Raw genomic sequence first — 72,089 nt, forward strand, 5'->3', positions numbered from 1 at the left:
CTTGAGGGATCCGAACCGACGACCTCCGTATTTCGCGTCCTGTGCGCTATCAACTGAGCTTACGGTCACGTGAGGGCACTTAAACCTGCTTAGGTTCTTTTATTGCGAAAACATTGCCTCATTGTGAGCTCTGTTGCGAAGTTCATTAAAAATTCCTTTCTAATGACACACCTACTAATTAGCATACAGTCGTAAGGAAACGCATACACAATAGGTTCAACTTTACTCGCCAAAAAGAAACGGCACCGTGAATATGTTGTTTTTTCAAGAGGAACGTCAGCAGAATGATTGTTCATCTAAAGGAAGTGTATGCCCAAATCGAGTTCGAACCGGAATGGCACTCACTCTTAGGGCTGGATTTTTAGATGTGTCGTATTACGCATCGAGTTCACTTGCCAGTATTTTCCAAATGGTTTGTACACAGTTCATGTAGATAGAACATTGCATCAGTGTAATAAATACCATGTTGAAAAAAAAAAAACGCCTCTCTGTCCTATGGGCTGCGTGCTCGCCTCGCAACCTGAAGGTCCTTAGTTGAATTCCCCGCACCTTCGGAAGAAGTTTTTTTTTCTTTGCTGTAGACGTCACTATCTCATGTTCTACTGCTGATGGCATGCGAGGGCATGGTGACGTCACTGAGAAATTTCGTGCCGTGGACGGCGACGGACGCCGGCTTTCGTGCTAATGGGAAATACAATGCTTTCGCATGAATATATTGCGCGTTTGTATTGCATCGTTTTTATTCCAGTGCGTTACTGATCCCTAGAAATACCGAGCCCTGGAAAACAAGCTTTCAGACATTACTGCCCCTAAAATCTCTGTGATCTGACAACAGATTTCGTGGCCCACAAAGCAAATTATACGCTGAGTTGATTAAAAAAAAAAACGAGCAGGCGATGGACTGCTTTGTCGGCACATACGAGCCGATGTGGGCAGTCAGAGGAAGGCGAGTCAATCAGGTGGCTGAATCAAACATTTGTGCCATCGCCTCAGAAGCTTGATAACGTAAGTTGTTGGGCGAGTTGGTTTCGATAATCCATGACTATACAGCACAAGGAACGGACAAGAAGAAGGACACAGGGTGGGACACAACACAGCGCTGGAGCCTCAGAAGCAACAACAACAACAATCACCAGATCATACTACACGAATTCATCGTTTTGCGCCGCCCGGCATGTTCGTTATGCGCAGGGAGAGCCGAAACAGCGCCCAGTAGCAGAGCGCCAGCACGGCGGCAGCCGTTGAAACCAGAAAACCCGAAGGCCGGCGATGGCGGAAAGATCGCGTGATTAAATATGGCGGCTTCGCATGGAATAGCGTCTGTACACGCCCTCTGCTTGCCAGAAAAAAAAAAAATTGTTCACTAGTATTCGGTCATTTCTGGAATTTTATGAAGGGGACCATAGTTAGCCTCAAGTCGTTCTTTCTTTTGGCGTGTTACAGCGCTGGAAAAAAAGTTTTTGCAGCATTTTTTTTATCTCATCGCTGTTATACGCGAAGTGCCACCTCCGACAACGCAGCCGACTTTCGGTCTTGGTTCGCCGTATTGTTGCTTTAAAATTCTTTCATGCAATATTTTGGAAAGCAGTTTTCTGTAGTGCACGGAGCGTTGATCAGCATATAACGTGATTACAACCTGAAAACTTTGAAGAAATCGACATAGTAGCCCACTTCTTACAAAATGCCCAGTGGCCGAAAAACGGCACACGTACTAAATGTGGTTGTTTTGATAAAATAAGGAATTATAGATGGATGCTCTTATAGTTAACACCTGCTTGCTGGAAAGCGTCAGAATATGTTATTTAGTTGGATCCGATCAAATATTTTTCTCACCACAGTTCTTAAAGCTCGATAAAGCATAGATTTACCACGTGATTGCCTTTTAGCAAACAGCTTAACGTGCCTAACCACGGCGTAGCACAGTGCTCTAAGAAAAATCGCTAAATTGGTTTTTTGAGGAAAAGAAATGGCGCAGTATCTGTCTCACATATCTCGGCGGACACCTGAACCACGACGTAAGGGAAGAGAGAAAAGGTAGGAGTGAAAGAAGAAAGAGGGAAAGAGGTGCCGTAGTGGAGGTAGGTATCCGGAATAATTTCGACCACCTGGGGATCTTTAACGCGCACTGACATCGCACAGCACACGGGCGCCTCTTGCGTTTCGATGGAGGCGGAACGCGGCCGCCGCGGCCGGGTTCGGAGATTCTGTTTTCACTGACTTCAGAAAAACGCCTCGCATAGGTTACTCTTGTATGGACCGTTGTTTCCGTACTGCTTTCGGAGTGAAGGGGTCCCTGGACACCTTCTGTTTCTTATTGCTTGCATTGATCTAACTAGATGTCACGTTTCCAGTGTCATACTATAAGCTGTAACGAATGCGTTGCATACTATTCTGCCCTCTTTACAGGACTTGGGGGTGTAGAGTTCGACCTTGATATAATTTGCTCTTAGTGCGTCACATGCAGGATGGACCTGATCTCAGAAAAATGACTCAGAGCACCATTTACGAAAAAACTAATTGGGTCATAATTCTTAAAAAATGATTTAGTAGAATGCGTAAGCGAAGTATAATAAATGCCGTTAGATAAAAACATTTTTAAATCAGTTTATTAAGACGCATACTGCTGGCCTGACTGGCAGGTTTTAGGCACGAACGGGCGTACAGGGCGCACATAGTACTATATATAAACTATGACATATAGATTGCAACATTAGGGTGAACCGCTCACATCTATGGCAGTAAAATGCTAACGAATTTTGCTCCTTAGTTAAAAAACTATAAATATGCAGTACGTACCGAAAAAAGGTGCTTTGTATTTTACTATAGTTAGGCTGATGTTGGAATAGGCGTATGCAACTTGGGACCCGTTCATAAATCTTCTTTAGACGGTATAGCGTGTGCAGAAAAAAAATTAAGGGTTCATTAGGCAAATACATTCCTTTAACACCAGAAAATCACAACGCAAAAACAGTCTGGGACGGCAGTTTCTATCCGCACCAAGGAAAGTAGCGGGTTTGAATCCTTATACAGCACTACCAGCACTAACAGGATAATTCACTGTTAGTGTAATTCACTAACAGGGTAATTACACACGGCCGTAATCATTACAGGGGAAGAGGAAATTCTAAAATAAATGGGATGATACCAAAGGCGCATAAATCGGATTAAATATTTATTCTTTCTGCGGAATAAAATTTTTTTGCCGAATGCAGTACTGTAGGCACCCAATTTTTCCTCCACTGTAATAGAATATCATTTGTTTTTGCTCCTGCATTTGCTGTACTACTTTTCCTGCACGGAAAAATTTTGTGTGCTTGAATGCTTTGTTCTTATTGTTGAATATATGCTCTTGGTTCTCCAGATTTTCAGTCTGGATAACAGTGTTGCGTGCATTATTTGAATGGCGATTAGTGTATTGCCTTTGTGGTTTTCTTTCAGTTTATTGTATGCAGTAACTTGCACCTAAGATTTCAGGCAATTTTAAAAAAAAAAGGATTTTTTAGTTAGAAGAGCGCTTTTTTCGGCATAGCATTGTCAGCGGTGTCGTACATCAGCATACTGCTAAGACGTGCTAAGTAGTAGGATGGTTAACTAATACTGAATAGTTAACATTATAACTATTACCGTTAGGCTCCTTAGTTACCGAGGGGCGTGTAGCCCACCGTAATCAATATCTATATCAGTTTATAGAATTTCGAAAACACGGTTACCGTCGGCGGTGTGGCCCAACCGGGTTTGGCTATTTCGACGAGTTACCTGCCCTGGAGAGGCTGCTTTGCCTGTAAGCTACTCGAAAGAGAACTTATTTTGGCGTGAGTAGCCAAAATTTCTTGGGCCACAGCCGCGAAGGTAACCGCGTTTTTTAAATCCAAAAATTGATGTGGATATTACTTTCGGTGCGCGACACGCCTCTAAATAATTAAGGCGCCTAACAGTAATAGTTAGAAAGTTAAATATTCAATGTTAGTTTACGTGCCTGCTAGTTAGTTCGTTTTAGGAGCATTCTGATGTACTGCACCACTGACAATGCTCAAAAACGGTATTTTATTGAAATTTTATAAAGTCTTAGGTGAAACACCCTGTATACTAAACCATAGACAGTGATGCCTGATGGACAGTGATCGTAATGGGTAAGCCACGTACCACCAGTGCCATAAGACCCAACTGAAAGCTGCTGCAACTGGACCTTAGGATGGAAGCACAGCACGGGCAAGACTCGAGTTTCACTTATATGTGCACTCTTCTACCCTTGTCATGCTACTGCCATGTAGCTACTTTACCCAATGACGGTCAGTTCCATGTTGTGAACCACGGTCCTCGTCTAAGAGACTTCTCTGCACCATCCACGTGCTGACCGGAGGACGTCATCCCGTGCACTTCTCAACGGAGGGTGTGGGAACGACCTGCGGTCAAGCACGCGACGTGTGTGATCTCATTCGTCGCGACCTCTTTCGTGCTCCCATCTCGAGTGGCCTGCCGTTCACAAAGCGGCGGGTCGTGTGCGTGCCCAGTCGATATCGGATCGTGATTACGGGTGCGTGCTCTCTCTGTCTCTCTCTCTCCGACTGCACTGCGCACCACCGCGCTACCGGCGCCGGCTCTCGGGGTGCACCTCGGTTATTTCAGTTTTGCGCAACGCTTGTGTGAGCTCTGCGTTGTCGAAGGGATCCGCGGAGAATGCACCTCTTCGCAATACCGCAGCGTTTTTAATTTTCGTTTGATATGCCAACTCAGGCGCACAACTTGGGCAACCGATCGTGCGACACGTCGTCATTGGAAAAATGGCATGTTGTTGCGTGGCCGTGCTCCCGTGCCAGGTCGTGCAGTGGGGAACGGTGAAACAGAACGCCAGGGCTGTATTGCGAACAGATTTTGTTTTTCAGGTTTCGTCATGCAAAACTTTTAAAGAAGTATAAGAAACATAGGGCTTGGAATCGCGTGCAAATCGTACGACTATAGTCCAGAAAGTTATGGGTTGGAGCGGACAATTGTTCAACGTTGACTGCACGGTCATGCAAAGCAGGTGGACTGCAGATCTAATTCGATCTCGACGCATTTGGAAACCAATATGCCTATAGTGTTTCTTCGGGGTTTTTTTCATGATGATGAATGTTAATGGCGCTATAGGGCAACTTTGGCCATAGGGGGCCTCGGCACAAGGCGGTCAGTGGTTATGGTGCTCAGCTGCTGACCCGAAAGACGCGAGTTCCATTCTGGCCTCGGCGGTCGAACTCTCGATGGAGGCTAAGTTCTAGCGGCCCGTGTACTGTGCGATGTCAGTGCACGTTAAAGAACCCCAGGTGGTCGAAATTTCCGGAGCCCTCCACTACGGCTCGCGTTGGGACGTTACGCGCCCATAAACCAAACGAAACCTTTTTCCAGGCATTGTCTTCTCAGAGCAAATAACCGCGGCTTGTGGTCTTAGTTTAACCTCAAGCAGTCAATCGAAGGCATGCAGTGAATATAACGCAGCCATGACACAGTTCTTTTCGACCTATTCTATTCTGGCCATCCAGACACCTGTCTGACTGATTCCAGCGATAACCAGATCAGCTCAAAAAGAATCAGTTTAAGGAATTTATCGATGTTCTGTGCCTGATTGTTGCTGCTGTGCATATGCCCGTCGCCAAGGCTGCTGTGCAAACATTGAATGCATTTCACCCCATGCTAGTCCCTCTTGAATACCAGACAACACTAGCGGTTTTGCCCTCAACCCCACCGTCTGTAAACAAGAGGGCAACACGAAGAGTACAGCTCACAGCATTCCGCCATATTTACCTCAGATCTTAAATATCTATATATTTCCTTCCTCTCTCCTATAGTACAGAGTAACAGGCTAGAGACGTGTTACTCCGGCCCAGCACTCCACCCTTGCATACAATGAAGGCTTATCTCTCCCGCCATTGGCAAAAGCTTTGCATTCCGATTCTTAACAAATTTTCTTGAAGGCAAAACCTGCGGGTCAAGTTCAATTCTGACCAAATGTTTAGGGGAATCCCCCAATGTGGAGTAGATTTGTAATAAGGGAGTAATTACTCATTGACATCCACCCAAGCGCAGACATACGGCTACAAAGGAAAGCTATACAGCTTTCTCAGAAACTTCGCAGTTAAAGAAAAATTCGTCCTGGTCCGGGGTTCGAACCCGGGACCACCGCTTCACCGGAGCAGTCGCTCTACCAATTGAGCTAACCGGGACGGCAAGCTTATGGTAGGGCGAGAGCGAATTGATCAATAACTCGAAGTGGGAACAGTGTTGACCAAATGTTTAGGGGAATCCCCCAAGGTGGAGTAGATTTGTAATAAGGGAGTAATTACTCATTGACATCCACCCAAGCGCAGCCATGCGGCTACAAAGTTCGATTCCTGTGCCAAAATAATAGGCTGTGACCGCTGCGAGCACCAAACGAGTTCCCACTTGTACCGCACGTGCACGGGCCATGGAAGTAAATACCGAACTGTCGTATATCCGGTACAAGATCTGGCGAAGCGCCCTTTCGGCAGGTGTTTTTTTTCTCGATTCAATTAAATTCAGTTCGTTTCCCATGTTGACATCAAGAGAATGCTCCCGAATGCTCGGGAAACCAATTAGCGATTAATCTGTGCGTGTAGTCCTCAGCTTTAAGGTGCCTGTTGTGAGGCTTGTCACTCCGTATTCCAGGTAAAGCAACAAAGGCCTGTCAAGCTGCCTGTATACTTGTTATCGGACAACGCTGCAGTGAACTCTCGTACCGGCGCCGCGGTCACCTCCCGTGCACTGACACCGGTCGCGCTGTAGAGCCAGTTTCGTGCAGTTGCGGGACAAACCGCGGTCGTTCCTCGCAAGGCCGCGCGTGAGCCGTTGTCGGAGGCGGTCGTGACCGGAGCGGGTGCACACGAAGGGCCCGACCCACCCCCGGCAGCGTAAGCGTGAGAGCACGCACGCCGCCAGAGTTGAATGGCGGTGACGGCGGGGGATCCCGCGCGTCGTGCGCGGCTTCGAAATCGTTTGGTTCGCCGGTTACGCTGCTTTTCTCTCTCTCCCTCCCTCGGGAGCTGTACTTGACTCGTACCTGCTTTGTGTCTTTTATTTCGTCTTACTTTTTTCTCTTCCTGTCCCGGCCCCCTTTCCTGCATTTTCGCATCTGTATTTTTGTGTGTGTGTGTGTGTGTATGTGTTAACAGTGCACGCTCGTTGAACCTACGCTTCCCGCGCACGTTGGCCCGAAAGATGCTGCTGCACCGCGCAGTCATTCATGTGCGACTCGGCCGTTTCTGTCCCAATGAGATCTGCTGGCGCCTAAGCACAGCAAGTCACCCCGATTTGGCAGAGGGATATGGTGAGAGTAGTCCGTTCGACCTCCCCTCTTCGAACTTTGCGTGGCGTTTGTGCAGGCCGCCGACAGTGTGCAGCTATATGTTGCCCTTTCCGGTTGCTTCTCCCTCCCTCCTTCCCCTCCCCCCTCCCCCCCCCCCCCCCAACCCCTGCCTCTATTGTGCTCTGAACGCAGAGGGAATAATATATGGTGCTTCTGAATCGGTGGGGCGGTGGCGTTTCGATGAAGGTACAACTTGCGGGCCCTTCGGCCATTGTTCAGTCGTACGAGGGAGGACACCTGCTTTTCAGCCGCTGTCCCAGCCATGTCATCTCTGCGTCAGTCAACGCTGGCTCGTCTCGGTGCTTTTAATTTGCGTGCCAATAACCTCTTTATCCCGCCGCCAGGGGAGACTACGAGATCTCAGTTCCATGATGGAGCCACATCACATCTGTCTGCATTCAACGCACTGGTGTAACTTGAAAAGCATAGGATGCGGTCGTTCTTTGTTGCGCACTGTTTATTATATTCGTCGCTGCCGCCCTGTCCTTCCCTGCCTTAATTTCAGCCTCAAAACAGCAGACGCCCAGAGACGTTGTCGTGCAATGCTTCGGCGAACTTTGCATCTCTCGACATATACAAATGAGAAAAGCAAAATATTCCCCTCCCCCTTGTTCCCGTTCGGAACTTTATTTGTGCCTCAACTGACAAAATGGTTATTGACATTTGTTGCTTTGGGTGTATTAATAAATTAATAACTGTACATCAAAGAAGATCAATTACTTTATCAACTGGGCTGCGATTGCAGTAGAAGACGAAAGTAGGATGGAGCCCGTTTGGTTTTGCTTACTGTTGTAGATGATATATATATATATATATATATATATATATATATATATATATATATATATATATATATATATATATATATATATATATATATTGCCACGTATCATTGTAGTGTTTGTTCGTTCACGCTCAAGGCTGCAGGAAAGGGTTGTTATCACTTTGGTTCGTGACGCGAGAAGCGACCAGACTAATCTGGATTGATCGCAGCCATGAAAGGCTGCATCTAGGATTTTCCAGATTACTGTAGATGATCTTGTCCTGTTCAAGGAAACTTCCAGATAACAGGACAAGATCATCTACAGTAATCTGGAAAATCCTAGATGCAGCCTTTCATGGCTGCGATCAATCCAGATTAGTCTGGTCGCTTCTCGCGTCACGAACCAAAGTGATAACAACCCTTTCCTGCAGCCTTGAGCGTGAACGAACAAACACTACAATGATACGTGGCAATATATATATATATATATATATATATATATATATATATATATATATACACTTTCTCTGTAAACCCGGGTACAGCGCACGGTATCAAAATATTCTACCTCCACTTTCTTGCTTTTGTGTCAAACTTACGACGCTGACTTCAGGTGCTGCAAAAATCAGTTCGCACGAGAATACGAGAGGGACACATGTTGCTTCAATGCTATGCCTCTCACGGTAAATTAAGCTTTCCTTAGGAAGTGCTAATGCATTTGTCGTTGTTGCACAGTGGTCTCTTACTATACAGCTTGGGCTGAAGCGAAGAACATGCTCGCCTTCATAAGGTCACACGGTGGAGCACGCGTATGAGCAAATGTGAATATATCATTTCTTCAATTTTCATAAACGATGAGGGTGAACCGAGGCAAAAAGGAAAATCAATCGCCGTATCAAACAACCTGAGCTGCCGTGTACAGGGCGCACAGCATATGCCACATAGCTACGTGAAGTTAAAAGCCTCTTTTGGCTAGTTTTCGTAAAAGAAAAGCGCTAAACACTTGACGGTCTGAATGAATATGCCTAACCTTAAAAATAAGTGCTTTAAAAAAATTCGCAGTGAATGGCAAAACGAGTATAAAACTCTAAAGTCATCCTAAATCACGTGTGTAAAATAAAAGAACGCCGCATAGCGCAATCCAAGCACAAATATCAAACACATATAACACGGCAATCTAGACCAGTGTCACAGACGTCTCGCAGGCCGCATCTGTCCATACAAGCTTGGATTTATTTACACCTTAGACAGCCCGGCATACACTAATACCCCTGTCAAGCGGGCAAGTTAAGTGCACTCACGGGGAGTGCGCTTCGGCATCCCGAGTGACACTTTGGGCTACGCGGTGCTAAACGGGAAACCAAAGTGCACTCAGAGTAAAAAAAAATGGCGACAGAAAATGAGAGGAATTTCTGAACAGGACGATGGAAAAGAAAGAAAGGCTCATAATATTTGATTGGTTAACGTGATAGCGCAAATAAAACTACGTTCAACAGTTTTTAGCGATGAAAAAAATGAAAATAGAAGAAAAGCCAAGACCAGCCAAGACGATCCAGAATTTCGACCACAAACAAGATGGCGGCGGGCAACGATCATAGAGTTAATCACGTTTACTCACGTTTACTTGTTTTGTTGCTTCGCTTGTAGCTATAACCAAGGAACTTTTTTTCTGAAAACAGTGTTACAGCACATAAAGTTGTAAGTACTTTGTATGCACTATAAATTTTGTACCATTGAAACCGCTGGCGTCGAGGCTACGCACTCGACCAGCAAAGTGTGGTCCGTGAACGCACTCTCAGCGGAGTGCACTCTTCCGCGAGCGACACTCCACTTGCGTCGTTTAGTTGCGCCAAAGTATACTTACGGCGAAGTACACTCTCCTTAAGTGCACTTAACTTGCCCGCTTGACAGGGGTATAATACTAGTGAAACTAAATATTCAAGTGTTACACTGAGCTGTAACATAAGTTGGGAGCCTCACATTGATGCTATCTATGGCAGCGCTCACCGAAAACTGGGCATCGCGAGAAAAAGCTCATATTATCCCTTCTAAAGTGAAACTTCAAGAACATAAAGCACACGTGAGGCCTAAATTAAAATATGCGCACCTTATTTTAGAACCCGAACCAAAATAGCTTAAACTTACGGCGAAGTACACTCTCCTTAAGTGCACTTAACTTGCCCGCTTGACAGGGGTATAATACTAGTGAAACTAAATATTCAAGTGTTACACTGAGCTGTAACATAAGTTGGGAGCCTCACATTGATGCTATCTATGGCAGCGCTCACCGAAAACTGGGCATCGCGAGAAAAAGCTCACATTATCCCTTCTAAAGTGAAACTTCAAGAACATAAAGCACACGTGAGGCCTAAATTAAAATATGCGCACCTTATTTTAGAACCCGAACCAAAATAGCTTAAACAACAACGTTAAACTAATATAGAATATCATTTGAATTGAAAGCGTTGTTCCAGCGTGAGCAAACTGCGCAAACTGTGCACCATGTGAGGTGGCAGTTTAATCATTGGTCCCGAGAGGCTGCTCGGGAAGAGCTACCTGGGTCCACAAGCACCACCGTTGGTAGCATCTACCATCTCAAGGCAGTGGCGCATCGCTTAACCACTTTACCATTGAGCAGGTAGTGGTTAGAGGAATTTCAGTGATCTATTAATGTTTTTGTCGGTTTGTGGGGGCGTGTAACGTCCCAAAGCGACTCAGGCTATGAGGGACGCCGTAGTGGAGGTCTCCGGAAATTTCGACCACCTGGGGTTCTTTAGCGTGCACTGACATCGCACGGTACACGGGCCTTTAGAATTTCGCCTCCATGGCAATTCGACCACCGCGGCCGGGATCGAACCCGCGTATTTTGGGGTCAGCAGCCCAGTGCCATAACCACTTGGCCACCGCGGCGGCTTGATCTAATAATGTTAAGTAGAGATTGAGCAAGTGCGTTTATGGGCATTAACCCGCTAATCGCTTCATACCCTTAAGGAGGAGCTTAAGGGTCTCCTCCATTTTTTTTTGCTTGTGCTGCACTTATATGGCGTCTTGTTCTACACATGTAGCGGAAAACAGTTTTCTGGCTAGTAGTGGCTTGTGTCAGGTGTATTTTCCAAGTGATTTACAATTTTATTGGTTATTTTTTTTTATGTACCAACTCCTGTTCGGGACGAAGAAGAGCCCGCTGCATAGGTGAATAAATAAATGAATCCACATCTCTTGTGATATTATTCCGCGGCACTGGTGCGTTGAGATGTAACATTTGATGGCTACATTTAACTTTCGACCGTTCACTCGTTCCTTCCTTGTTCGTCATTGTGGAGAACATTGTACCCCAATGTTTTGGTTGGCTAGGCACACATTAAAATAGCGGCGTTTCGCACACCTGAAACTATGCCATGAAAGACATTGTCAGCTCTCACAATATTGAATTCTGGGTCAAAGTAAACAAAAACTACACACAACAAGTCATGCTTTATAATGCCTGCTTTTTTTAACAATACTCGGAGAAGAATGCTTACTAATACTAATGACGCCGAGCAAGTAATCGTTATTATGCGCACATGCTGCGAGAGAAAATAACGCGGGACTTTGCCCAGTGCTCAACCCCTAAAGAAAGTCTTCGACTTTGAGCTAGCGTGCGGCTGCCATTGTATGCTGAAGTAGTGGAAGAGCATAAAACACGCAGAACACGCTTCCCTTTTTTTAATAACTCCACTGCGGCAGCGATTTTCGCGGCCCTGATCCTTGTGCGATGTGGCCCAGCGGTGTGCCACCCTCAAGTTATCTTTGGTGCTGCGTGACTCAACCAGACTCCGGCGAAGTCAGCTTACTGGATCCGACAACAGATGGTAATATTAATATGGCATATATCATTTTCACAGGCTCTGAAAAATCTGAGCTGTTCCACGGTTCCACGGCACTGAGTATTCCTGCCGCACTGCACAAATACATGGCGTGACCCACCGACGACCCACGACGCAGTGAACATGTTAAGGAAGTTTGTTTTATACTTGTAGGGCCCCTATAGAGGTCGAAGATCAGCGACACTTAACCTTTATGGCCTAGCAACGTGCTTTTACGGTCGTAACGTTCAGATAACAGGACTGTTAAAAATACGGCACACCTTGTCAGCCCTCGCTTGTTAAAATTCTGTCTTTCGCGTCAAGGGCGTCGTCAGCCACAAACACGAAGGTATTATCGATTCGTCCCCACGCATACTCCGTCCAAAGAGTGCTGCGCATGCCTACTATACTGTTTCGCTCGCCCCCGTTAATTATGGAAACAGCACAGCGTGAAGAGGTCACGCCAAACTTTGTACGCGTGCGTGCAAAAGCTACGCACCGTTTTGCGCAGCCCCTCACGCCGCTTTCTGCAAACGCCAGGAACGAAGACTAAAGTGTCGGGGTGGTTGCTTGCAGGGACACACCTTGCGCCTGCCTTGGCACGTTGGGCCAGACTGCAGCCAGACCAACTAATTGAGTTGGCTTCGAGAGTCCATAGAGGAGGATCGGCGTCACGCTGCGGTACAAATAACCGACAACTCCCTTCCCTCCTCCCTATCTAGAGCCCGAAGCTGAGTGTTCAGAGGCACCCCCTGGCGGCGGCCACCTTGCATCACAAAAGCGCGGGAAAAGCCCGCTTGGGCGTCGCTAATGCGATTATTAGAAACCGCAGCTGTGGCGGGTCTATTGTGATTCGAGCAGAGCGGCCGCTGCTGCCGGGATCTCGCGGACAAAGGCGCGCGGGATCGCTCTTGGCTTTTTTGTTTATTACCCTTCTTTTTTCTGTACCTACTTCGTTCCCGTTGTCTGTCAAGCTGCAGACTTTGCCTTCTGCTGGAGGCGCTACTTTTTTGGTGGTCGTTTTGTCGGTAATCTGTAGCCGCTATCGTGCGCAGTTGTGCGTCTGGCGTCCCGGCAGCGTTTGGTTAGGGCGCATCCGTCGGAGCGTGCGCGTGGCTCCGCTTCTGCACTCGTCTGCTTCGCGCGTCGCCATCTTGGCGTTTGTCATGCTAAGAGCGCCCCCCTCCCGCGGGCTTATTACGACAGCGGCACGCGCCGACGCCAAGGATTAGCGCGGCGTCAGCTGCGGCGGATTCCGGTTGGCGGAGGCGCCACGTGGTGGGACTTAATTAAAACCTCGTCGAGAACAACTTCTCCGGCCGAAGCGTGAACGCGGCGAGAGACACGTGGCGGCGGGAGGCATAAGTTGGAGGTCTGTGGCCTCTCGTGGATTTCTTTGAAAGTTGGTTGCAGGCGTATCGGCTCAAACCACAATGGAGCTGAGACCGAAGCTGCGCCATAGTACAACGCTTCATGCCTGCACACTTGGCAGATTTGACGAAGTATGAGGAAGAGACACAGGTGCGTTGGGGCTCTTCAGCCGGATGATGGAATATTTTGACTTAATTGTTTACCGCTTAACGACAGCGGGCGCGGTTCATCAGCTTAGACAAATAAAACCTGTTCACCTATTCTGCCGGTGCATTTGTCCTTGTAGCTGCAGCCTGGGCAGTGCTTGAAGTCTCTGGGAGTTCTCTTTACTACGTTAAAGATCCAGTGAGCTCGCTGTCAGGAGGATCATGCAACACGGCTGGCCTGAATGCGAGGAGATCAGCCCTTTAGGAAACTGCCTGGACCGGACTGGGCGCGTGTGGTTAATGAAGTTTTGTTCTTCTCTGTCTTTTTTGAGAGACCAATTTTAATGAAGCTATAGCACTCCGAGTCTTGAGACACGTGGCCTGTCTGTTCGTATACTCTAAGAACAAAGAATAAGAACAATGGCTGGTGATCCTTCGAGATATGTTTTCTGGGCTCAGAGTAGTTAGAACAAGCTGGATAGAACTGAAATTCATTCTCGTTGTACTATCGCTACGACATTGGCTCTTCGAAGTTAGAACAAGCGCGAATCTTCCATTTGTTTTTTTGAAGCACGGTGTTCATTGACCTAGGACGCCCTTTGAGCAAAGAACTTGGGCTTCGCGACGTTTTAGTGTATCGAGCGTGTTCAGCTGACCGCGTTTCATGCCAACGTACTGCATGCATAGACTCTCCTCCGGCTGCAGTTGGTTACGCTTTCTCGTGCAAAGGTTTAAACACTTCTCTGGAGCGTTGGAACTGCGCGCTGTGTCGTGCGTTTCTAACGTTCGTCGCTGCCGCCCTTGCTCAATTTAGCGTTTTCAAATAGGAGACGTTAACCAGGATCCACGCGAATGTGCGTACACGGTCGTTAAGAAGAATTAGGGACAGCGGTCTAGTTCACTTGTTTGGGCACACGCACGTGACCCACGACAAGAAACTAATGGTGTATTTTTTACTTTCGAACAATTTCACGGCGGTGGCCAAGGTTCAAACTGATAACATCTTTGTCTGGGCGGTGGAACGTTAGCACACTCGGCTACAGCTCGACATATGCGTCGTGTGAAGGCACTGGCATGCAGATTTGCAGCGTGAGATATGGACGATAACCATGATGGGAAAATGTCAGTGTAAAACAACTTTCCTGTTGGGTTCTAACAACGCGACATTAAACAATGAAAAAATACCGTCTCTGTTTTATATGAAGCCGCTCGGGAAAAATGATTGAAGCTGTAGATTCTTCAAAAATCGCGTTTTTGTCGCCCAAAAGGGCTCTAAATTTTTCGTCATTTAAATAGCCACTCATTGTTTAAACTCTGAATGATTTTGGAACAAACATTTGGTGCGGCATGAAGACACCACTGCCTTTAACGCGTGCGAGAGACACCTAAATCCTATGAAAAAAAAAACAGTCAGTTTTCTGTAAGATTACCTATACCAAAAAACGTCATTTTTGCTATTCACGCCCCATAGGTAGCAAGGCTTAGCGGCGCCGTGCCTAGGAGCTGTCCAAAATTTATAACGAAGGTGTTGTTTCGAGCCCTATAAGCTACTCACAAATGGACCCAGTGTGCTCTCCAGTGCGCCGTTCGAGCGCTTCTAGAAAAGTGTATAAATCTGAACCCGGACGCCGCTTCGTTGTGTAGTCACGAATTCTCCAAGCTGTTCGTGCTCGCTAGGAAACTTCGTAACTGACTCGCGACCGAAACTTCGGCAATCGCGATAGCCCTGCCTGCGATCACGCACCGTTATAACGCACCAACAGCCTTGGGAAATCTATGACGAGTCTGCTGGCATGAGCCACAGTGGCCGCTTAAGCGCCAGAAAATTGTGAGCAAAGGGTATGTGTGCCAGCAAAAATGAAGCCCGACAATAGTCACAGCTTTGCGCTTTCATGCGCAACAACCATTCCAACATTCCTACCATTCCAACAGCTCGTAAGCAAACAGATGGCAATGTTTTGAACATGGCAGTCAAAATAACGGCTAACAGAAGATAGCCGCACATGATGAAGATCGAAGCGACCAAATATTTGTCCATGAATTGAGGTTTAAGTGTCACTAGAGCTTGATTTCTTTAATTGCAGCGCAAAAAAAAGAAACACGCTTAGCTGCTGTGATATCGTAGTGCTTGGGCACCCACTGAACTTCGTTCAGAAAATAAATAAGCTAAGTTTAGTTTGCTGGCTGCAAAAATTCATGTTGCACTAGCACGCACTACAGTTAGGTAAGTGTTTTCGTGGGTTCCCCAGAAGACCTACCCTGTGGAAAAAAAAAATTCTGTTGACAGCTTAAAAAACAAAAAGCGCAGAATAGAGAGAGAGAGAGAAAAAAAAGGACGGAAAGGCAGGGAGGTTAACCAAAAAGTTTCATAGGATAACCATTCCTCCATTTTGTTTTGAAAAATAGTTTTCTGTTTTCAGTAAAGATACCTTCTTTTTGATTAACAGCTTCACGCCTTCTCTCCTTTGCATGTCCCCAGGAGATATGGGTGTCTTCAATTAAAGATAGCCATGTACCTAGTTTTAGTTTAAAATGTAGTTTTCTAGGGAAAGCTTTGTACATCACAAGAGGGAGAAAACGTCACTTTCGAGATTTTGAAAATTTTCAAGTCTGCAGTCATTGCGAGAAGGTGTATAAATTTTCACGAACCCCATTATTTCTTCAGTAATTGTATGCAAACGTTTATGTTTGAATCATTGGAGAAAACTATTTTCATGATTAAAAAATCACCGCCAAAAATTGCAACCATTACTTAAAAAGGTCTACTTTCCGACAAGGCACTTTTCTGGACCACCATGGGACAAGAGGGAGGAAGAACTGGACGCTGAAACTTTTCGTCGGTATATTCTTTCGTTTCTTTCACCTGCAGTCTGCGAAAATTCATGCTTTAAGGCAGGTAGTTTTTTTTTAGATACCTCTTGCAATCTTGAATTTAAAAAATTGCAATAATTGGCCAACACCACTTTGCATTAAAATGAAAACTAACAAGTCGATTTTTTCATAAATTTCCCTGAGGACCTGTGCATAACTTTTAATTATATCGTAATAATAAAGAAGTGCATTATTTTGTTCTCAAGTGTAAAATTTAATGCTGTTGAAGACCATATTTTTTGTTTGCTATTACTGGATAATGTGCGTTAAATATAGTAATGGTCTCAAGTTGGCTTCCAATTGAGGGAATGTGGTTGAATTTTAGTTTTCCTGTTCATCGATACGAAAACAACTTGCGTAAGTTTTGAGTCTACCGGTCACATTTGGAACAAATGCGAATTTTAGGAGCTCCAACTGCAGGAAGGTCAAGCTAGAAAACGGATGTTTTCTGTCCACAAGATATAGCAAAAGTGGGCGCGAATGCGTGGGCTAGCTAGAGAAAAAGGCTGGACAACATCATTTTGCCTAAAAGTGAGGGAATATACGCATGCACTGGCTTCGTAGGCGCACTCGAAGGAAAGGTACACGATGTCATCGTTCGGGACTTTCCACGCAGTGAACTTACTCTCCGGACAAGATGGGATAGTGGAAAAGGGCCAAGAAAATACCTGCTACCCTGATGCTCTGCAAGTAAAAGTGTTTGAAATCAGATGTAGGCAGTACTTCTCATGCGGCCTACGCCACCGCATCGGAGTGGAAACAGCTCGGGCCTAGTTTACGGTTTTGTGCAGAGCCATTCCCTCTGGGAACAGCAAAATGAACGTTACCCCTTTATTTGGTTACACGCTTTACGAAATCGGAGACATGCGTCTGAAGGAGCTTTTTATTTTATTCAGGGATACTTCCGCATTTTAACACTCAACTTCATCTAAAAACTGAAATTCAAATGATAATTACCTCAATGCATGAAAGGATTTCTTCCAGAGGCTTTTCCATGCTGGACCACCATAACCCTAAAAGGTCATTTACGTAGTAGATGCAAACGTTAGCGAGCTGTGTTGCCAAACAATGCCATGAATAAACAATCTCCATTAGGCAATATGGTCTAGTTGTACATGAGCCCTCTCCGACTTGAATTTCTCCTACTATTGTGTTTTACGTGTTCAGGTAACTAATCATAAGCTGTAACTTATGACTGTAATCATAACTGTAATCAGTAACTTAGCAGGGCAATGCCATCAGCGAATCGGAGGAGGTTGCCTCCGCGATATAGCTTGAGATCTTCCCAGTGCAGGCCTTTGAATAGCGTTACAAATATGCAGTGGATAGCAAAATGGCCAAGGTGTGCCTTTGGCGAGCACTCAGTCGGATTTGTACTCGGTCACTTCCCTTGTAGAGGAGTATTGTAGTAGACATACTGAAGCACCCTTCATGTGCTTCCTGCTTTCCCATGGTTACGCTGTGCCTGCATGATATGTTTTTTTCGTAATCTATGAAGGCTATCTACAGAGAATGATTATATCATGCGCCTTTGTCTATCACCTCAATGATGGTGCGATAGCGGTCTACTATCGAATGCCCTTTGGATGGTAAGCAGCGCCAGAAACAGAGTGCCAAAGTAGGCAATTGTGGAAGCATTCCACATTACAAATTTGGGAGAACACTGCGTTAGTAAGCTTTCTATTAATCTTAATGAGAAGGTATGGCAGGCCAGCAGCAGTATCGGCAACATGCTCAGCAACCATTTTTGTCTTGCTCTACAGATTTTGGCGGCCCTTCTGTGCGGACCAGTTCCACCGCGTGGCTACGACCCAGTGGCTACGTCGTTTGACCTGGTCAACGAGCCCTCGCATCGCGGGAATGAATGGTGGCCCAGCGCCTACGCATCAAGGGCAATCGACGTGGATGTGTTCAGTGAGCCGGCATCGGAAAATCTGGCTCGTGCCAGGTGCCCGGCGATTACATTGTTTTCCGTTCCGCAACTGACAGCGCATCGCTTCATCTCGACAACTGTGACGTCACATCACATGGCTCAGCAAGCCCCTTTAAAAGAGCGAGCAACATCGACTTTCTTCAGTGGGCAGGCCAGCAGCAGTATCGGCAACATGCTCAGCAACCATTTTTGTCTTGCTCTACAGATTTTGGCGGCCCTTCTGTGCGGACCAGTTCCACCGCGTGGCTACGACCCAGTGGCTACGTCGTTTGACCTGGTCAACGAGCCCTCGCATCGCGGGAATGAATGGTGGCCCAGCGCCTACGCATCAAGGGCAATCGACGTGGATGTGTTCAGTGAGCCGGCATCGGAAAATCTGGCTCGTGCCAGGTGCCCGGCGATTACATTGTTTTCCGTTCCGCAACTGACAGCGCATCGCTTCATCTCGACAACTGTGACGTCACATCACATGGCTCAGCAAGCCCCTTTAAAAGAGCGAGCAACATCGACTTTCTTCAGTGGGCAGGCCAGCAGCAGTATCGGCAACATGCTCAGCAACCATTTTTGTCTTGCTCTACAGGTTAGTAAAAACGTTTCCATGTACTGTTATCGTAGTGACAACCGGTTTCTGTTGCTGCTGCCCTGCCCACAGTGTTTCAAATGTATTCTGGCGCACATTGCTTTATTGCCTACTAACCTACTTCTTTCGGGCGATATTGAGACAAACCCGGGACCAACTGAGAAGCAATTGCTGTCGGAACTGCTAGACGGCCAAAAGAAAGTGCAAGGAACTATTGAAGGAATTATCGACGGTCAGAACGAAATAAAAGAGCAAATGGTTACACTAAACAACAGAATAGATAGCATTGAACAACAGTTGTCCAAACTAGGCACGCTGTCAAAACAAGTAAGCGAAATAGAAAAAACAATAGCAGATTTTGACAGCCAGTTGTCCTTTCTGATGAATAAGGTGGACGACTTAGAAAACAGAAGCCGTCGCAATAATCTTATAATTTATGGTTTAGAAGAGTCAGAAAACGAGACGCTTGAAGAACTTGAAAACACAGTGAAAGACGACATAATAAAAGAGAAGATAGGTATAACACCTACAGGTATAGAAAGACTTCATAGGCTTGGGCGTAAATCCAGTGACAGATCTAGACCGGTTATCATAAAATTTCTTGACTATCGGGAAAAGGCATCCATTTTACAAGCAGCCTACAAACTAAAAGGATCGTCGTACTCTATCTCGGAAGACTTCTCAAAGCGCGTGCGTGACTTACGTAAACTTTTGTGGGACAGCGCAGCGGAAGAAAAAGCAAATGGCGCTAAGGTAAAGCTGGTCTTTGATAAAATTAGCATTGATAGTGTTATGTTTGCTTGGGATGCCCAGAAAGGAGAGCGTGTCAGATTGGTCAATAAGAAAAATAACTGACAGAAAAAGCATGATCCTACATCCTTGAAAATCTTAAACATTAACTGCAGAAGTGTAATCAATAAAGTAACCGAGCTTGAAGGGCTCCTTTTTACTAACGATTCAGACATTGCTGTGCTAACCGAAACATGGTTACATGATGCAATTTTCGACAGTGAATTCGTGCCTACTGGTTACAATGTACTCCGGAAAGACCGTACTGGAAGAGGTGGCGGCGTCTGTATGATATACAAGAAATCATTACGAGTTTTAAGGATGCCTGATGTGCCTAATGTAGAGTGCATTTTCAGTAAAACATATTGTGGTACAATCAGGTACATTATAGGTGTGTTGTACAGGCCCCCTTCTTCTTCCATATCGGTTTTAAATGATTTGAAAACTTACATGAACACATATTTAAAACCTGGCGATCGGATAATTCTAGCTGGCGACTTTAATCTGCCTAATATTGACTGGCGCACGATGTCCCTCAAAAACCATAACGACAAAACAGTTGATGCCATGTTGGACATAGCATTTGCATTTGATTTATCCCAACTTGTTGACGAGTACACCAGGGTACACGATAGCGCTAAATCTATACTGGACCTTTTCTTCGTAAGCGGATCTATTAGTACTAAAACAAAATGCGAAATAATCCCAGGAATCTCCGATCACCAGGCCGTGTTCCTTACCTTATCTGATGCCGCTATTGACAGCCATCCAAAGCAGTCATGTTTTCCTAACTTCTCACGCGCTGATGACACATCAATAATCGATACCTTATCCTTTTATTTTGATAGTTTTTCGAAGTCTACCGTAAATGTAGACGATCTGTGGATTTCTTTTAAGGATCTGGTTATGATGTGTATTAACCGTTTTGTGCCAAGCATTGTTAAAAAGACAAAACGTGACAATCCCTGGATTTCCCGCACTTCAATACAAATGCGTAGAAAATTAAAAAAGTTGAAAAAGAAAAGGCAAGCAGTTGTCCAACCTGAAGGCCTGCTGGATAAAATTTCCGCTCTGTCAAGTCAACTACGAGGACAGGTAGCACTTGATAAAGAAAATTATTTTGGCGATTTGTTGCCTAATTTTATAACTAGCTCACCTGAAAAAATTTTGGCGTACAATCTCACCAGTATCTAGGGATTCTCATGCATTTGAAATCAATGGCACATTAACACATGACGGAAAGGTAATATCAACCGCCTTTAACGAATACTTCAAATCCGTTTTTACTAAGGATAATGGCATACAACCTGTGTTCGAAACATGCTTACCTCCGATGCCTGATCTTGTCATCAGTGAACAGGGTATAACTAAAATACTTTTGAATCTTAACGTAAAAAAATCCCTTGGGCCTGATAAAATACCCAATGCATTCATAACGAGGTATGCAGAATGGGTGTCCAAGTATTTGTTTATAATTTTTTCTAGGTCTCTAAACGAAGGACAGGTTCCGGGCGACTGGAGGACAGCCAGAGTTCAACCAATTCATAAAAATGGAAACAAACAGTACATTAATAATTACCGACCGATTTCATTAACATCGACAGTTTGCAAAATTATGGAACACATAATACACACCCACATTTCCCATTTTCTTGAACAACACAATTTTATTACAAATTTCCAACACGGATTCCGGAAAGGTTATTCTACTTGTACCCAATTAGTTCAGACTATACACGATTTTGCGAATGCTATTAACAATAGTAGCCAAACAGATGCCATTTTTATGGATTTCGCCAAAGCATTTGATAAGGTCTCTCACAAAAAACTGCTTTCCAAAATTAATAGCCCACTCAGAAATAACAAAATCATTAATTGGATTTCAGCATATTTGAGTAACCGTCAGCAATATGTCTCTTTTGGGGAACATTCCTCTCAAACTGTTTTTGTTGACTCTGGCGTCCCTCAGGGCTCAGTGCTTGGGCCACTCTTGTTTATCATTTACATTAACGACATCGTGAAAGACATTCCTGTTAATATTAAACTATATGCGGATGATTGTGTGCTATACTCCGAAATTAAAAACATGTCAGATCAGGTAAAACTTAATGAGGCTTTTCAGAAAATTAATGCCTGGTGTGATGCATGGCAGATGCCTATCAACTTTCAAAAAACCGTGTAGATGAGAATCACTCACAAGAAAAGTCCACTGATGTTCCAATATTCATTTGATAACAACATTCTTTCCGAAGTCTCACACTACAAATATCTAGGGCTATGGATTACTAACAACCTTGACTGGACTAAACACATTGATCAAACTGTAAATAATGCAAACCGTAAACTTTTCTTTCTTAGGCGTGCATTGAGACTTTCCACACCCCGAGTTCGGCTTCTAGCGTATAAATCGATTGTCCTTCCAATACTAGATTATGCGGCAATAATCTGGGATCCATTCACCAAAACAAACGTAAATAAAATTGAAAAAATACAAAAGAAAGCAGTACGTTTTGTTTACAATAGCTATGGACGCACATCAGTAAGTGACCTCTTAAACAGGGCTGCTTTAATATCTATAACCGAAAGGAATCGCGTTGCTCGACTAATACCAATTGGTCAAAGGTCATTTTAAAATTAACATTGATGGACTAATATCCTTCTCTTCAGGTTATTCTACAAGACAACGTCACAATCTTACAATCACCCCTTTCACCCAGCGTAATAACTGCTTGAAATATTCCTTTTTTCCGCGAACAGTAACGGAGTGGAATCAACTTACTAACGACGAAGTCCTACAGCTATCTGTAACATCATTCATCGGCAACCTCAGTGCACAATAATGTCCTCTGTCATGCATTCCCGTTTCCCATTTTTTTATGACCTGATTTTAATATTGTGATCGTTTTGGTGCTCTTTCTTCATTTAATTAATTCCCTGTTGACCATGTTTACTGATGACTTGATAGTAGTGTATTTATATGCCCCAAACCTTATTGTACTTTTTTGCTGTGTTATGTCATTGAGCCTTTCATTTTTGCTGTTGTGTTTTTGTTGCTTATTATTAATTTGTGGCCTTTGTACTTTTTTTTCTTAATATTTGTACTTACCTATATTCTGTATGCTCACCCTGCGAAAATCCCTTCCTGGGATTGCAGTATTAATAAATAAATAAATAAATAAATTCATGTATCCTTGCCGGCATGTCACTTAAGAGTTAGTACGCCTGGGTATGTGCAGTGAGAGGTTTTGTATTTCTTCGATGCCTTTCTTTTTCATAAACATTCATGCTCGAGTTAGCGTTGGTCTTGTGTTGTCAACCTTTGTTTTTGCATTTTCGCGCTATTCGCCGCCCAAAGCAATGTCAAACCAATGAGCCCAGCTTAGAATTTTGACTAGAATACTTTTCTGCACAAGTTTCAGAGGCGATTGTCTTAGTGACTACCTTGAAACAACGGATAGAACGCCAATCAGTCCTTAATTTCTCAAGTATTTGGGATCACTTTCTTTGCGGAATAATAGGATGTTAACTCTGCTCTGTGCTTCCGGTGCGCTTGAGTTCATCAGGCTTTATGTACATAGGGTGGAAAGCTTTTAACTCAGAATGTCTCCTCCGCCCTTCATTAAATGTCAGTCACTTGATCCTAGCCTGCTGTTTTTGTTCTGCACACTGCTGGTAAGACATCAACTTCTTCCTGTCTTGATAGTGTGGCTATTTCAGTGTCCTAAGCGCAATCATTTCGCAACTGACCTCACGATTATTTTGTCCTCTCTAAAAACTCGCCCAGAGTCTATTTGCTCCTTTAACAATTTTATTTATTTTGCTAACGATACTGCTCTCCTTGTATGTATCCAGCGGGAGGATTTTATCACCAACCTCTTTAAAAAAATGGCCTGGCTTAGCTTATGGTTAAGCCTAGGATGCGAAGCATAGTAGCCTAAAGAATTAAACATTACCTGGCTATACCTGGTTAGCCATTCATAGACAAGACATTACCTGGCTATACCTGGTTAGCCATTTCATAGACAAGAATAACTCATGTGTTACTCTGCTTCTTCCTTTATTTTTCTCAAACCAATAAATACACTATGATGATCAGTAAAGTAATTCGTTTCTCACGTTGCTTCTTCCGGTAAGCACGCTCCTTTACAAGGCGCTGTTCAGGAGTTTCTTCAGCACGCATTTTCCGTTTGGTAGCATTTCGCCGCTCGAACCGAGTAGAAGTACTCGAAGCTTCATCCTTCACCTCGGCATCGGTTGTCGAACGCTGCCGTCTAGCTGCATACTGTGCACGTCGCTTGGCAAGCCGTACTTCTCGTTCTTCTTCCGTTCTAGTGGCTCTTTGTAGCTTGCGCTTTGCGGTCTGGCGAGCCGCCCTCTCCCTGGCCGACATCTCGCTGCTCAACTGACTCAACGAGTGCGTCGCCTTTTGCGTGACGTCAGTATCTCCTAGCGGTAGGAGCGGGAGTTAGGCCGCCGGCGGAGGCTGCGCGTCCGCAGGCGAGCGCACGAGGCCCCAGCTTTCACAGCTCTTGTGACGTCATATCACGTGGTGCGTCCATGAAGGTCAAGTGGTAGCTACGCTGCCGTGCGCGGCGCAGCAAGGAAGAGCTCGGTTGTGCGAGTAATATGCTTCGCATAAAAAAACAGCGGCCGTGGTCGGGACGAAGTTTTGCGCGGAAGTCCATAGCGTTAAGAACAACATGCAGGAGGAAATATGCAATGTCAATTGTGCCACAAGTGGAGATTGCCCTGGTGACATAATAAAAGTTAGTATAATCCATGGCGACTGTAATCGATCTGTTGCCAGAAATTAACTTTGGAAGGCGACACAAGGGGCGCGTAGTCTGGCGCGGTAGGGAGGCTCTGACTGTATATTGCAATGTTGGACAAAGCCCGCGCGAGAGTGAGGGGTCCGTTCCTGCGCTCAAACGTTGGTGTAAAAGCCTATTAATAGCGGGCTACAGAGCTGTAGGGGAGGGGTCAGATGAAGCGGATTCTTGAGGTAACCCGCGAAAGGTGTATACTTGGGAGGATTAGGAGATAAATATGATAAATTAATTTTTAGTTACACAGAAAAGATGTTCCCTAATGCCACAGCGATACCGTAATGAATCTCCCCACTGCCGGCCAACTGCGTATACTGCAGCGGCAGGCGTTCAACATCTGGGTGCTATATCACCCACTTGCTTCGTTTTCCATTTGGCAGCGACAAGCGTTGGGTGTTTCCTGGGTCACAACTGACAGTAGACTGCTTTTTTTATGCAGTTTAGTCATAATACGCGGTTTCAAGCAGGATTTCAATAAGTTCGGTTAACACGCGTTCGCATTATGGAACCTCAACTCCGTTTCTATAATGAAAAGGAGTAGGCCTCCAAAACATACACCGAGTTTACATATGCGTCTTTATTTCTGCTTTAAACTAAGCCTCCCGGTCCCTACCTTCAGTACTTTCAATGGTATCAGAATTGAAGCCCCTTTAGTGTCGATTGAATGTGAAGCAGAATCTTGACTCTTACTTTTTTTTTTGTATTCTGCCTTACTATAGCAGAAGAGCAGGCTTCATCTTCTAACACTTCATGAAGTGCATAAAAGCCTTCAGCCCCGCTACTCCTTTTCACTGCGCTCTTCCCGTCTCACCGTCTACCTGAGCAGGTCACAGAACGTCTCAGGTCATTGCCCTTTTGATGAGGACAGGTTGCCGTTTGCAGTTAAGCCATGGAACCAGCTGAGGTTCGCAGTTCGTGTAAGAAGCTAGAAGACGACCGCCACGTTTGCACACTCTCATCGCTGCCATTCTTCGTCCTAAAGCGCTGACCGGCCACATTTTCAACAAAAATTACCTATAAGTTCGTTCACATCCCAAATTCAATTTCAAACTTCAAATTAAAATTACTTTATTTCAGCATTGTTTACATCGATACTGGAGGCCGTAGACTGAAAGCCACGCAAACGGCTTGACGAGGCCCACGGCCCCATACACTTGACATAGGCTGACACAGCAGGAAATCGTATACGAGGTCTGTTAGAAAAGTATCCGACTTTATTTTTTTTTGTGAACACCTGATGGATATGAAACAAGCGCGCTTACAGCAGTCAACCTTGAACCCTCGGGCGCACGCACGAATTTTTTCCCGCCTGCCGATAGCGTCAGTCGCTGGCAAGCAGCGTTTGAGTGAGGCAGTGCGCAGTGCTCTCGTCGGTTTTTTGTTGCAAGGAAAATGGCGGAGCGAGAGGAGCAGCGCTACTACCTCAAATTTTGACAGAAACTTGGCGATAGCCAAGTGGAAACCATTCGAAATGTTCAGACGGCTTTCGGTGATGATGCTATGAGCAGCACACAGATTAAGCAGTGGAGCAACTGGTTTAAAGACGGCTGCACATCCGTGGAGAGAGAGCCACGCTCCGGTCGGCCATCAACATGCCGAAATGACCACGTAATTGCCGAAGTGAACGCTGTGGTGATGCGGGACTGTTGTGTGACTATCCGAGATATTGCGGGAGAGGTGGACATCAGCAATTTTTCTGCACATTTCATTATCACCGAAGATTTGGCCATGGAGAGAGTGGCAGCGAAATTCGTGCCGAAGCTTCTGACAGTGGAGAAAAAGCAGCTTCGTGTTGAAGTCTCAAAGGAGATGCTGGATTCCACAAACAGTTACCCTGACTTCACCGACGCCGTAATCACTAGTGACGAGTCTTGGGTGTACGGGTACGATCCGGAAACCAAATCACAGTCGTCACAGAGGACGCATTCCACGTCATCAAGACCAAAGAAGGCCCGCCAAGTGCGCAGCAATGTCAAAGTGATGCTGACTGCTTTTCTGACTCCCTCTGTGTGGCACACCACGAGTACGCACCCCACAGGGTCAAACAATGACTAAAGAGTACTACAGGGATGTCCTCCATAGCCTAGTCGGTGCTGTGCGGCGCAAGAGACCGGAATTGAGGTCAACAAGAAATTGGCGCATCCCTCGCGGCATTGCTCCTGCACATTCCTCGCATTTGATTCAGACTCTTCTGGCAAAAAACCAGACTCCTGTAGTTCAACAGGCTCCTTACTCTCCTGATATGTCCCCCTACGACTTCTGGCTGTTTCCTAAAATCAAGAGGCCATTGAAAGGAGCGCGATTGCAGAAAAGAAAGGACATTATGGCTGCAACGACAGCAGAGCTAAATTCCATTCCGAAAAGGGCCTTTTCGGAATACTTCCAACAATGGCAGCACCGCTGGGAGATGTATATGGAGCCCCAAGGAGACTAATTTGAAGGTTATTAGGTTTCTAACGCTCCAGTTATGCCAGTTTTTTTCTTCGGCCAAAGGTCGGATACTTTTCTAACAGACCTCGTATAGTGCAGGAATTTACACAGACTGCCCGCATGCAAGCAGGAAAATAAAATTGAAACCAAAAAGAAGAAAATACGAATTTTCAAAGAGAAATCAGCTTACACAATACTATTTAAATAACTGGGAAGCAGGAAACGAATCATTTGCTTTCCGTAGTTAGTGCGAGTGCGCGGAACTTCCCACTCTTGCGATGTGCGAGTGTCACGCACTTTTCTTGTCAGCGTGTAACTTCCCGCTAACAGTACATTTCAAGCTCCGTCGAAAACAACGAAACATGTAAATCGTGGTAAACGTGCATTCTTTTGCACTCCCGGCATCCTTTCATATCTTGTGTATTTTATTCGCAGCTGTCATTAATCCCGTCGAGCCCCTCTTTTGGTTCTCCCGTCTTTGCACACCGTCACATTGGAAGTTGTCGAAGTGTCGAATTCGAAGACGACGGACGTGAGTGATTGCGGTGCGCCCCAGTGCCACATCTGCAACCTCTTCTCTACAGGCAAGCTGATTTTACACTGTACGGACCGAAACGCTACCACATCACTAGTTCCAGCTGCTGCCCAGGCAAAAGCGTGTGTATTTGCTTTTTTTCTATCTCCACCCTGCACCACGTACGAAATATCCATCTGCATACGCTGAAAGGGAAGTCAGAAAAGTGTAAAAAATAAGGGGATCCCACCGAAGTTCCGCAAAGAGCATAAAAATAGGGTGAACAACAGCAGCCGTTCTGAATTCAGCACGCCGTAATATCTAACCAGCGCCTGACACTGGTTGCCGCGTCGTCTTTAAGGCGTTCAGATTCTCGTCGGCATTTCTCACCGGCGGTCAAAGGGCCGCTCCGAAACGGTTCAGTGCTGTTTTAAGCAGACTGGCGAAATATATCGCCAGTTTAATAGCAACAAAAACAAAAAAAACACGAGAAAGGACAAAGAGGGGGGGGGGGGGGGGGAGAGAAGGCGTTGAACGTAATGGGGCTCTCTTTGCGGCGGTCCTCTTTAAGGCCGGCTTGGCGGCGAAGTCGTTCTAGAATATGTGTCACGTCAAACAGCAGTCGTGAATGTCACGCGCCCACTTGGTCCTCCGTGTTTTTGAGCCCACTGCTCGTTCCGTCTCCGAGGTCACATCAAGGCGATGTGCCGCCCCTCGTTTGCATGGGGCACGAGCTTGTTACTCGCAAAGAAGCCGTAAAAGCTTTCTGCTGCCAGCAGTATTTCTCGCTACAAAATGCGAGGGCGTCGAATAAAGGAAGAACAAAGCGCGAGAAAGCAAAAGTCGGCGCTTTGAAGCACTGAGGCAAAATATGGAAAAGTTGCGGATGTAGAAATACGTCGTGGCGCACACCGTCAGGCCATATTGCTGTCACGTGCTGATTTATTGACTGATGAATTTTCATGCTGAAGAAACACTGGAGACTCTGGGCCATGGTGTGAGAGGTATCAGTCAATTTCGACCTCGTCAGGATTTTATTGTCAAGCCATGAAGGAAATAAAGAAAAGCCCGCAGTTATTCATCAGTTATTACATAATGGCGCCGTCCAAATTTGAAGAACTCTGCACGTTTGTTCGTGGCGACCTTACAAAGCAGCACTTTCGAGCTAATATGATTTGAAGAGGCAATCGCTGCAACCCCCACATACGAGGACAAATCAGAGTAACATTCGTGTTCTCTCATGTTTAGCTAGGAGATTGCCGAATAAATTTCTTGTTCTTTCACGCAGATACCTTTAGGACATGACGATATCAATTATCTCTCCCACGATGTGCCTAATTCCCGTACACGACATATGCTGGATTCTTAGGAAACGCCTTATGGCAGTGTAAGTATCTTCCTGTAACTACACGCTGTTCATCTGCTATAGACTGAAGAAACTGCACAGAGGGAAAAACATTTGTTTTGTAATACGAATGCTCATATCACATGCTCATTTGGTGCCTTTAAGTATATATTTAGCAGTGAAGAATGTTAACAATATAACCTGGACATACAGTCATAAACGAAAGCAGGCATTTCTGCACTAAAAGAAACCATTGCCCGTCATTTTTAATAGCAGTACTTTGGTATAAACTCCTGACATATTGCTTTTTGTAACAGGTAGCAACATATACGGTTAGAATGGGTTAAGGTTGGCGTTAGAACTTTCCCAATTGCTTGGGCGCAGAAGATAGCTGGAATGTTAAGATACTACCTTGCTGAAAAAAGTTGTATGATGCAATAAACTCATACAGTTTGTCATACAAATATCATAGACTTATCATACAACTCATAAAAAATTATCATACAAATGTCATAGATTTCTGTAAAATCACACAGTCATCTTAGAGATGTCATAGAATATGATAGAAATTGAATGATATCTCATACAAATTGTATGATATTCTATGATGTAGCCTCTATGAGGTTATTGCATCATATAACTTTTTTTCAGCAGTGCTATAGCGCCAATGAACTCAGGAAGTAAACACTCCAGCTCTAAAGTGCACATTGAAAAAACATGTAGCATGTGTTAATCAATCCGTTAATAAGTGGCAAGGTTTCTATGTTCGCTTTTTTCATATTCGTGGTTTCTCGTTCCCTTTTCTGTCAGTATATAGTTGCTTTGGTGTGTTAATGGTGCTCTCATACACGCAAACTAGTCCACCAAATTATCCGGCTAATTGCATCATTAGCTGTACTTCTGCGAAACAGTAGGATGCCAAAACTTTTCACTGTACAGAAGTCTCGGCTGCACCTTGACGTATCAGATTCAGGCACATGAGTACCGCGGACCTATTGGTTGTAGTGATTTCGCTACGCTGCTGTTTTCTTTCATAAAACACTTTCTGTAGTTCTTGTTTACAACTGTGGGTGTTAGCTACAGATTCGTTGTGGCTGATGTGGCCGGCAGACACAGTTATGGTGGAGTATTCTAAGCTCCAGATGGGGCCGGCAGACGTGTAGAATCGAATTGTAGCTGGTTCGATTAGCTAAAGCTGCCAAGGGATAAACCCTCGCGCTTTCGTCGGATTAGAAGAAGCTCGACCAGGCCTCATGTGGCTATTTCCCGGAAAATAGATATGACGTAGCCATTGCATATTTAATTAAGTTAATACCGCCATAGTAATCGTGCTTACTGTTATTTATTTATTTTATTGCTGCTGTTGACCCTCACTTGAGGGCCGTTACAGGGAGGGTATACAATGCAATGTACAACAGACAAAATTCACATCTCATAACGTCAAGGCGGACGCCCTCGACACAAAATATCGATTGAACGTTCGAACTTGTGCCCGTCCGATTGCTCGACAACTACGGCACACAATTCATGACAAATTTCGATCACATCAGGAAAAAAAAAGAGGAACGAAAAACATCAACACGTGAGTCGTGAGGCTTGATTGATGTTGTGTGGTTTGTTTTCGCGCTCCGTTTTCCCGGGGACGGAACATATCTATTTTATCTTAAAATGCCCTCGAATTATTTGAAAGAAAAGTCTTATTCTGGATATTTGACTTTGATTTTCAAGTGACTCGAGCCGCATGAATTTAGCATTTCCGTCTCTGAGCCCCTTCTTCTGTATCTTGACGGAATAAAACGAGCAGCCATTCTTGAATTAGTTGAAGTTTATCGTTTAAAACTTTTTGGTGCGGGTTCCAGACAACACAAGCGTACTTAAAGAATGAGAGGATGAATGTTTTGTAAGCTATTAATATGATATCATTTGTTCCGTATTCTAATTTTTTTCTCAGAAAGTAAAATTTTTGGGAAGCTGTTCAGCCCACATTATTAGTACATTTATGCCGCTGCAGATTATGTGTAATTGTGACTCCTAAATACTTGTAGGTATCACCATTTTTAGGTTATTTTTCCAACGTTATAAGAAAATAACTGCAGAATCGTCTTATTGGGTATATGCGTAAAAGTTGATTTTTGTATTTAGTTTACATGTCCCATTTTCCGCACCTAAGATGCAAGGAATGAAGGACTCGGTTTATTCTAATCTAGTCAGCAGCTTGTGTAATTCGATAAAAATTTAGACAGTCGTCCTCAAAAAGCTTCAATTCTACGGGGGACTCGATAACCTCGTTAATATCGTTAATATAAATTAAGAACAATAATGGAGCTAAAACTGACCCTTGAGGACACACACAACCTGTTTGCGATTGTTCAAATAGATTCAATCCACTTCAGAATAGTTTCGCTATAGTTCCCGCTTTAATGTAATTTGAAAAGTAATTTACTGTGTGAAGCCACGGCAAATGCTTTTGCGAAATCTACGCAAATGACATCAATTTGCTCTTGGGCATCTATGGCTGAACTAAATTCATGTATCGTTTCTATGAGCTGTGGTATGGTAGATAACCCTTTTCGAAACCCGTGCTGATGGTGATGAACGAACGTGTTATCCTCGAGAAAAGTTAGTATATGTTTACTTATAATATGTTCTAATAGTTTACAGCTGATACTTGTCAGGAAATTTGGGCGATAGTTATTTGCGAGTAATCGGTTGCCGCTTTTAAAAATAGGTGTTACGACTGCGCAACGTCAATCTTGTGACAACGAGTTAGTGTGTAGGGACTTTGTAAAGATTATAGTCATGAAAAATGATATCCACTCTGAGTGTCGCTGTAAAAACTGGGTTGGTATCCCATCCGGCCCGCTAGCCTTTTTAGAATCCAAAAGTAACAAATGATTAAACACGACGGCCTTAGTCACGACCAGGTCTTCCATCGAACATGAAAGGGATGGTGTTGGTCAAATGTTTAGGGAAATCCCCCAAGGGTGAGTAGATTTGTAATAAGGGAGTAATTACTCATTGACATCGACCCGAGCGCAGCCATACGGCTACAAAGGAAAGCTATACAGCTTTGTCAGAAACTTCGCAGTTTCTCAGCTAAAAGCTGTGAGCTTGACTAGGCCCAGGAGACTCAATACATGGCAATAGCGCGTGTTTACAAAAAAATAGGATAATAAACATCCACCCAAAGAGTTCAGAAACGAAATTTATCAGTACTACTTCCATAGCATACACACAGCGTTTAGCATACATGATGCATAACACAAAAAGAGAGCTCGCACAAAGCGAAACAACAACAAAAGAGTAATAACATCAATGTGCAATTCAATATGGAATATCGCTAACAGAACAAAATATAGCAGTAGAAATCATATATTAGAAAAATAGGAATGCAGCTGCTTGACACTGTATTCATAAATAGAATAGTAATTGTTGAGCGCAACAAGAAGGTTATGGGTCAAGGACTGATATTTGTAGAAAGTGCGAAAGCGCGGGATCGCCCATTTGTCTGTGTTTCTTCTGCTTATGTTTGAATTTGTAATGCTCTGTTTTAAAGACGCCAAGGAAGCTATGGTGCCTTTTAGTTGTGGGGAGGAGTAGCAGGCTGCCTGTAATAGACGAAAGTCGTATAAGTTATCTATGGGAATACTGTTAAGGAAGGAAAAGGATTCTTTACAAGATGACATAGGTGTGATACTTGCGATGCAACGGACAATCTCCATCTGTATAACTACAAGCTTGTTTAAAATAAATCTCGTGGTTGTGCTCCAAACTAAAGAACAATGTGTTAAGTGAGAGTTAGAGGGCATTATATATTTGAAGCTTGACTGATAATGGAAGCAACCTACGACAGGTGATACTACACCAGCGATTGAGGAAAGTTTTATCTAAAGGCTATTTATGTGCACGTACCAGCTTAATGTTGAAGAAAAATGAACGAAGAGAATTTTATGATGAACGACAATATCAACTACCTGATCTTCTAACAGAATAACTCCGCTCGCTAACACCTGTTTAATTTTAAAATGAAACATAATAGATTTTGCCTGAGATGGTTTTAATGTCGACTCAAATCGCTCTTCTAGATGACAGGCTGCTCACTATTTATTGTTCGCCGTAGCACTTTCTCGCAGTGTCCGCAGTAGGCATTTCTAGTAGCTTAATCCTTAAGTCGTATGTCCGCCTTGTGCACCTGCTGCAAGCAACACACTGCATACCGGCTCCCATAGCCAGCACTGGGACCTTGTTTGTGCCCCTTCTGTAACCATCTCCCATGATCTCGTGTTATGCTGGGGAAATAGTCGAGTGAAGCTTATGCAAAGCTCATGCATTCAACTTGAAGACATAGCGATGAATGGTAGAGAAAACCGAAGGTATGATTACGCTAAAACTTGAGCACAAAGCGTTTGCCTTTGTAATAACAGGCTGCTGTACGTCTACGCCCATCTCTTATAGGACGTGCTTCAGACTATGCCCATATGTTAGCTTATGTACGACCATGTCTCAATTTCCTCTCTGTCTCGCCCCGTGTCTATCGCTTTCGCTGCAGCTTTCTTTCTTGTCCGTTATTTTCTTTTCCCTTCTCCCGCGCCGCAGCATTCCTTGGCTGCAAAACTGGCCCCGACCGCGAGCAGAGGCAGCCAACGGCAGAGCCGAACAAGTGGAGCGTGATTCCTTTCCGTTTCATCAGGATTAAAAGGAGACGGCGGCGGTCATTTCGCTCGCATAAGACGCACAGGGGGCGCTCAGGTCGACGGCTGGGGCGCACTCTCGAATGCACTGCTGCTCCGATAGGCCTGGATTTGCCCCCAAGGCTCGGCTTTCGTATGACCAGTGGCCATATATAATCCCCGTTTTGCGGGGATTACTTATGTGCCGAGGAGGAAAAGGGAGAGAAAAAAATGGATGGGTGCGGGGGAGAGGAGTGGAGAGAGAAGGCAAAAAGGGAGACGCAGTGCGCACAAGCTGGAGGCGCCTTCCGGCCTGTGCGAGAAACAAACACGAACGCACAGCACACTGCAGGACAGGTATCGAGGCGCGCACCCATGCGTGACTCGCGAAACAAAGAAAAATACAAGATTAATAAGCTTGTGATTGAAAGAGATGAACGCGAGCCGTCCTCTGCGAATAATCCAGAAGAAAATCTGTGAGCTGCTCAGAAGAAGCTCGTCTTTGAACTGGTCTAAACCGTTCGCCGTCTTGTATATGCAAGGAGCGCACTTGCAGTATAGTTTTCGTTGGTGTGAAAATTCCTGCAGTCCAGACGGTCTTCTGCATCATGTGCTGTTGCCCTGAATGTAGGATATATCGCCCGAAACAGATGACGCGATAGATTGTTTGGTTTCATATCATGTAACATTGGTATACGTAGTTCCGCTATTCCATACTGTCATTTAAATAATAGCTAATCTGGACTACAGCTTGAACTGTCGGATAAACCTCTCCCACGTGCGCGTTCTATTGTCAAGCAGTGGCCCACCTTGGCGTGCATTCGGCGCTTGCGGAACGTCAAGATTGGTGGCGCAGCGGTTATTGCTTTTATTTTTAATTAGGTGGAAGAAGTTTCGTTTGCCTTGGATATACAGATCAGAGATTTCTAAATGATTTGCCGCAATATGCCATTTTTATTATACATGTAATCCTACGAGTCGCTCTCATAGGTACAGTGTATTGACTGCACCAGGTGCACTTCGGCAAGGTTTGTAATTTAATTAGTCTCTAATAAAGAAAACATCCAAGAATTTTACTGCAACAAGAGAATACAGTCAGAAATTGAAATTCAACGTACTTTAGGTTATGAGTTGGATAACAGCGAGCACTATATCTCTACTCCTGTCTACTTAGTGCGCACTGAAAGCACTAGAGTCATTACTGCAGCACAGCGCATTACGCACACTGAGGTTCAAAAGCAACAAAAAAATACCACGTAATGCTCTAAGACCTGTAGGAGAAAAAAAGAAGCGCTAAATAGGCATTAAAAGAATCCAAGGGCACAGGACGACATTTTTTATTTCTAAATTTATGGCAGTTAGCATTTTTCATCTTCCGAATTGTCAACAAACAATTGCAGGGTTTTTTTTTCAGAGCTTCTAGGTTACGGTGCCTCTATTATACAATGCCACTCTCCTGCAGGTAATGTTGGGGTAATCTAAAAGCACCATCGGTTTAGATGCTGAGTGGGACCCATTTGGGAGAGCTGTAGAGCTGCTACATCGGAATTGGGGTCGATGGTCACGTTTCTGGTAGAAATTTCAGAAACGCCCTCAATTTCCACTCATGTGAAAATTTTGCTCCACTGCGACAGCTTTGTGAGAAACTCTGCAGGGTAAACGATACGATAGTACGTCGTATGTAAACGTCGCGGTAGTAAGAAAAAGTGGATTTAAAATGTGTAAATATCACACCTGTCGTTGCCGACGCGTCAGCTCACTGTGTCGTCAGCACTTTTCAATGACTTCCGGGGTGAACTAATGAACTAGGGATGTACAGACGCTGAGTGGTGTACGATCGGCGGCATGTTCGCCGTATTTCTCAGGAAAATAGTTCTCCTGGAAGCGCGCTGGGAATTCTGACGGTCTTCAAAAACAAAACTATGCGAAATGTTCTGCGCAGTAAGGAAAGCCAAAGGTCAGTTCACTACTTATTTTTCAAGAATGTAGTTAATTAGTTTGTAATTACGAGGTGTGGCGGATCTGACATGCGTCAGGACTAATGAGTACACTCTCAATCTCTGTTCCAAGGAGACTTGATTGGTTACGCAAAAGTTGCCAGCAAAATCTTTCCACACATGCTATCACCGCACTATTCTTTTTTTTTTATTCGAGAAGTGTGCCATGACAATAAGTTGAGAAAGGGAGAGTGGAATGTAGGATAATATGGAAAGTTAAAAGGAGTGGATACCAGTTTCGGCGAGGTAGTCGCATAGGCTGCTAGTCAACTGATTGTTCATAGTCCACTTTACATAGTCACCTTCGCGGTTCCACCGCAGCCCCGCCTCCTTGAGGAGGCGTTTTCTAATAGATTCGTTCCAACTTTTCTGTGTTCAACACAAATATTTGTAGCGCTGTTTTCTTTTCGTTTAGTTGAACTTTATTGGAACACGTTAACTTTAGCAGAACAGCCGCTCGCCAATTTTCTCCTTTTTTACGGTATGTGTAGCCCGGTTCCAGTTACTTCTTGAAAGTGCCAGATAAAACTGGGGAACTGATCAAAAGGGGGGGGGGGGGGGGGGGAACGTTAGTGGGAGGGTACGGCGCCTTCTGGTGGGGCACGTCCTTTCAATAATTTCTTCAGAGTGAATGACTGTCCACACATATCTGTCAATAAAATAGGTAGTTACTATAGACAGATCCTGCTGACTAGTCTATGGAGAGTCTATAGATTAATGGCCATACAGTTTTAGCAAATTGTTTTTTACAGACAGTCTATAGACAAAAGTGAACTGAAAGTCTAACGTACATGCACAAACTTATATATTTTATACCAAATCTATGAATTTATGCCTTTCACTTTTTGTCGCCTTCTGCCTGCAGACTACAGACCGCAGTCTACTGAAGGTTAAGTAGACACAGGTCTATAGACTCTATATAGTGATTTGATGGACTTATAGTCTTCCACTTTAGTAGACTTTTGTTTATAGACTATCTATAGACCTCTGTCTACTAAACATTCAGTAGAGCATTCCCCATAGACTTTCTATATGCACATCTTATAACTGTTGGAAAATACGTCACAGCACAGCTGTCACAAACGACATCGCGATCAATATACTTAAGAATTAAGTTTATTTCAGAGATATCCAGGTTGGACGTATCCAATACATGCACGATTAGAACTGCGCCACATTATGCAATTCAAAACTCAAAGCAATAGACAAGCTATAGTTTCCTTAAAATCATTCTTGCAGCCCGTTGCCGGCTGCCCACCATCCTGGGCATGTTGATGATCTGCACAGCGCAAATAATAATATTACAGGGGTAACTGAGAAAAGCTTCTACTGACGTCCTGTTCGTGTGTGCTTTATAACGCAAGAAATTTCTTGGCTACCCTGATGCCCTATTCAAGAAAGGCAATCTTGATAGTTTCACTAAATACACATTACCAATTATACAAGGGCTTGATAAAATATTGTAATAGAGACCCTTAATTTTTTAAGCGCTCTGCTTTTTAATAATATACCTATTGTAAAGACCATATACTTAATGTATTCATTTTACACTAAGAGAGACCGCTGTGAAGAATCGTGCCAAATATCAGCACGGATTCACTACGGGCTGTTGAAAATGACACTCCTGTGGAAAGAACATTCAGAGCCTTAAAAGAAGTACGCCTGCAGGAGGCTATTGTAACATTTCTTTTCATACGCACTATACAGCAAGCACTTTCATGAATACGCTGCGTGAAACTGGTACAACGGTACCGAAACAGGCGCAAGCTGCGCGAAACACCCCCGGTAAAACGTTAGACAGTTTACCATAGCTTAGCGCCCATGGCACAAAGAAGACGCAGCATTACCATACGCAAGAGCGCGCTCTTAGATATATGCTAAGCTGCAGCTCACCATGACGAGCGCAGTATCCAGAAAAAGCAACGCGGCTGCCGCTGACTCTTTCCAAAACTAGTAGTTGCGAGAGCGAGACAACACGCTCATTGCCGCATAATGAAATATGTCTGAAATTCAATGGAATATGTCTGAAATTCATTAAGTTGTTCCTTCAGAGCTAGCCCGCAGAGCGAAGGCAATGAGTTGTTTCTCCAATGCGCCGAACCTTACCTATAGAGCGTTTAGAAAGATGAAAGACACTTGCGAAGCAACTCGAAATAGGAGCTATTGTGACAAAACATTGCACGCTCTTAACTACAGACGCAGGCATTACGCAACGAAGTCTGAATTGCATTAAGTTTCACCATTCAGCGCTGGGATCAGACCCTTTGGCAGCTCTGTTATGTAGCGGTCGGAAATCATAAACGCTCTGCCTCCAGCAGAAATGCTATTGGAAAGAGTTAGTGCGCGCGTGCAGCAACCTCTTCGTCGAGGCAACCTTTACCCAGGTTTCGAAACGAAGAGCGTGCTGGCCAAAGGCTGCCAGCGGCAGCTTGGATAACAGACATAAACGAGCCACAGTAACAAAATGCATGTAGTGAAAGGGGAGATGAGCTGCAGCTCGTGAAGTTTTTCGCGGTGTTTAAATTGTGCACGTTGGCCGTGCGGGCTTGCAGAGGCTCTTGTTCAGCCATCACACCATCAGCATTCCTCCAGCGCCGCATGACCGAAACTTCGACAAATATCCCCTTGCTACAATATAGTGTCACAAATACCCTTGGTGAAACTGCCGTGGTACACGATGCCCACGGAGTGCGAGCGTCAACACGTAAGCAGTGACGCAGGCCGAATAGTATTTATGTAAAGAACGGTTCATGGTACGGACAGACGAGTTTATCTTTTCAAACGAGATAGGCAGAACGAGCTGACGCGGCGCCAACTGCCAAATTTCGGCAGTGGGGCTTGGCAATTTTTCTGGCTACGCCGCTACCGCGCAGAATGAAAAAGCACTGCACATCTCGTGAAGGTCGCCTTATCATCACGGGTTCTTCACCGATTAGCTCTGCTGCGTGTTAAGAACAGCACAACAGCACATACATAAGCGGCATATTTTGCCCAGAGCAAAATTGCTTCAGCTGCTTATAACGCTGCTAAGTAAGGCGGGTAGAAAATTGGTCGCTGCACGAACGATCTGTTTTTCGCCCGCAACACTGCTGACTGTGCTTTATGAAACCAGAGCAATAAAGCATCAACATGTAGACTTACCATGTAATATATGTATCTAATAGATGTGTAATAGTATGTAAAGGCTTTTAGATATGTAATAGATGTGTATAGACATGTAAATTGTATGTAATATTATTATTATTGTGGACTTATTCAATTCTATTACAAAAATATTTTACATTATTGGTTGTACAGAGACCGCCATGGGCTAGCATAACACGATTTGCAATTGAACTCGAAGAAATACTTCTTAAGCACAAAGCAGAGGACTTCCTCTGCTTGGCAGGTGACCTGAACATCGATATTTTATACCCAAGTAAAGTACCTGTTTCAATTACCTATCCTCTCTTTCAGCGTATGAAGAAGATTTCATGAACGGTCGACTGGTGAAGTCATGTCTTGACCACACCGCTGTTCGTGGAGTCCATCATACCTTGATCCCGTTCATCATTTCACAGCGGCTAGCAGATCATTCTTTCGCTGCCTGTTGTTTTTCCCCCCGAGTATAAGCTGTCTGGAACTAGCGCATCAAGTGGCGGAGATGCTAATGAGATACAGGTACCAATTATAGATGACGGAAAATTAGATACGTTATTAGAACTGGAAACATTTAGGCTAACTGAAGGCGAACCAGTGGAGATAGTTTATACAAAATGTGTAATAAAGTGAACAAAAACTTGTACTCAGAATTAGCGCGTTAGCGAAGGCAGAATCACAAACGGTTAAACCCCGAAACTATCCGGGCAATCGCGAATAGAGATTGGCTTTGGAAAATTTCTAAACGTACTTCTAGAAACGATGACCTTCGTTCAGAATACAGAAGCGCCAGAAACAGGGTTGTGGTATTCATTCGATCCGCACGACGGTGGAGAGGCCACAGTGGCTCACTGGTTGTGGTTTTCGGCTGCTGACCCGAATTACGCGGGTTCGATCCCGGCCGCGGGAGTCGCATTTCGGGAGAGGCGAAATGCTAGAGGCCGGTACACTGTCGGGGCATGTTAAAGAACCCCAAGTGGTCGAATTTATCTGGAGCCCTCCACTACAGCGTCCCTCCTGAGCCGCTTTGGGACGATAAACCCCCATTAACCGAAACCAAACTAAACCAAACGTTTGGTGGATGACCCTGTTTCTAAAGGTGATGATATCGGTAAATATTTCACGCTAGCGGAAGAAATGGCAGCAGCCCGAGAAGAGTTTAAGTGTACACTAAAAGAATCTTTATCAGCCTCCGAATATCTTCCAAGGCCATCAAAGGAATTACTTGCCAGGTTAGTATTTAGCTGCAGACGAAATAAGCCCGCCGGAACAGATGGCATATCGGCTGCAATATTGCAGCGGAACTTTCACGCTTTTTCGGGTATTCTGCCCTTTTTGATTAACGGGTTTTTGGAAGACGCCGTAATACCAGCAAATTTGAAAACTGATATCGTGAGACAAAAGAACTCGAGAGCCACCGACCGATTTCTATTCAGCCGACTCTACCTCAAATACGGGAGAATTTTGTTATTTTAATGCATGGCGTCCTTCTTAGACAAATCCACTGTCCTTTCGAACCGTCAAAATGGGTTCATTAAAGGAAGAGGCACTGCATTACTGCCGGAGGAATTTGCAGATGAGTTCTACGTTGCTTTTTAAGAAAACTCGTTTAGCTGCGCTCTCTATCGATGTTAAGAAAGCCTTTGATTCGGTTAACCTTAGTATTCCCTTATAAAAATGGTCTATAGACAGTCTATATACTTCTTATTGACTCTATTGACTTCCTATAGATATTGCTTCCTGTCTATTCATAGTCTATAGACTGTCTATAGAGAAAAGTCTACTAAAAGTGTATGGCCATAAATCTATAGATTGTCTATAGACTGTCTATGGCATTTGTATTGCCTATAGACTGCTCTCTAAGATTTGTCTATAGACTGTCTATGGCATTTGTGTTGCCTATAGACTGCTCTCTAAGATTTGTCTATAGACAGTCTATAGACTTTATAGACAGAAGTCGATAGACACTCTATAGACTGTCTAAAACTTTTTTTGTAAGGGTTCTATGACAAAAACTGTAACTACAGGGCTTTCGACGCCTTTTTTTGCTATTATGAAGAATTTCTTGTGTGGTCGTTCCCAAGTTGTCAGGTTGAATTGCCAAACGGAACATGGCGGACGGAAAGGAGCTGCCTCATATAGCGGGTGTATCACACGGATCCATTATATCTCCCTTACTCTTTAATATATTTACAAATGATTTGTGCGGAATAATATCCACGTGTTTAATTTTTGAATGCGCGGACCACACAGTTTTGCTTGCAAGGCATAAAAACTATGAGACTGCAGCTATAATGCATTGCAATAAAACAAAGGTATGTAATGAAATTGGGTTCTGAGAAGGAAATTTCAGTGAACACAAAGAAAACCAGGATGATATGTTCCGAAAATCCTTTAAAGACAGTACTTATGGATAAACAGGTTTTCTCGCATTACCATGCTTCACTTTCCTGTTGCTGCAAGCCCCTAGAATATGTAAACTCAATCAAATATCTCGGTGTTATTTTTGACAGCAGCTTATGATGACATGACCACTTGGTATATCCGTGTGCCAAGCTACGGAAACTTACATGGCTACTCTTGAATGCAGAATATTTGGCACCAATATCCGTAAAAAAAAACGTTGGCAGTGGCTTAGCTCTGTTATGCCAAGATATACGTAGCGTAAGCAGTGACGTCACGTGGCTCTGCGCGCGCGGCGAGGCGCGCCAGCTGTGCGTAGTGACGTCACTTGCTCCTCGCGCATGCGCAGTATGGTCGACGGAGGGAGCACGCGAAACGGCGAGACTGTGGCCAATGTAGCTCATGCTACAAAACGTATTTCATGCACTCGCGTATAGTCGTGTTCTCAGATATGGCACCACTACTTTGCTCAAGTCATTCCCGTTGGCGTTGTCGTACTGATAGTATATTTGAAGAGCATTGCGTACAATTGTCATATAATATCCGGCACGGACGCTTTTCAGTTCCTAGGTCTCCCGTCACTGCATTCTCTCTGTGTACAGACAGTTGTCCAGCGCCATTTTGGGAATTCCGTCACTACTCATACTTGGTTGTTTGTTTTGCCCTCGTATTTGGTCTTATATATTGCCTTCTTGTTCGGCTTATTTTTTATTGTGCTTTCTTTATCCTTGCTATATAATATGTTCCTCACCCCTCTGTAATGTGCTCGCGCTTGAAAGCAATAAATCAAAATTGTATACAAAAATCTCTAATGTACTTTCAAATGATTTCGTTACAGAGAGTCTATAGACCATGAATAGGCAAAAGGAAATGCCTATAGGAAGGCAAAGACTGTAAAAAAAATCTATGCCAAGTCTATATTGATTATTTTCATAATCGATGACACATCTAGGCTCCAATAATCTAAAGAATAATGGGTTTCTTCATGGAAGGTTGCGGCCAAGTACTACACCAGGGTGGCCAAATCCTGGTCTGATGAGGAAGTGCGTGGTCGTTTCCGATCACTCCAGGCCTGGTTATGTAATTCCATCGACACGCGGATTTTTTTTTAAAACCCAGTGGAGATTGGCGTGCCACCGGGATTCGAACCCCGGTCGTCTTGCACGCGAGGAGGATGCTCTACCTCCACGCCATAGCTGCAAGCTGGTCCTTAAGGGTAACGGAGTGGATTCCAAGAGAAGGGAAGCGTAGCAGGGGGCGGCAGAAAGTTAGTTGGGCGGATGCGATTAAGAAGTGTGCGGGGATAGGGTGGACGCGACTGGCGAAAGACAGGGTTAATTGGAGGGACATGGGAGAGGACTTTGCCCTACAATGGGCGTAGTCAGGCTGATGATGATGATGAATCTAAAGGTCCAGAAAATTTCAAACGTCTGTTCAGCCGCGCCAGTGCAGGAAGACACGTTTTGACAGCGTTGTCTCTCGCATGCACGTCCTGTGTAACTGACGTTTTCTACCTTTTGAGAGTTGCGGGAAAAAAGCGTCTGTTTGCAATGAAAGTCTGCTCCCTGCGTAATAACAAGTGGGATCGTTCTTGTTTCCGGTGAGAAACTTCTGAGAAACCATTGGTGGAACGACGGCGACGTTAAACTGAGTTCCTGTGCCGAACGTATCGCAATGGCTCGGGCTACATAGGAACGGGTGCATTGGCGTCTTTCACGAGAAGGATATGACTTCAGTAAGCACCCCGTGTAGCTCTTGCGTAGTCTTGCTCATTCTGTTGAAGAGCAGCGCTGCGTTTTCTGAGCCTTTCATGATGAACTGCAGGAGCGTGTGCTGTGTCGTTGCGGCAAAATCGCTTTATGTGTTTTTAGCGGTAAGGTTTCATTAAGCCTAGCACGGACCTTCGCCTTTATGCAACGAATTGATGGTTTGAATAATTACGCATCGCTTGTACCACTTTCAGCAGAGAGAAGAAACCTGTTTCTTTCACTTTCCGTCCAAGGACTGCCATGAATATCCGGGAAGGTGTTATGCTTCAGCGCCGCAGCTGTGCGTTAAGCGCAGCTTTGCGGGGGAGATTTCATGCTGTTTTCAAGTTCGTTGACTGAGTTTTGCCAGGTTGGTCGAATCGCAGCACACGGCTAGAGAAGTATTTGATACTGGCTAAGCTGACTGATGTCTTAAAGGGTCCCTGAAACGGTGTCCATGCAGGCAAGGAGTAGTCGAAGTATTGATAGACATTGAACGATCCATCATCCTACCGCAAAAATTTTTGATCTACCTTGTGTGGAACCAGAGATAATGGCTATTAAAAATGACCACCAGCCTTTTCCCTCTCAACTCGTACACCGGAGCGGACCATAAAAAAATAAAGATTACAGGCCGGGACCATGCTCCGCCCACAAATACGTCATCGACGAGATCGGTTTGTTTACTTCCGGTTGACGCGCTCTTTCGCTCGCTCGCTCGCTTTGCCGCTGTCTGCTGTGTTCACCTGCCTCGCAACCGTCGCTGCGGCTTCTCTCGTATTATGGACCCCGAGCTGAAGAAACGACTTTTGCGGATGAGTGCCGAAATGGGATTTCAGCTTTAAGGCGGGGACATATGTGCGAAAAGTGTGTGCGATTCGCTGCGGCGCGCCGTTGTGAACGACGTCGTAACGACCGATCGCAGCTCGTCTCCTGCGTCCAACCTGCTGGATGTAAACGACGAGCCGCGCGCTGAAAACGCAACGACGGGAAGCGGGAGCCAATACGAGCGCGGAGAGCGGCAGCGTCATGGTGCCGTACAGCGCGCTGCTCAGGGCGCTCGGGGCCGAGCCACGCCGGACTGGCCTGCCAGCCTTGATGCCGGCCGCCGGCGACTGAAAAACGCGCTAATATTGTTTGTTCTCGTCCATAGCAAGCCCTTGGATAGATGCATGTCAAAAATGCATAATTTCTGACGATCGTTGGCCAATACCGAGTTGCTGGTAAAAGTGATGACTGCGATACAAGCAAATTTCATCCCACAGCCGCTTTGGTGCTGCTGCTACTTGGTGCGGTTCGCCTACCGTCTGCTAGCTCCGTTGCTGAAGGCATTGTGGAAATCGAACATATCTTTTATTATGGGACGAGTTCGCAGTAAAGCGATGTGAATAGTAGGCCTTTTATTATAGCGCAGGCGACTTCCGAAGCGCCGTCAGCTGCGGTTTCAATGCGAAACCAGATAGGCCTAGCGACGACTAGGGCAGCCTGGGACCAGCGCGCAGTTCGTCGTACGGCGTTGCCGCAGGCGGTGTCGTTGCCGAAAGATCCACTTTTGCACAGACATATTTTCGTTGCTCGAATCTAGGAAGCATCCTCTCTGGTATCATGGCTGTTTTGCATTTTCTTGTGCGAACGTGATGTACGCCGAGCATGCCGGCCGGCCGGCCAGCCTGGATCCCGTCTGCCGGCGTCATAAAAACGAGCTAAAGTGTGTTTTTGACGTAAATAATAAACCCTGGGATAAGAAATGTGAAAAATGTGTCATTTTTGAGGATTGCTGACCAATACTGAGCTGCTGGTAAATCTAACGAATGTGATACGAGCACATTTCTTGCCACAACCGTCTCGCAGCTGCCGCTGGCCCGACGTGGGATCCGGCTCGCCTGGCGCCCGCTCGCTTCGCTGCTGAAGGAGTCGCGGAAAGTGACCATACTATTTTATTGTGAGATGATGCTGTTGACTGCAAAGCGATGTGTAGAGTAAGCCTTTTATTATAGCTCAGGCGACTTCCGAAGCGCCGGCCGCTGCAGCTTCGATGCCAAAGGGCAATAGGCCTAACGACGACCACGGCAGCCAGGCAGCAGCAGAGCTCGTCGCCCGGAGCGCCCGCGAGCGGTGCCGTTGCCGAAACTCGCAACATAAGCAGGCATGCTTTGTCGCTGCTCGAGAAGTATTGCTGATAACAAGGCGATCTTGCCTTGTGATATTTGTACACCATCCCAAGCAGCGCTCAGGCATTGCGGCACGGCGGCGAAGTGCGACTGCGACACCGGTTGTGAGCGAAGCTTGGGTAGAGTGGCGCAGCGATGCTCACCGCTCCGTGTGTCCCTGCTTGTAGTGGGGCGGCAGTTCGCAAGCGACGATCGGTGCGGCGCGTTGGCCAAGTTTTTAAGGACACGCCGTTCAGAAATCGGGCGCTGAATCCTGACGACGTCGACAGCTCGCTCACTTCCATCTTTCGGCAGACTGTGCCGAAGGGCAATATCTTGCCGGTCCCTGGCTTTGCAATCAATGACGCAGCACGGCCGATTCATTTCGATTGAGCATGCGACGGAGGTCACGAAAGAAATCAGTAGCGCGGTGACTGAACCGCACCTCGATATTCGATTCGACGGCGACGCCGGCAGAGTGACACAAGCGGTACGAGCAGACGACAACAATGTAAACCGGAAGTGCAGTACTAATTTCTGACACCGAACACACAATAACTGCGTAAACATGCATATAAACGACAACTCTGCTTGCTGAAATGCGAAATTTTTCCGAAAAGAGTATGAGTGTGAAGTATCTAGAGCTTCTAGTTTGTTAAATGCGTGATTTCACGTTGGCACCGCGAACCAATCATAGCCCGGCACTTGTGACGTAAAGAGTACAAACTGACGTAATGAGTACGGATTCGGACGGAAGTTCACCGCCGGTCGCCGCGAGGCTCGGGAGAGGTAGTTTTTGAAAATGTATTATAAATTATCTACTCGCCTTTGATGTATTGTACGCGGCATGAACGTTCAGTGGCTTACGCTCTACATAATGCAAGTATTTGTTTGCCAACCTCAGACACCCCTTTCAGGGACCCTTTAAAGGAGAGACGTGCTTTTCGCGCAAAACATCCTTCGGAGACCGACGCTGGTAAAACTTTGGTTTGGTTTATTGAGGCTTAACGTCCCAAAGCAACTCAGGCTATGAAGGGCACCGTAGTTGAGGGCTCCGGAAATTTCGACCACCTGTAGTTCTTTAACGTGCACAGACAGCGCATGCACAGTACACGGGCCTCTAGAATGTCGCCTTCATCGAAATTCGGCCGCCTCGGCCGGGATCGAACCCGCGTCTTTCGGGCCAGCAGCCGAGCGCCGTAACCACTGAGCCACCGCGGCGGGGCTGTAGAACTGTATTCAGCAAGCAGGCAGTGTTTTATTATGTTACAGATTACATTCAAAACGTTCTCCATGAGCAAACTTTCTCTCGTAAAATGATTCTTAATCGACTAAGAAACCAGTGTGTTTCTGAGTTTTTGCTTACCTCATACGAGGCTCCTGGGAGCAGTTTGCTGTTTTAATGCGAAACCGTTACTAGTCCCATTGCGAGAAAAGCCGGCGGCGTGTGTGTACTCACAGATGGCGCAGAAATCCCAGCGATGACAAGAGGAATTAAGTAACGTCACCAAGCGGCCGTATGACGCACAAAGCAATCCGAGCACCGCCACTTCAGACAATCGTATACATGTCGTTCGTCTATGTATACTCGCCACTGGCTGACCTTCATGTCGCGCAGTTTTCCCGACAACATTAGTAACAAACTTGTGATGCAACTGTTTGTTGTACGGCTTTCCAGCTGGTGCCATACGATTTTTCGTTGCATACGAGGTCTGTTAGAAAAGTATCCGACTTTATTTTTTTTTTGCGAACACCTGATGGATATGAAACAAGCGCGTTTACAGCAGCTGACCTTGAACCCTCGTGCGCATGCACGAATTTTTTCCCGCCTGCCGATAGCGTCAGTCGCTGGGGAGCAGCGTTTGAGTGAGGCAGTGCGCAGTGCTCTCGTCGGTTTTTTGTTGCAAGGAAAATGGCGGCGCGAGAGGAGCAGCGCTACTACCTCAAATTTGGCCAGAAACTTGGCGATAGTCAAGTGGAAACCATTCGAAATGTTCAGGCGGCTTTCGGTGATGATGCTATGAGCAGCACACAGATTAAGCAGTCTTGCAACTGGTTTAAAGACGGCCGCACATCCGTGGAGAGAGAGCCACGCTCCGGTCGGCCATTAACATGCCGAAATGACCAGGTAATTGCCGAAGTGAACGCTGTGGTGATGCGGGACTGTTGTGTGACTATCCGAGAAATTGCGGAAGAGGTGGACATCAGCAATTTTTCTGCACATTCCATTATCACCGATGATTTCGCCATGGAGAGAGTTGCGGCGAAGTTCGTGCCGAAGCTGCTGACGGTGGAGAAAAAGCAGCTTCGTGTTGAAGTCTCACAGGAGATGCTGGATTCCACAAACAGTTACCTTGACTTTACCGACGCCGTAATCACTAGTGACGAGTCTGGGGTGTACGGGTACGACCCGGAAACCAAATCCCAGTCGTCACAGAGGACGCATTCCACGTCACCAAGACCAAAGAAGGCCCGCCAAGTGCGCAGTAATGTCAAAGTGATGCTGACTGCTTTTTTGACTCCCTCTGTGTGGCACACCACGAGTACGCACCCCACAAGGTCAAAGAATGACTAAAGAGTACTACAGGAATGTCCTCCATCGCCTACGTGGTGCTGTGCGGCGCAAGAGACCGGAATTGAGGTCAACAAAAAATTGGCGCATCCCTCGCGGCATTGCTCCTGCACATTCCTCGCATTTGATTCAGACTTTTATGACGAAAAACCTGACTCCTGTAGTTCAACTGGCTCTTTACTCTCCTGATATGTCCCCCTACGACTTCTGGCTGTTTCCTAAAATCAAGATGCCATTGAAAGGAGCGCGATTTCAGAAAATAATGAACATTATGGCTGCAACGACAGCAGAGCTAAATTCCATTCCGAAAAGGGCCTTTTCGGAATACTTCCAACAATGGCAGCACCGCTGGGAGATGTATATGGAGCCCCAAGGAGACTACTTTGAAGTTTATTAGTTTTTTAACGCTCCAGTTATGCCAGTTTTTTTCCTTCGGGCAAAGGTCGGATACTTTTCTAACAGACCTCGTATATACCTTACATGTGATACTAAAATTGGAGACTAACTTGCGACAGGGATCGAACTGATGACATATATAAACCTTGAATTGTATGCCTTCCCAGAATCTTTACCACCTATTATAAGGCGAGATTGAGTTGTCCACCGAGATGTGAGACAGTTACTATGTTATATATGTATATAATGCTACGTGACGGCAAGCCCGATGAAGACAGGGCTACATGACATGGCGATGGAATGATTGAATGGCGGTGGGCCTAGTGCGAGCGCTCCGTGCCGCGCCACTGCCCGCTTTGTCGTATTCAAGACCGTGGCAACATGTGCAATGTGTTTCACATAAGATTTTACACAATTTTTAAAAATAGTTTTTTTTTTTATTTGGAATAGCGCTTTTTTTTTGGGCATAACATTGCCAGTGGCGTAGTACATAAGAATACAGCTAAGACGGGCTACCTAGCAGGCTGGTTAACTAGATTGAATAGTTAACTTTCAACTGTTACGGTTAGGTTCCTGAATTAATGATCGGACGGTAACCCACGGTAAGAATTATCCATAATAAGGGAGTAATTACTCATTGGCATCCACCCGAGCGCAGCCATACGCAGTTCGCAGTTCGAACCCCGGACCAGGACGAATTTTTCTTTAACTACGAAGTTTCTGAGAAAGCTGTATAGCTTTCCTTTGTAGCCGTATGGCTGCGCTCGGGTGGATGCCAATGAGTAATTACTCCCTTATTACAAATCTACTCCACCTTGGGGGATTCCCCTAAAAACATTTGACCAAGAATTATCCATATCACTTTTTAGAATTTCGAAAAAGCTGATGCCCTCAGCGCTGTGGCTCAGCAATTTCTGGCTACATCGCGCCAAAATGCATGCGCTTTCGAAAAGCTTGCAGGCAAAGCACCCTCTCCGGTGCACTAGCTCGTCAAAATAGGTCAAATTTGTTAGGCCACACCTCAGAGGGTAAAGGCGTTTTCGAAATTCTAAAAACTGGTATGGATATTGTCACGTTGTAGTGACGGCAGTCCAGTGGTCAGGAAAACACTAGCCAGTCTTGGAAACGAAGCTCTTTATTTGGGCTGACTTGCGCCTGCAAAATAACTGAATCACTCGGCGGCGGCGTAAGCAACAAACGTTCTCGTCGGTCGTCGAACTACGAATACCCGCTGCTCGCGGCATCGTTCAATTTAAAGCCGGCAAGGAAACTTCCAGATAACAGGTCAAGATCATCTACGGTAATCTGGAAAAACCTAGATGCAGCCTTTCATGGCTGCGAACAATCGAGATTAGTCTGGTCGCTTCTCGCGTCACGAACAAAAGCGATAACGACCCTTTCCTGCTGCCTTGAGCGTGAACGAACAAACACTACAATGATACGTGGCATTACCCCCCTTCCAAGAAGCATCGTCCCGATGCTTTAAAATGAAAATAAACACGGACAATGAAAACTTCCGAGTCCTTTAGCGTTCATAATAAGGTGTAAGGGCAGCGGTAAAAGCTTCAAGTCTGGCCGTGTCGTCGTCGGTGTTGTCGTCGGTGTTGTCGTAGTTTTTGTCGTCGTATTTGTCGTCGTAGGGATCGTCGTCGTCGTAGGGATCGTCGTCGTCGTAGGGATCGTCGTCGTCGTAGGGATCGTCGTCGTCGTAGGGGTCGTCGTCTTCGTAGGCGTCGTCGTCTTCGTAGGGGTCGTCGTCTTCGTAGGGGTCGTCGTCTTCGTAGGGGTCGTCGTCTTCGTAGGGGTCGTCGTCTTCGTAGGGGTCGTCGTCTTCGTAGGGGTCGTCGTCTTCGTAGGCGTCGTCGTCTTCGTAGGCGTCGTCGTCTTCGTAGGGTTCGTCGTCGTCGTAGGGGGCATGGTCTTCTGTTTTCGTCGATGGAGGATCTTAGTTCTTACGCTCAGAAGCAACCTAACCTCCAGAGGCTGCTTTATTCAGTTTAACCTTCGGGGGCTGGGGAAGCGTCCACGCACTGCGTAGCCTCGACTAGGAGATACTTAGCGCGGTGACGATGGCGACGGAGGACGCGATAGGCGGCTCGGCGATGAGTATCCTTCCCGACGCAAAAAATCCTCGATTTCGGCTGGTCGCTGGCCGGGTCGGGGTCGTGGGGCGTCGTAAGGGAACCCTCGGATGCCCATTCTCCTGTATGGGCAGTACCGGAGAATGTGACCGTCTTCTCCGCCGTGGAAGCATTGTGGGCGGCGCTGGTCGGGTGTTCTCCACTCGACGCATTTCCTCGGCCGTGTACGACGCTCGTATATATAGGACGGGCGAGTTGGGGTGAGAGGGCGGCGCTCCAGCGCAGCTGGCTAAGGGCGATAGGGGCTTGGGTCCCGTCGTCGAGGTACAGGACGGCGCACTGCTGCGGCGTAAGTCATGGCTGGAGGCTCCAGAGGCTGCGTGGTAGGCTGGAATCAGGTCTTTCGGCGAATAACTCAAAGGGCTGGCGTCACGACTTGCAGGGGATGTCCGGTACCTGGAAGGCTACCCCGCACCTCCACCAGATGTCACGTTGTAGTGACGGCAGTCCAGTGGTCAGGAAGACACTAGCCAGTCTTGGAAACGAAGCTCTTTATTTGGGCTGACTTGCGCCCGCAAAATAACTGAATCACTCGGCGGCGGCGTAAGCAACAAACGTGCTCGTCGGTCGTCGAACTACGAATACCCGCTGCTCGCGGCATCGTTCAATTTAAAGCCGGCAAGGAAACTTCCAGATAACAGGTCAAGATCATCTACGGTAATCTGGAAAAACCTAGATGCAGCCTTTCATGGCTGCGAACAATCGAGATTAGTCTGGTCGCTTCTCGCGTCACGAACAAAAGCGATAACGACCCTTTCCTGCTGCCTTGAGCGTGAACGAACAAACACTACAATGATACGTGGCAATATTACTTACTGTGGGTCACACGCCTCTCAATAATTAAGAAGCCTGAGAGTAATAGTTAAAAAGTTAGCTATTCAATATTAGCTAACCAGCCTGCTAGTTTGCGCATCTTAGCTAATGCGCTACATCACTAACAATTTTATGTCGAATAAAGCCCTTTTCTACCTCGCAAAGCCTATTTTTAAAAATGGCATGAAGTCCTACGTGTAACACCCTTTATAGTGAAGTATGCGCTTCGTCAAAGGGAACATTTTTATTTGATTTGACGTTTGGATCGGAGGACAGATCTTTTTCAAGATCACAACCGGCACCTTGGTCAAATAATGTTCATCATGAAGTGCGTTTTTAAAGCTTTGTAAGTTTCATGAGATTGTTTTATCTCTGGGTGTAAATCATTACAAATCTTAATTCCTGCTCTAACCGTTGTAAGTATTCTTATTTGGAGGCAGATTAAAGTTACCCTGTGTGAAATACCTCGCGGGTCGAAAAGAATCACTAAACAAAGACGCGTTGAAAGGATGGTTTCATTCTACTGCGTTGCTTACACAAGCCGCTGGTTTTAGCGAGCGCATAATAAAAAGGAAAGGACATTTAATACATTGAACAGTGTCATACTTGCCTCGATATGATTAGTTTGTGTTACAGTTCGTATAGCCCGTTTTTGTAACCGTTGTATAGGATCACGATAAGCGTTATATTTCAAATCCCACGATAATATGCAGTATTTTAAATGACTGTTAATAAGGACAAAATACACGGTACGCAGTATACATCTGTTAAAACAATCCAGCAGCCAGCTTTGCACACACAGCGCTAACCTGGCTTGCCAGTGCAGATGTTCATCTGTAATGATGCCAAGATATTTAAGTGAGTTCGTTCGTTTAAGTGGGTGATCAATAATAATGCTGTTAATTTGGTAGTTTTCAATGATTTTTCTTCGTATCCTGAAGACTATTTGTTTGGTTTTGTTGCAATTAACCAGCTTCACATTTTTTGTCTAATTCTGCGTTTTGCTTGACCTCTAAATCCTTATGGTTGTCAGCTGTAACAATGATTGCAGTGTCGTTCGCTCACATTAAAATTCCAGGGCAGCTTAGCACCAGCGGCAAGTCATTCAACTGTAGTGAAAATAAGAGGTGGCATACCGGATCCTTGCGGGACTCCGGTCTGCAAACATTAGAGTGATTATGTAATGCTATTGATAAGAACAGCTTGCTGGCGATGCAATATAACTGCACAGTAAGTCATAGACTTCACCACGCAATCCTTTGTGATTTAATTTTTTGACCAGAATAGCGTGATCCACGATATGAAATGCTTTCTTTAAATCAACAAATACGACAGCAGCCGGCTGATTTTTGTGTCATGCCGTTTTGATTAACTGAGTTTTTATTAACTGAGTGTCATGCCGTTTTGATTAACTCAGGACTGCGGATGCCACCGAATGGTTTTGTCGAAATTCATAATGCTGCCGACAAAGTAAGCCGAACGTGTTTAAAAAGTTGAAAATATGGTTAGATACAATCTTTTCGTAAATGTTGTTGATAACATTTAAGACAGAAATGGCCCCGTAGCTGGACGGATCGCATCGATTCCCATCTTTGTACACCGGGGCAACTTTCGCAGTTTTCAACGTCGCGCAGTGCGAGGAATGATTCAGAAGTTTGGATAGGATGAGATTCCACCAAGATGGGAATGTTTTCTTTGATCGTGCGCAGAGGAATTCCGTCAAGCCCTGGCTTCTTATTGCTTGGTTAGTCTATAATAACATGTAATTTCATGTGGTTGGATTTCAAGCATTAAAAAGCTATAAAAGACTGCATCGGAGAAAAACACTTTTTCCTGTGATGTGGTAAGTTGGGCAGGTAATTCGCCAGGCCGATACTCGTGAAGAAAGAATTAAAGCTTTTGGTAGTAGTGTTATTCTTTTTCTCGGGAGAAAACATGGCACAATGTGATTTTGCCAGCGACTTTGTTTATTGTTTTCCAGATCTTCTTTGAATTACCGTATGCCTGTTGACAAATATCATGTAGTATGGTCTTTTGCGTACCCTCATCACTGAGGATGCTCTATAGCGCATGAGTGTAAATTGATTTATGTAGGAAAAGTTATCGTTGTGTTGACTGTACTTGCGGTACTGTGAATATTATTTCTTTTAGAATGCTGAGGATTTATTCATCAATCATATATATATATATATATATATATATATATATATATATATATATATATATATATATATATAGGTTTTCAAGATTTGTATGGACGTCGTTAAGTTATATCACATTGGGATTGAATGACGATAGGTTTATATGTAGCAGGGCGTAGTCTATTTTCGTTTTGTACTTGGGCTCACGCTGCGGTTTTGTGTAAGTATCGACGACAACAAAAATTGCGAGGTGGTCTGAGACGGGTTCGTTGTAAACACCAGCGTGTTCTCCAGTCACTGTTTGTTAATGCATGATCGATAATGTATGAAGAAGAGCTAGTCGCAGGCGTGGGTGCATTAATCACAGTATGAAAGTTTTATGATTCTAGTAGGTTCAGGTAGATTTTGTGGCATTCAGTACTTGTGTCAATGTTGAAGTCCCCAAAAATAATTATCCGATCTGGGTGTATAGTAAGCATTGTCAAACTGCCTTCCAGTTTTGTCAAGCAAGGACGAAAGGCGTGGATTCAATGGGTGGTGGTTGACACCAGGGGCGTAGCCAGAGGGGGCGCTTATGGGGCTTCAGCCCCCCCCCCCCCCCCCCCCCCCCCCAAGAAAAAAAAATTTTCGAACTGTCAGCGACCGCAGTATGGCCCAAGTACATATCGCGACTTCGGCTGTCATAGTTTTGTTCTTGCCTGAATCGTCTGTCTTTCCGTGTGTAAAGTTTACCAGCTGTGATTGCGCAATTTGTTTATTTGTCTCGCTTGACGCATTATATACAGTGACTTTTGCTTTAATGGAGACATTTGTGTATTTAAATATCTTGTTGCGAGGTTTTGTGTATACTACAGTGACTTTGTTCCAGTGATACTTTTTTGTCCTTTATCAAGTTGTATCTTCTCATTTCTAATACTCAATTTTATCTTCAAGTTGACACCAACAATGAATGAATGCTCTAGTTTCACAAATAGGGCTTCCATGTCTGGATAACTGCAGGTGCGTTATCCTGCAGGATAACTGCAGGATAACACAAAAAAGGGAAGACAGTTTATAATGCACTATAATTATGTATCTCATTGGCAACTAAATCTGTCGTCGACATTGATAAGCATGCAATGGTCCCAAAAGTCCAACATTACGTCACCGTAGTATCAAATAAAAATGAAATTTCTTCCGAGTGGGGCGGGTATCGATCCCCGTACAAGCAGACGGAGAGACCATGCAGAACGCAAATCATAGGCCATAAAACCGCGCTGCTTGGGGTGAACCTAGTACATGGATTACCTTATGAGTGTATGCTAATGAAGTGGTGTACATTAGAAAAGAAGAGAACAAAATAAAAACAAATAAAAATGGACGATTTGCTTAGTTAGGCCAAATGCGAACTAGGTGTGCTAGCAGTTAGGTTTTCCTTTCAGTTCTATTGTCCAGAACCAGTGTTGACGGCGGCACCTGTTCGGGTAGCGAAAATGTGTGTGTTGTTGCGACTTGGTGCGTCTCACCGCTGCCACCACTCTTGGGACTTGTGCGTCTCAGTCTGCTGCCTCTGTTTAGCAGACCTGAGCGAAGAACGGTCGATGCGACGGTTAGTGAACTGACGTTTATGTACAATATTTACAAGGCTTGTTACATTAATGTACAAGGACCATGAGCACAACGGGCTTGGACGAGACCCTGCGGAGAGCGTCTCTCTGGCACGATGGCTTGTCTGCTGCCCGTCTGCTCCCGCGTCTCAGTGCGGCTCTCCTCTTATAGCCGCCGGTGACCGTTGCGTTCCTCTGCATCCGCGGCGTTCCTCTGCTCCGATACGGTCACGCCACAGGCCACCGCTCGGATTGGCTCGATCCGACGCTAGTGAGGAGGAGGAGGAGGAGGAAGGGTCAGCCGGCCAGCCAGGATCACGCGGTGTCATGGCGGCGAGTCCGTGCCTGCTTTGCGCGACGGCGGGCGCACAGCTCTGGTTCCCCGACAGGCCAGCGGAATGAGGGTTCAGGCACAACAGTGTCCACATGTGCGAATTGGTTATTCTCTACATTCATAGAATCCTAGGAATCTTCCTACCACTCCTGGTGCAGTTCTGCAGCGATTAAATGATGCGCCACTGCCCTAGGATGGCAGGTGCTGCCTCCGGTGGGTTCTGGTTCGCCCGGGTGGGTTTGGTTGCGACCCAGGTTGGCCTTCCCGAGCACAGCCTCTCTTGATTAAATGAGCTGCCGTCTGACAATATTGTTACGTGGCCCGCAGTCTATGTCGGCACAAGGACGACCGGAGCACAGGGTACAGATCACAGCGAGCCCCAAGCGGAAAGCGCGCTCCTCTGCGTCGTCTTTTTCTACACCTGCTCTATGTCGTCTTCACGGAGATATGCGTTACAATATATATATATATATATATATATATATATATATATATATATATATATATATATATATATATATATAAACGTAATTCGGTTGACACACGGTAGAGAAACAACTTTATTCTAACGTTTCGACCAGGGTCTGGCCTTCGTCAGAGTATATATATATATATATATATATATATATATATATATATATATATATATATATATATATATATATATATGTGTGTGTGACAGAAGCCAACAGCCACAGAAACCAAGGGGATTTTTATTTTATTTATTTATTTCGTGCTGTTCGATTTGGTTTCTGTGGCTGTTGGCTTCTGTCATATTTATAACGAGCCCCTCATCCCCTTCCCTTGTTTGCTTTAGAGAGAGAGAGCGAAGTATACGCTTCGTTAAAGGAAATATATTTACTTTACTCGGCGTTTCGATTGGAGCACCGATCTTTTTCAAGAGATCTTTTCACTCTTGAAAAAGATGGTCGTCCGATCGAACGTCGCTATATACTCTTTTAAGCAGTCAAGCACTTATATGATGGTGGCAGCCTGCCCAGGTTTCCACTACCCGGTGGGCAGGTGAGCAGCTTGGCACAAAACCGGCTCGTCCAGACAGACAGACAGGCAAACACACATACACACAACGGGTAAATGAGGGGAATGGCCACTGTAAGTGCTAGTGCATTGAAACAATGATTTCGTATTGAAAACACGTAAGTAGGCTTAAGTGCCCTCCGTAAGTTTTAACAAGACGGATAACACCTCGGTTTTCTGATTCTATCCGATGAGACATCATAGTATAGTCAGGAAGCGTAACTTTCTAGTCCTTCTGCAACCATGTTCCGGTGAGAGCTACGATATAAAATGGTCGCGCAAGTCGTGTCAAACAAGCCGCTACAAAGCTGAGGTTCTGTCTCACATTGCGGATATTACGCGACAGCGTATACAGCTCGTTCGGTCGAATGACCTTCGGCGGAGTAGTATAGTATTGGTCAGATGTTTAGGGGAATCCCCCAAGGTGGAGCAGATTTGTAATAAGGGAGTAATTTGTAGCCGTATGGCTGCGCTCGGGTGGATGCCAATGAGTAATTACTCCCGTATTACAAATCTACTCCACCTTGGGGGATTCCCCTAAACATCTGACCAACACTCATCCCACTTCGAGTTATTGATCAATTCGCTCTCGCCCTACCATAATCTTGCCGTCCCGGTTAGCTCAATTGGCAGAGTGACTGCTCCGGTGAAGCGGTGGTCCCGGGTTCGAACCCCGGAACAGGACGAATTTTTCTTTAACTACGAAGTTTCTGAGAAAGCTGTATAGCTTTCCTTTGTAGCCGTATGGCTGCGCTCGGGTGGATGCCAATGAGTCATTACTCCCTTATTAGTAGTATAGTATTCGGCAGCGTGCGCTGGAAAAAATCCTTTCATGCCAAATGGTTGCCGCAGAATGTTCCGGATGGTGTCATACGATTCAGCATTTTGTGCAGCATAAATGTACTTGTTAAGTTAGAGCCTACAGCTCGCGGCAGGGATTCTAACCAACGGCCTATAATTGGGGGCTGCCTGGAATATCGTGTCATGCGCGGTTCGGGTGTCCACCAAGACAAGTGAAACTGTTACTGCTTCATTTCCTTTCCTCAAAACAAGAACAATTTCCGATTTTTCTAACGGGCAAGGCGCCGCGCCGAACGGGCGAGGGCGTTCCGTGGACTCCCTGGCAGCGCTGCAACACGCTGTCGCGTTCCACTCTTCAAGGCGAAGCTTAAGCGTCCTGTAAGGTTTGACAATGAAATATTGATGTATTTTTATCAATGCGTAGCAGGTAGACCTCATCTGCGGTGAAATACATCGCATGAGAAAAAAAAAAAACAATAACATGGTGAGCATCATAGAAACCGGACAGTATTGCCCAGATCATCCTCAAACGTTACGTGCATCATTTTCGAACTTTCAGCTTTTCTCATCAAGATTTTTCCCTCGGATACCATGCAAACTTCTAGTTCCTGTCGGTTCTCATTCAGATTTCCTTGCCGGTCAAAACCTTCTTTTGGGGCACAAAGATAATTTAGAAGAATTGGATCATTCTTGGGAACCCAAGCACAGAACTATTTAGCCTGTTCTTTTCCGCAGCTTGCAAGATTTTGCATTGGGGGGAGAGGGGGGTCTTTACTTGAACTCCACAATTATGTATATTAAACGTGCTTTGGACCTCGTTGGAACACGGGAAATGTTGGAAATTTCACGTCCATCAATGTGCGGCCGCCGCGGCCTGGAGTGGCGTACGGTAGACTCGCTATGTTATGCAGGCCAGGATTGTTCGATGACGGTCAGTGAAACTCGTTACAAGGCTGCTTAACCATCGCCGAGAACCAAGCTACCACGTTCTCCGGGACAGCGCCTGGGAGGCTAGAAAGAGCGGAAGGCGCCCTCCGAGCCGGGATGCCAAGCGCGGATATTGGCTGCATTCCTGCACGCTGGCGCACATCATCACTCAAGCGACGGAGCACTCATATGCGTAGTGCACAGTGCGAAAGGCTCGCCAGAGCGCACCCGGCGATGCGTCATATACACAAACAGAGCTACCAAGTGCTGCGCACGAGGTGGGAAAGGGCTGGAAGTGGTGAGTGAGCAAATATATGGACCGCGTTCGTCAAGCCCTGTATACCTCTGTGTTATGGATCTGGGACGCATAGTGCAAGGCACGCAGTCTCAAATAAGGAATAGGCAGGAGAAGAATATGAAAGCAGTGAAGTATGAGCTGAGGCATCCACCTTGCTAAAATTTTAATCTTTGTGCGGTACCACTATATTATGATTCATATTCTTTACTAATTTTCCCCTTTTCTTCATTCCTTCTCATTCTTCATCTCCTTGGCGCTCTGGAACAAGAGCGGAAAAGACATTTCTAGAGTGCGGTACTGGGCGTATGCAATTCATTTTTTCCCCTCGTAGCTAACTCACCCATGCAGCTATAGTCATACAAAAATTTATTTTTCTTTTCAATACTTTCTGTTTTTTTTTTCGTGCATTAGTTTAGTCCGGCTACTGCTCTACACTGGTCTACACTGCTCTACTGGTCTAAATAACTGCTCTGCCGCCGCGGTGGCTGAGTGGTTATGGTGCTCGGCGGCTGACCCGAAAGACGCGGGTTCGATCCCTGCCGCGGCGATTGAATTTCGATGGAGGCGAAATTCTAGAGGGCCGTGTACTGTGCGATGTCAGTGCCCGTTAAGGAACCCCAGGTGGTCGAAATTTCCGGAGCCCTTCACTACGGCATCTCTATTAGCCTGAGTCGCTTTGGGACGTTAAAATCCATAAACCAAACCTAAATAACTGCTCTTCCGCGCATTGCCTTCAACACTGAATGCTTACCTCCAAAGCAGAACACTTTCCTAATCTTGAGATGCTGGTTCTATCACCATCATCATCATTAGTTAAAGAGGTCAATGTTTACTTAAACAGGTTAAAGAAGTCAATAATTAATGTGGTTTACCTATACTGCCTCTATAGTCCGCTAACACTGGTATTAATATATATCGCAGGAGCCATTCTTGGGCCGCAGAAAGCCTTCATTTATTACTAGTGACGGGCTTCGATGAAACACCCGGATGTCCTTCCTCGTTTCTGATAGAAATTGGCGACAGTTTCTGTAGGGAAATGGTCTTTTTTATACCGAGCACTTAATTATAAGGAACTCTAGGGGCGCTGTTGGGAATAACACCTAGGTGGCGACTTATTGAAACCTTCGGCATGATAGGTTAACCATGGTGGTTGAATTGAGCTAACTGGTACGATTATACAGATAAGATGGGAGTAGGTGCTAACTCGAACGAAGTGCACGCGCGGGCACTGCTGACGAGCAAATGTAGCTTTAATGAAACTGTAAATGGGTGAAGGAAGAAAGGAAGGAAGGAAGGAAGGAAGGAAGGAAGGAAGGAAGGAAGGAAGGAAGGAAGGAAGGAAGGAAGGAAGGAAGGAAGGAAGGAAGGAGAGCGGGGAAAAGACTGCCAAAATATTTCCAAGGAATCAAGCGCTTCGTGCTGTCAACTCACTGTCAACAAGGTTTCACGAAAATATTTTCTTCCTACGAGAGGACTATGGGTCGGGTGCTGACGCATGCTTCGCCACGGTCATCTATGGCAATTTGGCGAGTACATGACTCTAGAATTTCTCTCGATATATCTTGCAGTATTTTACGTGACGGTAATGTGGTATAATTTTGAACTCTCGTGTTCTCTGGTCCTTTCCAAACTGTTCCAGTTTAACTGATGTATAGCTTGCCGAAGGCCAATAAATTTTGATAAACGAGAGGCAATTCGCACCACATTTTCGAGACAAGCCCGTAAGCAACAAACATGACATCGAACCTGAGGGCCTAACTGCACAGCAGAGAGAAGATCGGATCTGTACAGTGGCCGTCCTTCGGTTAGGCATTCTCAAAAATTAGTTCATGCAAATTACCCACGGCTCACATCCGGGCGCATTTACCTCTTTTAAGAACTACCTGATCCTTGCGTATAGACTTCGCGAGCATTTTTTTTACATTCTCTATAGACTGTCCATAGAGTTTTGTTTATAGACAATACAATGCAATCTATAGATTTATGCGATGCACTTTTAGCAGACTTCTCTCTATAGGAAGAGTATAGACTGAATAAAGAAAGAGAATATATATATATATATAGGAAGGCAATGGAGTCGTATATATGCCCAACAGCAATGGTATAGCATGAGATAGGCATGCCGCTTCCCAACCCCGCTGCCCTTCCACAGAAATTAAGCTCACCTAAGAACCCCCATGCGAATTCTCTTGGTACTCCTCGTGTTGGCGTTCGCTGCGCAGCGCCCTCCCCCTCCCGTGGGCTCCTCCGAAAAAAAAAAAAGTTTTGGCTACGCGCCTACTATGAGAGCTACAACTCCGAATATACACCTGTACTAAAAGACAATAAGCGCCTTAGTGGAGTGTTTCGGAATAATCTCCACCAGCTGAGAATTTTCATGTCCGCTGACGTCGCGCAGCGCAAAGGGTGTTTTTACCTGTCGCCGCCGAATCAGCGCGAGGAATCGCTGTCAACCGTGCAGTGCCGCTCTAATGACGTCACTACCATGCAGCGGCTTCTCCACGAGAAAATGCGAATGAGGATATATGCGATCGCGTACACACCTCGCACCACTGAAATCGAATAACTCCCTGTTTTGTTAGCCTGCATGCGATGTCACCGCCGAATGGCCTGCAGAACGCCTGCATCCTCGAACGTGGAGCTCGCAATGGCGGCGTCGCCCATATATCCCGTCCTACCGCCCGTCCAGCTTCGTTGATCTTTTTCATCATTTTTTTTCATTCTTGAAAGTGCCGCTCGGGAACTCATTAGGACGTTATAACGTTCGGCGCGCGTTAGCACCTCCTCATTGTTGTCGGCGCATCGGGGCGACTTATCTACCGCTCGGCGGCGAGAGAAGGGTCAGAAAGGGAAGATCGCGGCGCGATGGAAGCAAATACCGCCAAGCGCGAGGGAGGGGGAAGGGGGAGGAGTAATGGCCCGCTAATAGGCCGCTCCCCTCAGATCTGCCGCCTCAATCTCGTATACATGGTCGTGTGCGCCGCGGCCCGACCGTATAACGTAAACCCCCCACCCCCCTCTTGGGCCGTTGCCGCCGACGCGAGCGCACACAACCGCCGGCACGAACACGCTTCTTCTCCTTTCCCACACAGTCCTCTAAATGAAGAGAAAGGGCAGAGCGCTCCGGTTTCCGCTGTTTGGCCTCCTTAGTTTTTCGGTTCTTGCTCTCTGGCGCGAGCCGACTCACATGAGTAAATGAACTGCCTTCTTTTTTGTTTGTGCGGTTCAACCCATCCGGGTCCTCCCTAGGTTTGACTCCGCCCCTTAGAAATCCCTGTCCCTAGGGGTAATTCTCTTCCCCTGTCTACATTTGTTTGTGTTTTTTGTCTAGCTGAAATAATATTTTTTTTTACTATATTTACAAACAATGCATTTCAGAACAATGCTTATTACTTTTATAGAAGCTTTTTACAGTTTTTTTTTTTCATGTAAATTGAATTTGGGCTTTTATTTGTGCATGATCACGTGACTTCATTGTTTTGCACACTTCGATATTCTAACGGTCCTCTCGTGTCCGTTGTGCGAGCGTCTTCGCTGGTCTTTTAGGCTGTGCAATTGCTGTAGGGCTGATTGCACTGTTTTATTACCTCTTTCTGTCGCAGCTCCGTTGAGCTTTCTTTTGGCCGTTGCCATATTCATAGTTCCTAGTTGTTAGCGCAGTTGCGCGTTCTCTGTTTCACGCTGTTTTATAACCGCTTTGTTCAGTAGCAGCTCTGTTGCGCTTTCTTTTGGCCGTTGCCGTATTCTGTGTTGCGCTGGGTGCGCACTTTTCTAATTGTTAGCGCCGTTGCGCATTCTTTATTTGGCAATATAAATTGTGTTTGTGTCTGTCGATGAGGTGCCCTTGTAGGAATGGAGGGACCAAGTGCACCACCCGCCGAGTCACCTGCGCCTGATAAGTATCTGTGCCCAGTGTGCCAAGCTGAGTTTGCTTTTGAGAGTTCTCAAAGGAGGCATTTGCGAAAACAGCATCCCGAAGCTATAAGCTCTCTTTGTTTCGCGAAAGGCTCCTATTCTTGTGACCAGTGTACTAATGTAAACTTTGCCCGCCGTGGCGAATTGTTGCAGCACCACGAGCAGAACCATGGGTTCGTGTCGAGACTAAGTACGCTTCAGTTTTCTTCCTATTCAGGTGAGGAAGATGCACGCGTTCTTGGCGTTCTTTTTTTTGTGCATGCACGAATAAATGTTAGCTTGCGTAGACCGCTCGCGTAGTGTTCTGCGGAGGAAAAGGGAGCGAAATTTTGACAGCGCTTCCAGGTACTTACATGAACGACAGAGGTCAGTGCATTGCGAATTGCTGGGTAAAGCAAGGAATAAGCACAGCAAGCGCAGGACGACTCCTGGTTAATGCTATTTGCAGGCACAGCAGAAGCACAGGATGCGTAAAAAAAAAATATCGTGAGAAATGCATACGAATAAGAAGCATTATGCGCCTCATTGCTTCTGCTTATCTGTTGTTTATAGCTCTCTCCTCTGTAATTTTAATGCGCAATGTGGAGCAACAGTTTACCTCTTCTTTCTGTTTCGGCAAACGTGCAGTATTCGAGGGTGAGAACTTGGACACAATGGAGCTACAAGCTTGCACGTTCTTGCTTAGAACTGGCGAAATGATTATCTTTTCTTTCTGTGAACAGTTCACGTAAACTGTATTATTCACTAAGAAGTCATCAGTGCTGTCTCTGTGCTCTCAATAAAGGAGCATGGCTCCTTTCTGCATGATATTTATATTGCATGTGCAGGGTACTAGTGCAAATACAAAACTAATTTTAATGCGCAAACCTTGCTTGCCTCATTGAGCGAAAACTCGTTTGTGTGTGTGTGTTAACATTCAATGGTACCTGTAAAACATGGCATTCTCATGCAACCTGGCAGGTAGCACTTAAATTAATGATTGGCTGCGGGAGCAACCTACGAGGCAGGTGGCCCACCTACGTCACACGACCTTGTGGCGTCCTCAAACCCACCCATTGCAAACTGTCCAGTGGGAAAGGTCCCAGCTAAATGAAAGACTGGTATTTGGGAAGAGCAACGTGGGTCATATAGAGCTGCCGCTGGGGAGCACCTGCCATTGCAGGGCAGAGGCGTATGGCTTATCCGCTGCACCACTGCACCAGGAGGGGTATGAGGACTGTCAGGGATATAAGAATCTAAAATAGATAATGACCTTTTGCATATACGGGAATTAATCCACATGCTATCGCGTCATACCCTTCTGGTGGAGTTTGTTTCCCCTCCGATTTTTTGTACTGTAATTTGAAATGTCTTCGTGTGCAGCCATTGTTAAAATTCCTTATTGTCTACAGTATTGTGACCGTCAACACAGCATTTCCTAGCCTGGGGTAGCCCGCAGTTGTGTCATTCCAATAGTCCCTGACTTCAACACCTGTATTTGTGGGGCTTGCTTCGCTTCCATCAAGTACTGGTTCAACTGCTTGTAAAAAGGGTCTTCACCGGTCATGAACACGGTGTAAAAATAGTTTCGGTGTTGACATTGGCTGTCTGCCACTGCGGAGAGCGCGCATAGATCATGTTTGCCCTCTAGTATATGCGCACACTGGCGCGGGGGCTCAGCGCAGTGGTGGCCATTCACTTGCAGAGTGGCGGACGCAGGTGAACGGTTTGCACGGCTTTCGGTCCCATTTTAGGCTTTGTTTTTCGGTGTTTTGCACTGCAAGAGTGCATCACAAGGTGTGGACGTTTAGGTTCATGCCTTCGATGTTGTCGTAGGCACTGTGCGCGAACAAAGTTTGGTAGAACTAGCTTTTGTGTTGCGGTTTGGGACCAGCTGCAGTGATTGTGCAAACCCACGTGGTGGTGTGGGCTCACACCTTGGACGGCTGTTGCGGCCTATGTACATGGCAGCAGAAGCTGACCATACGTGATTATACTCCAAGTGCAGATCGGACTACCAGAGTTGTCCAGACCAAGTGTCGCTCTTTAAAGCTGCGTTTGAGCCCGATCGCCTAGAACTTTGGTTCTAGGCGAGGATAGGAAATAAATATCCCATCTGCCCTGAACAGGTAGGATAATTCGATCTAGTGACCACATCTGCGCAAAGCATTTTCCCGAGCTTACACTATAAAATCGTACTATGCCAAGTTTAATGGCAAGGCAATTTTAAATGCACCCAAGAAACCGATCCTTTTGGCTGATGCTGTGCCCAGTATTTTTCCCAGATGTCCCAGTCTGACAAAAGAGGCAAGTTCAAGAAAGCCTCCTAGATTGGATTGTTAAAACGTTTATTTGGGGCCTGCAGTAGAGCGCACGCGCGCTTCGGACGGGGCCTATGTCATCCTCTGGGCACCGGCCGCGCGGCCTGGGTCCCCGCTCGCCGTTGCCGGCTCGCTGGGTCCCTGCTGGGCCAGCGCCTCGATGACCTGCTGGACGGCCCAAAGTTGTTCCTCTTGTTTGTCGCTCCCTGCGGCTGCTTCCAGTCGTGGCGGGATCCTCCCAGACTTAGCTTCTTCCTGGTACTTGCTGCAATTCCACAGAATGTGTGCGAAGCCGGCCGTCTCCGTTCGGCAGACTCTGCATTTGTCTGTCGGGTGCGTCTCAGGATACATTCTGTGCAACAGCGACAGGCTGGGGAATGAGCCCGTCTGTAGCTGTCTGAATAAAACGGCTTGCTCTCGACTGAGCCCCAAGCAAGAGGGTGGAAGGGTTCTGCGAGCTAGGCGAAACGCCTTGGTTATTTTGTTGTATTCGGTCATTCGGTCCTTGGTGCTGAACCACAGCGGCCAGTCGACCAAGGCGCGGTCCGTTAGCGCGCGCGCCTCGGCGTGTGCCGTCTCGTTGTGGTTGGCGTTGCGGTCTGACGCCTTGCCCGCGTGCGCCGGGAACCACTTGATTCTCACTTGTTTGCTGCCATCGTCGTTCTTGGTTTCCTGCAGTATGCGCACCGCTTCCTTCGCTATCCTGCCTTTGGCATAATTTCTCACCGCCTGCCTCGAGTCGCATAGCACCGTGTGGCAGTCGCGGTCGGCGATGGCCACCTCCTCCGCTTGCTCTGCCTTGGGGCATCTCGTGCTGGTGGTCGTGCTAACGGTGCCTGTGTCGTCGACGACGACTGTCGTGAAGCCGTGTATCTTGGCGTACTCAGCCGCGTCAACGTAGCGTGCGTGTGTGTCAGCCGCGTGCTGGTCTATCAGCGCCTTGGCTCTCGCTGCTCTCCTCCCTTTATTATACTCCGGGTGCATGTTGTTCGGTACCGAGTCCACTCTGATGTTGCGCCTGATCTCATCGGGGACGGGGAGCTGCGTCTGCTCCCTGCCTTGATATCCAATTCCCAGGTTGTCCAGGATTTTCCGGCCGGCCTTGGTCATAGACAGTCTTTCGAGTTGTGCGGCGCGTTGGGCCTCCGCTATCTCCTCTAGCGTGTTGTGCACCCCCAGCTGCAGGAGGCGTTTGGTGCTCATTGTTTCGAACAGTCCCATTGCCGTCTTGTAGGCTCTATCTTGTTTCTCTCGGTCTTCTTCCACTTGTGCTAGGCCGCCACGTACGCTACGTGACAATGACGAACGAGTAGATCAGTCTGATGAGGCTCTCTCCCGTCATTCCGCTTTTATTGTTCGTGAGTCGTTTGAGTAGTCTCGTGGCGTTCGCTGCTTTTGCAATGAGTCGGGTGATGGTCTCGCCGTTTCTGCCATGCGTCTCGATCGTCATTCCCAACACTCTGATCTTGTTGACTCTTGGGATCGCGTTTCCCTCTCTGGTCTTGACTTTGATTGCCTCGTACTCTCTCGGGCTGCTCTTTGGTTTGCGGGACCTTTGCCGGGCGGGTCTTGACGGGCGGGTAGATGAGGAGCTCCGACTTACTCGGCGAGCATCGGAGCCCCGTTCCGTCGAGTTGGTCTTCGATCGCATCAATGGCCACCTGTAGAGTGGATTCGATCTGGGCATCGCTACCTTCTTCCACCCACAGCGTTATGTCGGCGGCGTATATCGTATTTCGGACTTCCTTGATGTTCCTGAGCCTTTCGGCCACTCCTATCATCACGAGATTGAAAAGCACCGGCGAGATGACCGATCCCTGAGGTGTGCCTGTGCTTCCCAGCTTCTTTTCCTGTGCTTGGAGGTCCCTCCGCTCTGAGCTTGGCCGTTCTGTCCGTGAGGAAGTCTTTGATGTAATTGTATGATTTCTCTCCCATGTTGTTTCGAGACTTGGGATAGGATCGCCGAGTGCTTCATCTTGTCGAAGGTGCTCTGCAGGTCGAGTCCCAGTATTGCTTTGTTGTCGCCGGTGTTGCCGTCGATGATCTGGTGCTTGAGTTGTATCATGGCGTCTTGGGTACTTAGATGCTGCCTGAAGCCAATGATTGTTTCCGGGTAGAGATCTTCTTTCTCGAGGTATTCTTGCCACCTGTTGAGCAGGACATGTTCCAACACCTTGCCCACGCAAGATGTGAGCGATATGGGTCGGAGGTTATCCGTGTCGGATAGCTTGCCCGGCTTGGGGATCAGGATGATCTTGGCCTTCTTCCACTGCGTCGGCAGCGTTCCCGTTTTCCAGCATTTGTTGTAATAGCTCGCGAGGCTTTCTCTGGATTTGTCGTCGAGGTTCTTAAGCGCCTTTTTGGTGATGCGGTCCAGCCCGGCCGCCGACCTGCTGTTGAGGTCCTGCAGTGCCGTGCGATCTTCTTCTACGTCTATATCTCTGTCGAGACGGGCCTTGGGCAGCCCCCCGTGGCACTCTGTGGGCGTAGTCGGCAGGTATCTGTCGCTGATGCGTTTCGCCAGTCGGTCCCTTTGGTGTGACTTAGTCTTGGTTTCGTCGCGCAGATGCTTCAGCAAGTTCCATGTTTTCCTCTTTTGCATCTGGCCATCGGCGGCGTTGCATATCTCGTTCCACTGTTGCGCACATAGCGTGCGACAGTGGTCCTCGATTGCTCTGTTGAGTTCTGAGACTTTCTTTCGTAGCCTACGATTAAGGCGTTTTTTCCATCTGTTGAGAATGGACTGCTTGGCTTCGATGAGGTGGGCCAGTCGGCTATCCATTCTGTTCGTTTCGAGGTCTGTTTCTATGTCCTTGGTTGAGTTTCGAACGTCTTGGAGGATCTTGTTGGTCCACGTGTCGATGTTGTCGATTTCGATCTCTTCCGCCTCCTGATTTCTGTTATCTCTGAAAGCGGTCCAATCGATCCACGTATGTTTCCTGACGTTGGTACTGCTCTGCTCCGGTATGACGATTTCCACGATCATGTGGTCGTTGCCGAGGTACACCCCCGTGTTCCTCCACGTGATCGTAATCGGTTCGTTGTTCTTGACAAACGTGAGGTCTGGGCTGGTATCTCGGGACAGAGTTGCCAATTCTCGTTGGATAAGCCGGGTCGGTTATGAGGGTATAGCCGAGTTCTGCCACGTCTTGGGATAGGTTTCTGCCTTTCGCATTGCTCTTGACGTAGCCCCACGCCGGATCCATCGCATTAAAGTCGCCGCATGCGATCAGCGTGCTCTGGCCGGCCGTCGTGCTTGCCTTGTGAAGAATGGCTTTCAACTTCTGCAGTCTCTGCGATGGGTTACTGTAGATGTTCAAAATGAAGATGCTGTTTTTTCTTTGCTTGGTCGGTATGAGTTCAGTGAGCATGTGTTCGATCCTGACGTTGCTTAGCCGGTGTTCGACGAAGGTGTGTCCCTTCCTGACCAGGGTGCACAGGCCTCTGCCGTCGGGCGGGCCCGCGTGCACCCTGTAGCCGGGGAGGGATGGCTTGTCCGTTAGTGTTTCTTGGAGCAGGAGCACGTCGGGCTTGCGCGCCGCGTGCTCGATGTGTTGCTGGACGACTGCCCTCTTCTTGACGAAGCCGCGGCAGTTCCACTGCCACACTGTTATGCCTGTGGAGTTGGAGGCCATGATTGTCCTGTTCGGAATTCTCCGAGTTGCTGCGCTTGGTTGACTTTGCTGCTGTACTGGCATGAACAATGGGTTGCTTAGTGTTAGTTGCACACTGCTTTCCAGATTGCTGAGTCTATTGACGTTCTCCGTTTGGAAGGCTTCGATGGCTTCCTTCATCGATTTGATCAGATCCTCGAGGCTGTTGAGTTTGGCCTCGACGTTGTTGTTGCTGCTGTCTGTGCTGCAGTTGCTCATGTTGTTCTTGGTCTTGCGCGATTCGACGGCCCTCTTCTTCGTTGGCGGCTCCTTGTCTGCGCCGGCCGTAGTTTCTTCGGCCTTGTTGTTGCCGCTCGGGCTGGATCTTTGCTGTATGACGTTGCGGAGGGCGTTGCGGATCTCCGCGATTTCCTTGGTGAGGTTGTTGATGGTGGCTCGCAGGGTCGCGTTCTCCTTTTTCAGGGCCTCGTTGATCTCTCGTTCCTTGGTTGAAGCGTTGTCTTCTGTTTCGGCGTTGCCGCTCGGATTGGTCTTCATACCTCGTGCGGCGTTGACCCAACAGACTCTCTCGCGTGACGGTGATCTTTGGGTTTTCGTTTTTCGCGCGTCTCTGCTCTGGCTCCTGCAGCTGCTATTTCTCGACTGCGCACGGTTTCTTGATGGCGTTCTTGACTTACGGGCAGCTGGCTTGTCGAGTGACGGGAAAACGCTCTCCGATGGCAGCTGGTGGCTGACCTTTCGGCGCTCCCACTGACGCTTGCGAACGACGTAGGGAACCTTGTACCTGGCTTTACATTCTGTGTCGGCGGTCGGGTGAGCGCCGCCGCAAAGTTTGCATTTGGGGGTACATTTGTGGTCTTCCTTGGGGTTCGCTTGGCCGCAGCCCCTGCAGATCCGGTTGGTTGGCGTCGGGCACACGTCCTTGCGATGCCCGACCCGACCACACTGGTGGCAGACATCGACTTGCTTTCTGTACAGGTGGCATGGTATGAGCGTGACACCATATCGGACAAAGTTTGGTACCTTTGGTCCTCTGAAGGCTACTATGGTCGTGGTCGTGTTGCCACCTAGAAAACGAAATGCCACCTAGCCTCCTAGAAAACGACAGTCTGCGAGACTGTGGTGAAGCCCGCCTGACGCTGGCCGTCCACTGACGTCCCTGATCCCCACTTGTAAATAAACCCGTTCCCGTCGTCACAACTTCGTGACAATATTTTAGGAGTCAGTATAGTTATTATATATGCTCTGAGCATTCGTGTGGATGGATGGGAAAAACTTTGCAGTGAATGCATTTCCTTAACGAGCTCGGAAGGATCGCACGGCATCGTCCTCGCTGCTGCTTCACCCATTCACGCAGTCCCAGCAAGTATAACACGAAGTTGCCCAAAATTATTTGGTGTCAACAGCAGTTTCAATCCTTCGGTGCCTTGCTGCACTTAAGAAAGCGCACATACTACATGCCGCGGCACCAAACGATTGCTCAGCACCTGCATTGTAGCTGCCGCAGCTCGGCGACTAGACAAGCCTCCATCGTATGGTGCCACCTGCCTGCGTTCGATTGAAGCGCAAGGAGCAGCGAACAAGGTCTGGCCGCTCCGCCGGGCGCAGTGTCAGCACCTTAATATATTCTTACACGTTGGTCACGGAAATCAAGATGTCGGTAGTCATTGGATGACTGACTCGGCAAGCACTTCTAGAGTAGATCCAGTACGGCTGCCAACTTCAATAATGTTAGATTGTTTTCTTCGTTGTCTGTCTAAGGGCATTGTAGTTCAGAAATGGGGGGAAAATCACGTTTCACCCAATCTTTCAGGAGCATATTCGAGGTGTAAATATTTTAATAAGGTAAAGTCCGGTTTCACCCAAACACGAAAAACCCTATGTGTACAGGGTGGCCAGTTTTTCTAGCACCATCTCCCCTCTGACCTTCCCAGCATATATGGACCTGATCCTCACCAGCTGATTTCCTCCTTTGCATTGCTCCTAAGGCTTCCTTCACTTCCTCGTTCGCTACTGGCGGGATGTCAGTGCTGTGCACTACTGCCTTTCATTATTGTCCTGTTTCCATTGGCTACTATATAGTAGAACTCTGTGCCTACTTTGGAAATGACACTGCCCTCTCTCTCTTAATGAATACATCCGATTTTTCTCTCTGCCTAGTTTCCTCTTCACCGCTTTTAGGCTATCTCCATTCTTGAGAACTTGCTCGATTCTCTTGTTGTGACATGCTTGTTGACGCAGGGTGCTTTAATACCTGGTGTTGGGCAAGACTGTGGTCGATTGGTGGCCGATGCATGACAGCGTGAGCGCTGCATCGTCGTCTTCCAGCTCAGCCACGTGCCACCTGGCAATACTATAGTCTGATACAACTCAAGTCTGGAGCGAAGCTTCGCCCACATTCAGGACCTTTGCAAAGAATTCTTCCACAACTAAAAGTAATCTGTTAAAACTTTTCTTCTCACCTAAAGAAAAAGCCGCTTACAAGAGAAACAATTATATGCTCTAGAATTTCGATCCCTGGCTTGTTTGCTGTACTCAAATAGTAAAAAGTTGTTCCACTTTTTACTACTGGGATTGGCCAGTAGAGTCGCGGATCGTGGCCCACTGCTAGCTGCTGCTTTTTTTTTTTACATTTTGTCGGACTGTATGTGGCATTATTTCCCCTTCCGAAAAAGAGAAGCATTGTTGTGATGCCGACAGCCTCGCGGTCAACGTAAGTTTAATACCGAAAATAAACGTTGGGGGGGGGGGGGTAGCAGAGCATTCCAGCTGAAGCACGTTACGACTTCAACATGTTTGCCATTACCGTGTATAGAACGGTTTAAGCCGTACACAACGCGCACAATGTCTGAGCTGTCTGCATCGCAGTTGCACTGCATTGTCTGGAAGCATTTCATAGTCGACATCGTTAACGCACTGTAACATTCTCTAAGGGCCAAAATAGCGGCATAGCAGTTCCTCAGACAAGCCTTGGCAGCTGACAGGAGTCCATGTCGAGATTTGGTCACCGGGTTTGTTGTCAACCTGGCAGTGGCGAAAGTTGCGCTTAAACTTCGCATTACCACCAATTGCAACCGTCTGTAAATTTTTTGCCAGTGAGTGCCCGGATGTGCGCCCACCGAATTGTGCACACGTGTGCATACACATGCTTAAGCGCCCACATGCATGGACACACGCACGTGCATGTACACACACACACACCACGGAAATTTTTGAGAAAGGAGACTAAACTGCTAACGCAGTAACGAAACCACCTACAATGCTTTAACCGTAAGTGGGAATCGAGCCAGTGGCGGCGGGCGCAACAGAGAAGCTTCGTTTACTGATGCCGTAGGCTACTCGGCCATCTTCAAAGATTCTTTTTATTGTTGCCGCATGGAATATCGGGAACCTCCCTGACCTTGTCTTGCTTTACTTGATTGGGTCGAATTCCGCGACCTCGGCACACGGCCTCATGCCACTATCACTTCCTTGCTCTGCCCGCACATAAAAATTCCTGAAGGTGCACACGTCAAGAAAGGGCGATCAGTCAGGAGGTTTAACTTTCGCAGCATAAACGTTCCGAGCTAAAATGAGAACCTTTCTGTGAACAGTGACCTCGCCGAAAGTGGCGATTGTGCGTGTTTATCAAGCATAGAGCTTCTTCACACGCTAAGCAGTCTTATTAGCAGGAAATGTTCACACGGAATTCTGGTGTCCTTCATTACTGGCACAAATCTTATAGTGTAAGGCATGACCTCAGTGTCCTTTTTAAGAGACTGCTGAAGTGAGCTGTCTCAAACGAACATAGCGTCACAAATAATTTCGTTGTTCAATAGTTCCTCCTTGCTTGCAGATGTAGCAATTCACTGATCATGGCACAAACGTCCGCTTGGCTCGATGGCATGTCCTAATACGTAAAGTCGACGTTTGAGGTCTAAGAAAGGTTTTTGGGGCCTATTGAATGTACATCCTCTGAACTCGTCTTACTTAATATAAGACCGTCAGCAAAGGCTAGGTAAGGCTGCACGTAGAGGAAGTAATAACCGATCAGAACCTTTGTCAGCTGCCTTCTGGAGAAGCCGTACAGGTTCTAAGAAAAAGCGAATATTTAGGAAATCGAGTGTGTCAGCACAAAATTCCCTCGCGACTATGTACATAAAAGACAGATGAGCATTTAGTCACCTAATAATTATTAGCACAGCTGCCAGGAAGCGGTGGCTTTTTGGGTTTCGAAAAATAAGTCATGAAACAGGTTAGTGGACAAAAACTGCACGAAAGACTCACCATACTGTATCAAGGTAGCATGAAATTCTGTCCACGCATGAGCTCCCTTTGAAAGCGACCCAGAAAAGTAA

General features: G+C 46.2%; 1 pseudogene; it reads left to right on the top strand.

Annotated features, from left to right (window-relative positions):
- The first annotated feature begins 18,055 nt into the window (after positions 1-18,055).
- Positions 18,056-20,738, top strand: LOC149344182 (uncharacterized; annotated as a pseudogene).
- The last annotated feature ends 51,351 nt before the right edge of the window (positions 20,739-72,089 follow it).

This window comes from Amblyomma mixtum, chromosome 5, assembly GCF_055824585.1.
Source record: "Amblyomma mixtum isolate Tamu chromosome 5, ASM5582458v1, whole genome shotgun sequence".
NCBI classification, from domain to species: domain Eukaryota; kingdom Metazoa; phylum Arthropoda; class Arachnida; order Ixodida; family Ixodidae; genus Amblyomma; species Amblyomma mixtum.